Source organism: Coregonus lavaretus, assembly GCF_964263955.1.
Source record: "Coregonus lavaretus genome assembly, chromosome: 19".
NCBI lineage: Eukaryota > Metazoa > Chordata > Actinopteri > Salmoniformes > Salmonidae > Coregonus > Coregonus lavaretus.
Window position 1 is genome coordinate 42881084 of NC_140006.1, and position 72089 is coordinate 42953172.

General features: G+C 42.8%; 1 protein-coding gene across 1 annotated transcript; it reads right to left on the bottom strand.

The window, feature by feature from the left end:
- Positions 1-13633: 13633 nt before the first annotated feature.
- On the bottom strand, positions 13634-45315 carry LOC311146881 (transferrin receptor protein 1-like). Its single transcript, XM_084183496.1, has 18 exons — positions 45196-45315; positions 37755-37804; positions 32976-33210; positions 32177-32363; positions 30680-30905; positions 30247-30369; positions 29813-29902; positions 29162-29301; positions 28865-29016; positions 27360-27479; positions 24904-24989; positions 22492-22555; positions 22271-22338; positions 22090-22157; positions 21822-21909; positions 20852-21079; positions 15930-16088; positions 13634-15445 (listed from the first exon to the last, which is right to left on the bottom strand). The coding sequence occupies exons 2-18, from the start codon at positions 37785-37787 to the stop codon at positions 15203-15205; spliced, it is 2310 nt and encodes a 769-aa protein (XP_084039622.1). The 5' UTR covers positions 37788-37804; positions 45196-45315; the 3' UTR covers positions 13634-15202.
- Between the last annotated feature and the right edge of the window lie 26774 nt (positions 45316-72089).

The following is a 72089-nucleotide window of genomic DNA, read 5'->3' on the forward strand; positions in this document are numbered from 1 at the left end:
TAACACGGTAGTGACTGAGGGCTTTGAGTGATGTAACACGGTAGTGACTGAGGGCTTTGAGTGATGTAACACGGTAGTGACTGAGGGCTTTGAGTGTTGTAACATGGTAGTGACTGAGGGCTTTGAGTGATGTAACATGGTAGTGACTGAGGGCTTTGAGTGATGTAACATGGTAGTGACTGAGGGCTTTGAGTGTTGTAACACGGTAGTGACTGAGGGCTTTGAGTGATGTAACACGGTAGTGACTGAGGGCTTTGAGTGATGTAACACGGTAGTGACTGAGGGCTTTGAGTGTTGTAACACGGTAGTGACTGAGGGCATTGAGTGTTGTAACATGCCGTGCTGTTGGTCTTGATCTTACATATAGTGAATCTCGTAAGTAGCCTACTCTAATCTACTCGACCAGGATATTTAAAAAGCCCTGTGTGTAGTATAAAGCATTACTTTAACTTGTAGTAAAAACGGAAGGTTCGCATGCAATTGAGAACCTACTTTTATCCACACCATACCGTATTTCAATAGAAGACACTGTAAAGAATATTCCATCACAGTTGGTAACAGATATAGGACCATCAGTCAAACTAAGGATCAAGGTGGACAAAGCGAATCGAAGCGGGACATTTGATACAGTACTACAGGGACCAATGTTTTCACTATGAACTGGAGGAGGTGGATGGTATTATGGCAAAGGTGAGTGGGTTTGAAATTCAAACCTCTCTAGGGAACAATGAGACAGTGCAGTGAATCCTGTTCTCACACTTATTCACACAGACTGACCCCCAGTTGGACCTATCCTCAGAAATTGAAACAGGGGCTTGGTTGCCTCAGGTAGAAACCATTGTGCTGTAGCGTCTCCTCTGACTGAATTAGTTGGCTCAGTCACCCTGTTCTTAAGGGTGACTGATAAAGCTGCCTATTTTGTGATGTTTGGGCCTTTGTAGAGTTCATTGCTGGGCCTATTCCCAGTTGAGATAAGCATGGGCAACTCAGACTTTCATGTAAATCATGAATTGATGTGAAATGGAAGACATTGAAAACAAGACCAATTGACCTAAGAGTTCTACTGACACTGTCTCTCCAGGATGGTGTTGTCCACTAATGGCCCTGGCCCTTGTCCAATCAACCCTTTGTGAGAGAACAGGATGTGTCTGGGCCCACCAGTGGATTGATCTGTATTGTATTACTGCGATCGAAGCTCTGTGTTGACATAATCCTCCATTAGTCATAATGGGAAGTTGTCTATGACTGTGGTGGCTGGAATTCAGCTGCTTGTGCTGCGGCTTGCGAAAGTATTCACCCCCTTGGCATTTTTCCTATTTTGTTGCCTTACAACCTGGAATTAAATATTTTTTGTGTGTGAAACAAACAAGAAATAAGACCAAAAAAAAACAGAACTTGAGCATGCATAACTATTCACCCCCCGTCAAAGTCAATACTTTGTAGAGCCACCTTTTGCAGCAATTACAGCTGCACGTCTCTTGGGGTATGTCTCTATTAGCTTGGCACATCTAGCCACTGGGATTTTTTCCCATTCTTCAAGGCAAAACTGCTCCAGCTCCTTCAAGTTTACATTTACATTTAAGTCATTTAGCAGACACTCTTATCCAGGTGCATTCAACTTAGGATAGCCAGTGGGACAACCACCACTGGGGGAGGGGGGGGGGGGTGTAGAAGGATTACTGTTATACTATTCCAGGTATTCCTTAAAGAGGTAGGGTTTCAATTGTCTCCGGAAGGTGGTCAGTGACTCCGCTGTCCTGGCGTAGTGGGGGAGCTTGTTCCACCATTGGGGTGCCAGAGCAGCGAATAGCTTTGACTGGGCTGAGCGGGAACTGTGCTTCCGTAAAGGTAGGGGGGCTAGCAGGCCAGAGGTGGATGAACGTAGTGCCCTCGTTTGGGTGTAGGGTCTGATCATAGCCTGAAGGTAAGGAGGTGCCTTTCCCCTCACAGCTCCGTAGGCAAGCACCATGGTTTTGTAGTAGATGCGAGCTTCAACTGGAAGCCAGTGGAGTGTGCGGAGGAGTGGGGTGACATGAGAGAACTTGGGAAGGTTGAATACCAGACGGGCTGCAGCGTTCTGGATAAGTTGTAGGGGTTTAATGGCACAGGCAGGGAGCCCAGCCAACAGCGAGTTGCAGTAATCTAGACGGGAGATGACAAGTGCCTGGATTAGGACCTGTGCCGCTTTCTGTGTAAGGTAGGGTCGTACTCTGCGAATGTTGTAGAGCATGAACCTGCAGGATCGGGTCACCACTTTGATGTTAGCGGAGAATAACAGGGTGTTGTCCAGGGTCACGCCAAGGTTCTTAGCACTCTGGGAGGAGGACACAATGGAGTTGTCAGCCGTGATGGCAAGATCATGGAGCGGGCAGTCCTTCCCCGGGAGGAAGAGCAGCTCTGTCTTGCCGAGGTTCAGCTCGGATGGGTTCCGCTGGTGTACAGCAATTTTTAAGTCATCCCACAGATTCTCAGTTGGATTGAGGTCTGGGCTTTGACTGGGCCATTCCAAGACATTTAAATGTTTCCCCTTAAACCACTCGAGTGTTGCTTTCGCAGTATGCTTAGGGTCATTGTCCTGCTGGAAGGTGAACCTCCGTCCCAGTCTCAAATCTCTGGAAGACTGAAACAGGTTTCCCTCAAGAATTTCCCTGTATTTAGCGCCATCCATCATTCCTTCAATTCTGACCAGTTTCCCAGTCCCTGCTGATGAAAAACATGGTGTGATGAGAGGTGTTAGGTTTGCGCCAGAGATTTTCCTTGATGGCCAAAAAGCTCAATTTTAGTCTCATCTGACCAGAGTACCTTCTTCCATATGTTTGGGGAGTCTCCCACATGCCTTTTGGCAAACACCAAACGTGTTTGCTTATATTTTTTCTTTGAGCAATTGCTTTTTTCTCGCCACTCTTCCGTAAAGCTCAGCTCTGTGGAGTGTACGGCTTAAAGTGGTCCTATGGACAGATACGCCAATCTCCGCTGTGGAGCTTTGCAGCTCCTTCAGGGTTATCTTTTGTCTCTTTGTTGCCTCTCTGATTAATGCCCTCCTTGACCCTAAGCACACAGCCAAGACAACGCAGGAGTGGCTTCGGGACAAGTCTCTGAATGTCCTTGAGTGGCACAGCCAGAGCCCGGACTTGAACCCGATCGAACATCTCTAGAGAGACCTGAAAATAGCTGTGCAGTGACGGTCCCCATCCAACCTGACACAACTTGAGAGGATCTGCAGAGAAGAATGGGATAAACTCTCCAAATACAGGTGTGCCAAGCTTGTAGCGTCATACCCAAGAAGACTCGAGGCTGTAATCGCTGCCAAAGGTGTTTCAACAAAGTACTGAGTAAAGGGTCTGAATACTTTTTATTTATTTTTGCTAAAGAATTCAAAAAAACTGTTTTTGCTTTGTCATTATGGGGTATTGATGAGGTGGAAAAAAACTATTTAATCAATTTTAGAATAAGGCTGTAACGTAACAAAATGTGGAAAAAGTCAAGGGGTCTGAATACTTTCCGAATGCACTGTAAAACTACAGCAAAATACAAAAAAGGGTGGAAAAACATGGAAGGAAAGTGGGTCACCATCAGGACTTTGTCCTGTGGAAGGATAGTGGGTCACCATCAGATTGCTGTTCTTCACTTGGCGAAGAGCCATTAACCTTAATTGCTCCAATAAAAACACTAGTTGTGTGTAAACCGGTTACGTAATGACAGGTATAAAATCATAAGCACCGTTGCAATCAGTTTCCCCACATAATGGCACCTTTTCTATGCTAATGAGTAGGCTAATGTGCATATCAGCATACACGTGTGTCTAAAAAAATAAAAATTAGCAAATTAGGCTACATGTAAATATTTCAGTTAGCCTAAGATAGTATTTTTGTGATTTTTTTTGTTTGATCCCTGTCTGGTTAAGGGGCCTTTTCTCCAGAGATTCCCCCAGTTAGGACTAAAACAATCCAATCAATGACATCACTCATTATTCAGACTTGTTCTATATTACTCATACTTGTATTACCACTGCGTCAACAGTATTACCACTGCATCAACAGTATTACCATTGTCAGTGGTAGGATTTAGTCATTATAGGTCCCTCTGAATTTGTACCTTCAGATTTCTTTATGGTAGTTCTTTGAAAGTCTCTGTCTCTGTGTATTTGTGGTTTGACTGTGCTGGGGTTTGCTGGGCTGTACTGGGGTGAGGCAGGGTGCAGTGCGTAGGAGGTAGGTGCCGTGCTCCCTTAGTAACTGCTGCCCTCAGGGCCCGTATCTGACACCAGGTGTGTGATAAGACTGTGTGTGTGTGAAGGTAGGCAGAGCTACAGGTTTACCTACAGGCAATTCCACTGTAATTCTTCACTTTAAAATGCACGTCAAACAAAACTAATGATCGCAAAGTTAAACAAACCATACAACTCTATGCACAAGGACTACTTTACGTAAAAATGTATGCGCACATGACTGTAAGTCGCTTTGGATAAAAGCGTCTGCTAAATGGCATATTATTATTATTACTTTTACAAATTTCTCCTGAAAATTTTACAAAAAACATTTAACCGAATTATGGCACTAACAGCACAAACCGTAATTCTGTTACAAAACTTTGCAACTGCACTGTTCTATAGTTTTTTATTCCAGTCTGTCAATTGGTGAGTTGTATTTGATTCATCTGTGTAACCATAGACTGAGCTGGTTCGGCCATCTCTTCTTGGCAGTGTTCTGGTCTGGTGTGCAGTCTTAGAGAATTATATTTTTGTTCAGTATACAGTAGATAGTCGCATTTCCCGCCTTGGCAAGCAGTTGACAATTATCAAGTAGACAAGGTGGTGTCAATTGTCAAAGACTTAGAATGGCAGTGTACAATTATTTAAATTGCAATAAACTCACCGCGAGTATTTCTCATATGCATTTTTGTTGCTCGCCTCACAGCCTACCTCCACTGCACCATCGAGAGCGTCCTGACCGGTTGCATCACGGCCTGGTACGGGAATTGCTCCGTCCACGACCGCAAGGCCCTCCAGCAGGTGGTGAAGATGGCCAACTTGGACCATCCTCCCACCCATCCAGCTACACGAAACGGTGCCTGAAGAAGTCCCCCAGCATCATCAAGGACCCCACACACCCCAGCCAGGAGCTGTTCACTCCCTTGCCGTCGGGCAGACAGTATTGTACGGAGCATGAGGTCTGATACCAACAGGCTCAAAGACAGTTTATATCTACAAGCCATCAGACCGTTGAACACTTGAACTGGACTGACCACCTGCACTGACTCGGCACCTTAGCACACCTGCACTCACTCATGTACACACCCACACAGACATACACTCATTCACACACTCACCACAACTGCTTATTTATTATTGCTAAATACTGCACAATTTAAACACTTGCCCCCCCCCCCCCCCCCCTTCCCTGATACATGTGTAAATATTTCACTATAAATTGTGCCTTCCTGTATTATACTTATGCTAAAATGTTTATTATATTCTACTGAGCCATTTACTTTATGTTCGTATTTTTATCTTGTATAATTTCTTATTGTTGATGCATTGTCGAGAAGGAACCTGCAAGTAAGCATTTCGTTGGACGGTGTATATACCATGTGTATCCTGCACATACAACTTCATACATACAACTAATAAAACTTGAAACTACCTGTCGATCTCGCTCCTCTTTCTCTCACGGCATTTCTCCCTCACGAGGCGTGTTTGGCTGCCTGTGTCTTTGAAACTCTCCAGTTCCTTCCGAAAACTTAAACATGGATAGCTTATTTTTTAACTGTTCTATTCTCAATTGACCATATTCTAGCCTTGCTTGCGTCGGCTCGAGCTGACGTCACTACTCAACTCAGCTTTTTTTTTGTACAAGTTCATGCAGTCAACCCACTCTTAAAGGCACATGTCCCTAACGCACGTTCTGTATTTGGAAGTGCAGTCGCAGTCAAATGTATTTTCAATGGTGCAAGTGTACGTTTAGCTAGGTACTTCACCAGGTTCAGGTTCAAAACAATACTGAATGCAATTATTTTCATTTTCTTTGCTGACTGACTTTGCTGTCATGCACAGCCAGTGTTTAATTGTATTAATATAATATGAAAGACAGTATTGACTTCATCGCAAGCTGTAATAGGGGTTTCACAGAATTTTAATACTGTAAATAAAACGTGTAGAAAGAGCATGTGTTGGTTGTACTGGGGCGGCAGGTAGCTTAGTGGGTAAGAGCGTTGTGCCAGTAACCGAAAGGTCGCTGGTTCTAATCCCCGAGCCGACTAGGTGAAAAATCTGTTGATGTGCCCTTAAGCAAGGCACTTAACCCTAATTGCTCCTGTAAGTCCCTCTGGATAAGAGCGTCTGCTAAATGACTCAAATGTAAATGTACTGCCCCATTCATTTCCTATGGCCTCCATATTTTGAAGAGATAGATAGCTCTTACTGGATTTCTACATGTAGAAAGTTTCCCTTGTGGGTTGCATTGTCCTCTGCCGCCATAGGGTGGTGCTATAATGAAAGTAAATGAAACGACACAGCCAGGCAATCTGAAGATGAAACTTCTAAGGACTGAAGTGGGCATCTCCAATCTTGGAGGACCACAGTGTGCACAGGCAGCTCCTTCCCAGTTAACACCCCTCTCTCTCTCTGTGTGTGTGTGTGTCCGTTGTTAGAGGGTGCCCTGTGTTTGTGTCCCACATGGTCTAACTGGGATGGATTAGTGATTCTCTTTAGGTCTACCTGTAGAGCAGTGGAGCCAGGTGGGAGGAGCTATAGGAGGAGGGGTTCATTTAAATGGCTGGACTGGAATTAATGGTACATTTACATTTACATCATTTAGCAGACGCTCTTATCCAGAGCGACTTACAAATTGGTGCATTCAACTTATGATAGCCAGTGGGACAACCACTTTCTTTTTTTTATGGGGGGGGGGGGGGGTAGAAGGATTACTTTTATGAGCCAAACATGTATTTCCATATGTTTGATACATCCCAAAAATTCCATTCCAGGCCATTACAATGAGCCTGTCCTCCTATAGCTCCTCCCACCAGCCTCCACTGCTTTAGAGCCCCCCAGTGCACTACTATAAAGCATTAATGTGAATATTATACTTAACAAAAATATAAAAGCAACATGCAACAATTTCATTGATTTTACTGAGTTACAGTTCATATAAGGAAATCAGTCAATTGAAATAAATTCATTAGGCCCTAATTTATGGATTTCACATGACTGGGATTACAGATATGCATCAGTTGGTCACAGATACCTTTAAAAAAAATGGGCCTCACAGTGGGCCTCTGGATCTCGTCACGGTATTTTGGTGCATTCAAATTGCCATCGATAAAATGCAATTGTGTTCGTTATCCGTAGTTTATGCCTGCCCATACCATAACCCCACCGCCACCAGGGGGCACTCTGTTCACAGCGTTGACATCAGCAAATCGCTCGCCCACATTTACATTTACATTTTACATTTTAGTCATTTAGCAGACGCTCTTATCCAGAGCGACTTACAGTTAGTGAATACATATTTTTTTTTATACTGGCCCCCCGTGGGAATCGAACCCACAACCCTGGCGTTGCAAACGCCATGCTCTATCAACTGAGCTACATCCCTGCCGGCCATTCCCTCCCCTACCCTGGACGACGCTGGGCCAATTGTGCGCCGCCCATGAGTCTCCCGGTCGCGGCCGGCTGCGACAGAGCCTGGATTCGAACCAGGATCTCTAGTGGCACAGTTAGCACTGCGATGCAGTGCCTTAGACCACTGCGCCACTCAGGAGGTATGACGCCATATTTACATTTACATTTTAGTCATTTAGCAGACGCTCTTATCCAGAGCGACTTACAGGAGCCCATATGACGCCATACACATGGTCTGAGGTTGTGAGGCCGGTTAGACGTACTGCCAAATTCTCTAAAACAATGTTGGAGGTGGTTTATGGTAGAAAAATGAACATTGAATTCTCTGGCAACAGCTCTGGTGGACATTCCTGCAGTCAGCATGCCAATTGCACGCTGCCTCAAAACTTGACACATCTGTGGCATTGTATTGTGTGACAAAACTGCACATTTTAGAGTGGCCTTTTATTGTCCCCAGCACAAGGTGCACCTGTGTAATGATCATGCTGTTTAATCAGCTTCTTGATATGCCACACCGGTCAGGTGGATGGATTATCTCGGCAAAGGTGAAATGCTCACTAACAGGGATCAAATCAAATGTTTTGTCACATACACATGTTTAGCAGATGTTATTGTGGGTGTAGCGAAATGCTTGTGCTTCTAGCTCCGACAGTGCAGTAATATCTAACAAGTCATATCTAACAATTTCACAACATATACCCAATACACACAAATCTAGTAAGGAATGGAATTTAAGAATATATACATATGGACAAGCGGCATGGACTAAGATACAGTAGAATATTATAGAATAGAATACAGTATATACATATGAGATGAGTAGTGCAAGATATGTAAACATTTTTAAAGTGACTAGTGTTCCATTTCTTAAAGTGGCCAGTGATTTCAATAGGCAGCCTCTAATGTGCAAGTGATGGCTATTTAGCAGTCTGATGGCCTTGAGATAGAAGCTGTTTTTCATTCTCTCGGGCCCAGCTTTGATGCACTGACCTCGCCTTCCGGATGATAGCGGGGTGAACAGGCAGTGGCTCGGGTGATCTTTTTGGCCTTCCTGTGACATCGGGTGCTGTAGGTGATGTAAACAAAATTGTGCACAAAATTTGAGAGAAATAAGCTTTTTGTGCATATGGAACATTTCTGGGATTTTTTTTTCATTTAGCAGACGCTCTTATCCAGAGCGATTTACAGTTAGTGAGTGCATAGATTTTTTTCATACTGGCCCCCCGTGGTAATCGAACACACAACCCTGGCGTTGCAAGCGCCATGCTCTACCAACTGAGCTACACGTGGCCCCTATCTTTTATTTCAGCTCATGAAACATGGGACCAACACTTTACATGTTGCGTTTATATTTTTGTTCAGTGTAGTTGCCATTCTATTACGGCAAACATCTTCCATGATGACACACCATGGTGAAAAGCAACACTGAACACTTTTTTTTTTTTTTTTTTTTAATCATACCCCTTTTCCAAATTGGTTTTTACTACACTTAGATTGGTCTCCTGTCCTGTTGTCAACTATATTTTACCCATTGTGTGCACACATTCCCTTTCAGACAGATTAATGTGTTACCGGTACATTCTTGAAATTTTACGAAAGACAAAACACCTGCGTAATGATTTATTGCAGCAAACACAGGACAGACAAGCAATTTTGCGTACAGTCCTAAACAAAGAAAAAAATAAATCAAACATCCAATAAGTGATCTATTCAAAATATGCTACCCATCGTTTTTCAGTCTTTTTTAAAAAAAAAGTGCCCACCAAAGGGAAGCTATGTTATCCAATCCTCAAAGACATACGTTGTGGGATATTTGTACCATAACTCAACAATCAATACACCAATTATACATTCGTGGGTCGTTGCAGTTTTGCCAATACATTTACATTTTAGTTAACATACTGAATAATCTGATTGTAGCATACTTTCAGTTTAGAGTGGTTAAATGTAAAATGCCAAGTCTAACTAATGCAGGAAAATAGCAATTTCACAGTGGTAATCCCTGACAATTTGGTTGATGGAATTTTGACTGCCATTGTGACATGACAACTCAGCCTACCCGTCGAGCAGACGTGAGTGTCTGATGGTCAAATATTTATCATCAGTAAATTAGTCTCCCGTAAACAAATAAACCAAAGTTTAAGAAATACTTTACAGACTGCTGTGCAAGTTAGGAAGTCGTTCTAGACATTAATTTTTCCAATATTCGTATTATTTTCCATCAGTCATAATCAAGTCTGTTTATAACCTAATGTGCCATTTCTAGGAGTGTAATTGTATAGGGTAGACTTTTCTCAAAAACAAAGACTTTTGGCTTTAAGCTAGAATCCGCAGTTGCTACATCCATTTTGGACTTATAAATTAATGGTGTATATACACCCATTGAATATTTAAGAATATAAATTATGAATGCCTTTTGAGCTTAGTTCAACTGTCGTACCCGATCAGAACCCAAAATATAAGCTTGTTTTACTCCGTTTGTAAACAAAATCAATGTAAACAAATATTGTATAGCCTCAAAATATAGATAAAACTATAGTTTTTCTATCATGGATCAGCGGCGTCAAACTCATTCCACGGAGGGCCGAGTGTCTGCGGGTTTTTGTTTTTTCCTTTAAATTAAAGACCTAGACAACCAGGTGAGGGGAGTTCCTTACTAATTAGTGACCTTAATTAATCAATCAAGTACAAGGGTGGAGCGAAAACCCGCAGACACACGGCCCTCCGTGGAATGAGTTAGACATGTCATGGATGGTCAGTCCTTGCATCCATAGCTCTGTCTATGAATTTGAGAGTGGTTACATTTCTCCAGGCCCATCCCCCAGCATTTTTCCCAAAACAGAGGCAGAGTCGACCCTTTTATTGTTTAAACTGCGGATTCTAGCTTTAAGCTAACAAACGACAGACTGTCAAACGCATCCAAATTATACTCAAACATCTTAAAATCAAGAACTACAGTGTCTGCAAAGAAGTGTCGATAAAGCAAAAACAATATACACCACAGAGAAGAGAACTGGATTTCTCTACATTATTACCATTCCCAAAATAACAAGCCACAGATAGCCTAAGCCTCTAATGAGAACAGAACATTCAGCGACCAAAACAACGGGGAAAATATGAAGGAAAAAAAAGGGTAACTCGGTCACACTTTATTCAAAGCCTGCAGGTATAATGCATTGTGATGTGGTTGTAATGCATTGTGATGTGGTTGTAATGCATTGTGATGTGGTTATAAGGCATTGTAAGACTTGTTATAAGAATGTATGCTACCTTTATGTCTTCTGATCTGTCGCATAATGATCAGGACTAAATAACAGCCAATTTTTGTCCTTAAAAAAATATCCTACATAAAGAGAGCGCATATTATAAGACAGTATAAATGGCTCATACATGCTAATAAGTAATAAAGCATTATACTGCAGGCTTTATGTTAAGTGTAACCGATAATTTCATACGCACAGAATCATACAAGAAATAAGATAGCCCACATCAGGTCTCAATCTTTTTGTGGAAACATTAAACCGCTTTGACTACATCGTTCACACAGTCTCAGCTTTAACATTTACCCAATCAATGGATATTTCTCAGGTTTTCACTACTAAATCAGTTCCTTATGAAGCACGTCAACAAGAGAAGGCGAGAAGAACAGCGCTTGGTAGAAATCAGCTACTAGCCGACTATAGCGTGCCACGGTTATGCCACGGTTATGGACGACACGATATGGACCGGCACGCGCCGCAAAAGATGTAGATGCAGACAACATTATATACACAACATTATGGGAAACACTGTTCCCGATAATAATCACATCCACCCTACAGTGAAATATGGAGGTCGCTGCCTCCGATATAGACACGCTGGTAGACAAAAACTACCTTCTTCTTCACATTATGGAAGACACTGCTCCCGATAATGTTTCAGGATGAGAAAGTGTACGTTCACCAAGAGACCTGTACTAGAAACCGCCTTGAGTTTTGTGTTAATCAAAAAAAAAAAAAAAAGGCAATTACACAACAAACGTCTGTTGTGCTGTTTTGCAATGTCTTTTGAATGTCAGTTTGAGTTAACTCGCAAGACCTGCAGTCGGTTGTGATGTAGATGACTGAATGGACTAAGGTACTGGCAGGTCTCTAGTATGGGTTAGTCGGTCTGACAGGTACACTTCCATAGCAGATGCTGCTTTGTCATTTCGACAGTATTACTGTCATAATTATGGAAGACACTGCTCCCGATAATTATACATGTTTAAAAAAGTAGTACAAAAAAACTATTTATAGTGAACCCTGTCACTGATAAATAAACAAGGAAATAAATAGACCTTTTCAGTGCCACGTGGTGAAGACCCTTTCTCTGCCAGGTTTAAAAGTCATATCACTATTGTATTCATGTCAGCAGGAGGCCATTTGGAGAGCTCACAAACGTGGTGTAAGGAAGATGTTGCTTGAGGCGTAAAAAAAAAACAAGGGAATTAGCCTTTAGGTCTAAGGACAACTGAACATCAGTAACTAGGTTTGATTGTCTCACTTTATGTGGTTCAATTGACCCTTCGCTAAACCACGCTGTATAATTTTTGGCAACCAATCGCAGAAATGTCGTTAAATCAGACACCTCTGACCAGCTCACGTTTAAATCGCATGAAATAAGGTGAGGGCTATTGATGGGTTAGCTGACAACATCACGAAAACGTGCGCAGGCTTGAATGGGGCATAAGTCTGAGTTGTTGTGATTCTGGATGGCCAGATAGCTACCAACAATGTCAAGAAACTGCCATGAGGGAAATCGTAAGTGACTCGTTTCAGCTAGTTTCATCTTGTTCTTGATAATATGTCTTGTTTTAAGGTGTTTTGACTTATTTCATGTCAATGCTAACATGGCTAATATTCACTAGCTAACAAACAACTGTAACAATGTATTTGAGACAAGTGCTCATTGTGCAAATTAACTTGTGTTTTTAGTAAATATTGGAGACTAAATATACTTTGTTGTCAACCATCTAAGCCAACCCAGTCTGTTTTCCCCATAGTTGCGCATGCTTCGATTTTGTTGCTAAACAACCAACCCCGCTATGGAAAAAACAAGAGTTTTTCAAACTTTCTTAAAATGGCTAAATATTTGAACAGTGCACCAGGAATACATGCTACTGTGATTCCTGAAATACAGAGCATGTTGGCGTATTTTTTGTATCCAAAATTATACTTTTCTTTGCTAGCTCAGCTGGTTAGCTAGCTCTGTCTCTGAACACCAAAGGTTGCTAACGCTAGCTAACATGTTTTCTCAAAGTGTATGTTAGCTAGCTAAATTAACAATGTTATGAATACAACTCACATCTGCTGTCGACATCAGGATAAGATTTGAGGGCCCTAGTCAGCTCCAAAAGTGGTTATAGCTTTAACTGCATGCTGACAGTGAATTCAAAGCCATTCAGTGTATAGCTAAACTACAAACATAATTTTACCAGGTTCCCGTGAAGCAATTGTAACGACAGTCCACCACAACATACCCAAGAGTTTCCTGATTAGCAAGGGGTAGTCTGTTACATTTCATTGTGTATTAGAAACACAGTTTGAGGTCATTGTGAGAAGATTTCGCCAGTGGTTGAATGACGAATTGGGCTTCCCGGTTGCAACAGAAACCGGGGCTTAGTGAAGGGTCAATAGGTCGTTATCAATAAAGCATCGCAATATGGTGCAGAGCGTTCGATTTCACAGCTGGGGGGCAAGGAGACCCCCAGCACCGCTAAAACCATTGACAACTATGTGCAGTTTAAGGGATTGTTAAATCAATGTTAACTATTTGGTTTTAATATCATCACCTCTTGAAGAGTATAGTCAGAACTACACATTTCCGATTATTGCACATTTAGCAGTCACTGCATGCTTTTCATGGTCAGTAAACATCAATTTATTATCATGTAATTTAAGATTCGTGAGGGTAGGTAGCCTAGCCATTTGGCATGTAGCTAGCTAAGCAAACTGTCATTTACTTTTTTTATTTAATTTTTTAACATTTTTTAGTCATTTAGCAGACGCTCTTATCCAGAGCGAATTAGTTTTTTTTTTTTTTTTTTTTGTCAGTTAGTGAGTGCATACATTTTCATACTTTTAGCTTGCTTCATCAGAGATTAGGCTTTAGGAAAGAGTTTGACATTGTTAAGGCCTCGTCCTGGTAAAGTTGTCAGTCAGACTACTGTCATCACCATAATAGATGGCAAACAATATTTGGATACAGTCATCTAGTCTATCCCCTGAAAATTAGCTTGTTAACCAGCCACATTGACGTGATCTGTTATTACCTAGCTAGACATTTTGACGTGGTCCATCAATCAATGTAGCTTATTATGTCAGAAGCAATCATGATTAAACTCTTAAAAACATTGTTGAAAAGGGGATGCTAGGTAACTTCACTAGGTAGGCCTACATTGGTTGGAGAAAAAAGTACATTAGGTCTACTTGTTTAGCCAACTGTACAAAGTTTCTACCGTTAGCTTGCAATATAAACACTACCAGCTACCAGTACATCTGCAAATGCACCCTTCTGCTGCTTGACAGGCAGAGCCCACAAAGGATGGGGAAATTAACCTAAACCACTCATATTTGTCTGGTTTAGTTAACTTTTATAGCACTTAAATATCCAATGAATGGTGGCCAATATTGAGAGATATCGTGAGGCTACCCTCACGTATGTGAAATTACATGATCAATTGATGTTTACTGATATGAAAACCATGCAGTTACTTGCTGTATAAAACTGATGAGAGCTAAATGTGCGCAATTGTTTTGCAAGGAATGATCAGAAATGTGTAGTTCTGATCTATGCTCTCCAAATTGTTAACGATCCCTTGAAAAGGGCATGCAGTTGTCCGTGGTTTTAGCGGAGCTGGGGTCTCCTTGAAGAAAGGCTACCTTCTTGTGACGTTTTAAGGATAACGACCTATTCTGTGTTACCGTCTGAACTGAATTGTAGCCCATTTGGCAACAGCTCTCAGCCTCTGTCTCGTTCTACAGTTTTAGCACCATAATATCTATAAACAGCCCAGGTTTGAATCCAATGTAAAGTAACAAGAGTGTAGAAATAACAGCAGTCTCGGATTGTAACAATAGTAATTTTGTTCATGGTAGGTAATAGTAACATAACCTTTTTGTTGTAGTCGCAAAGTACCTCTGAGTTTACACACACAACTTAGGAGTTTGTGACCTTGGATATTGGGCTAAAATGTCGTTATTGCCATGCTAGTAAGTACTATGACATATGTAGGCCATTAGTCATTCGTATTTACCACCAATATATTTCAAATGCGGCGTTAGGAAATGCATTTGAGTTGTTGTTTTTTTCGCAAGAGTGAATGGCTTTTCACATATTTCTCAAACAAGTGAAGGCAGTTGAATTTCAGTGTTATTATTTTTGACCTTGTGTGGAAGGTAGAGTACAGCATATCGTACTGTCGAGAGTTGCAATGCATACGAAAAAAGGGTTATGTTATTGATACTTAATTTTCCTGAATGGGTGAACCTTAGTGATCTGACCTGCCCTGACCGATGGCTATATTGGGTGTTTTGTTTAATAGGACATGTCGAAACCGGCTTAGATCTCGTTATCTAAGGACCAGATGTCCCCTGCCAGTGAGTTGGCGCAGCCCTGGATGGTCCAGGTTGCCAAAGCAAACTGATTCCGGAACAGATCAGCGTTGGCGTCGGAGTGGTCGATCTGCAGGGCGTCCAGGTGGTCCGACAGAGCCTTCAGGGTGTGGGAGCCCGAGCCTACCAGGATGTGGCGGAATGGGGTCTCTCTGGGAGACACGTATGGGGACAGGAAGTCCCTCTCCACCTACAGGAGGAAGATGAAGTAAGGTAAATAAAACAGACGTGATTAAATGTGTCAGTATCGTCCTCCACCCAAGGTTACACGATGAACCATGTGTGGAGGAACTTCAAAAAACAGGCTAATGTAGGATCTTGGAAATTCTCCAAAATAGTGGGTCATCTCCCTATTGGTGTCATCATTTTTCAAAATACTTGAAGTTCATACTTTTGGCCTGCAGCCAAAATACTTAATCATATATATATTATAATTAATATATATATATATATATATATTATTTGATTTTACTTTACAAAATATTAATTTTTCTTCCACTTTAAAAAAAGGACAAATCCATTTTAATCCAACTTTGTAACAAACTGTGTAAAAAGTAAAGGGGTGTGAACACTTTCTGAAGGCACTGTAACCCTAACCCTGCTGTACATGGTCCAATTCCAACAAAATATCATCTCAAAAGGACCAGATAACGCTTGAGAGGACAGACACGCACACTCATGATGCGGTCGTTGATGATGCGGCACATCTCCACGTCCTCCAGGTCGCTGTTGTCGATGTCAGTGGTCAGGCTGCTGGCGGCTCGGCTGTAGGAGCCCGACGCAGACATCAGCCACTGGACAGTCAGCGACTTAGGCAACAGCTGGGGCTGCATCTGGAGACGACAACAACAAGTTAAGATCAAAGGAGAAATGAGAACATAGACAAAACAAGCACCGGGTCAAACGGAGGTCAATTTGAGAGACAGAATAAACAATGCAGAAAACAAAACAAAATCATAGACCGGTAGACATGGACAGGAAAACAAGACGACAGGTAGACTAAACATCAAATTATATAATTTTCTGTCATTCTAAATCTACAGTGTCTTATCCCATTCCACCAAGTTCACGTTACCAGACAGTGAACATGTCCTTTCCCGCTTGCCGAGCCGCTCTGCGCTGAAATTAAGCAGATAGGACTAGACTTATACTCTCCGAATGCACTGTAGGTCTGACGTGTGTTTTCGTCGTCGTCGGGTGAGGTTGTGTCTCTCTCTGGCGGGAGGTAAGCTTGGCTTATATACATAGTTTGGGCTTTGTCGAGTAAAGCTTAAACTATGTATTTAGATTGTAGTTAGGTATTGTAGGTAGTTATCGTGGGTTGTTGTAGGTTAGTATTGTATTCGGCTGAGCCCGGTGAAGCACGAAGCTAGCTAACCCACTACCTGGACTAGCTGGCGGGTAGCTACTGGTAACTATTAGCAACTGTGGATAGTTGTTTCACGCCTGAGAGTACCTGTAATTACGCCAGCTAGCTGCCTACAATAATTACATACAATAATGCCTACCATTCAGCTGTTTTTCTAACCTCATTGTCTGAAGCGTTAACGTTAGGTAGTAAGTGGCTACTGTGCTTGAAATTTAGCTAGCTTGTTGCTACCTGGATAGCTACTAGTAAACAATAGCTGGAACGACCTAGCGAACTGGCTGAGTCAATTCAGTGGCTAGCTTTGCACTTGGCTAGCTAACAGTAGCTGCTAGGGGTAAGTAAAACCTACATTTGTTTTGTGTTTTATAATAATAATAATAATAATAATAATATGCCATTTAGCAGACGCTTTTATCCAAAGCGACTTACAGTCGTGCGTGCATAGATTTTTGTGTATGGGTGGTCCCGGGGATCGAACCCACTACCTTGGCGTTACAAGCGCCGTGCTCTACCAGCTGAGCTACAGAGGACCACGACATACTGGTAGCCAGAGTCGTTCAAGGGAATTCGGGACATGGGTGACTAGTTAACGTTAGCTTGGCTCTCTCTGTGTGTTCGTGCCGTGGGAGGACGGGTTTCTTCTTTGTCTGAAAGCAAAGGCTAGCTAGTATGCTAACTATTCTAGCTAACTAACTGGCTGAATAAGTTGATGACGGACTCGCTCAAGCTGTCGGGACTAACCCACAACGTTAGACACGGACACGAATGATCTGCTTGGCGTGTTGACACACTGGTGGTTTGTTGTGGCCGAGTATTGGTGCTAAACCGTGTTGTTGGAGTCCGGCATGCTAGTTGGCTGTGGCGTCATATGACTAGGTGCCCTGGACGATTTTCACGGAAGAATACTGTACCAAGTTAGCTAGCTGAATAAACTAAGTTAGTCTATTCCTAGAAAACATTGAACCGCTGTAGTTTACAACAATTATAGTTTCTGAGGTGGAAGTTGGGAGAGTTATATTTGGGTGTTTCAGTGAAACGTAAGTGAGGGAGGCCCCGCTCTCTCCTTTCCCAGATGTTTAGTTCATTTCATTCCGATCTCCTTTGCATTATTGTAGCCATTTTCTGTAGCCTGTCAACTATGCCTCTGTCTATCCCTGTTCTCTCCTCTCTGCCATACAAACGCCTCACACCGCGTGGCTGCTGCCTCTCTAACCTGGTGGTCCCTGCACGCACCACCCACGTGGAGTTCCAGGTCTCAGGCAGCCTTCCAGGTCTCAGGCAGCCTCTGGAACTGCCGTTCTGCTGCCAACAAGGCAGAGTTAATCTCAGCCTATGCTACCCTCTAGTCCCTCGACTTCTTGGCGCTGACGGAAACATGGATTACCACTGAAAACACTGCTCTCTCCTCGTCTGACCATGTGTTCTTGCATACCCCGAGAGCATCTGGTCAGCGGGTGGTGGCACAGGAATCCTCATCTCTCCCAAGTGGACATTCTCTCTTTTTCCCCTGACCCATCTGTCTATCTCCTCATTTGAATTCCATGCTGTCACAGTCACTAGCCCATTCAAGCTTAACATCCTTGTCATTTATCGCCCTCCAGGTTCCCTTGGAGAGTTCATCAATGAGTTTGACGCCTTGATAAGTTCCTTTCCTGAGGATGGCTCACCCCTCACAGTTCTGGGTGACTTCAACCTCCCTACGTCTACCTTTGACTCAATTCTCTCTGCCGCCTTCTTTCCACTCCTCTCCTCTTTTGACCTCACCCTCTCACCGTCCCCCCCTACTCACAAGGCAGGCAATACGCTTGAGCTCATCTTTACTAGATGCTGTTCTTCTACTAATCTCACTGCAACTCCCCTCCATGTCTCCGACCACTACTTTGTATCCTTTTCTCTCTCGCTCTCCTCCAACACTACTCACTCTGCCCCTACTCAGATGGTAATGCGCCGTTGCAACCGTCGCCCTCTCTCTCCCGCTACTCTCTCCTCTTCCATCCTATCATCTCTTCCCTCCGCTCAATCCTTCTCCCTCCAATCTCCTGATTCTACCTCCTCAACCCTCCTCTCCTCCCTTTCTGCATCCTTTGACTCTCTATGTCCCCTATCCTCCCGGCCGGCTCGGTCCTCCCCTCCTGCTCCGTGGCTTGATGACTCATTGCGAGCTCACAGAACAGGGCTCCGGGCAGCCGAGCGGAAATGGAGGAAAACTAGACTCCCTGCGGACCTGGCATCTTTTCACTCCCTCCTCTCTACATTTTCTTCATCTGTTTCTGCTGCTAAAGCCACTTTCTACCACTAAATTCCAAGCATCTGCCTCTAACCCTAGGAAGCTCTTTGCCACCTTCTCCTCCCTGCTGAATCCTCCTCCCCCTCCCCCCTTTCCTCCCTCTCTGTGGATGACTTCGTCAACCATTTTGAAAAGAAGGTTGACGACATCCGATCCTCGTTTGTTAAGTCAAATGACACTGCTGGTCCTGCTCACATTGCCCTACCCTATGCTTTGACTTCTTTCTCCCCTCTCTCTCCAGATAAAATCTTGCGACTTGTGACGGCCGGCCGCCCAACAACCTGCCCGCTTGACCCTATCCCCTCCTCTCTTCTACAGACCATCTCCGGTGACCTTCTCCCTTACCTCACCTCGCTCATCAACTCATCCTTGGCCGCTGGCTATGTCCCTTCCGTCTTCAAGAGAGCGAGATTTGCACCCCTTCTCAAAAAACCAACACTCGATCCCTCTGATGTCAACAACTAAAGACCAGTATGCCTTCTTTCTTTTCTCTCAAACTCTTGAGCGTGCCGTCTTCAGCCAACTCTCTTGCTATCTCTCTCAGAATGACCTTCTTGATCCAAACCAGTCAGGTTTCAAGACTGGTCATTCAACTGAGACTGCTCTTCTCTGTGTCACGGAGGCTCTCCGCACTGCTAAAGCTAACCCTCTCTCCTCTGCTCTTGTCCTTCTAGACCTGTCTGCTGCCTTTGATACTGTGAACCATCAGATCCTCCTCTCCACCCTCTCCGAGCTGGGCATCTCCGGCGCGGCTCACTCTTGGATTGCGTCCTACCTGACCGGTCGCTCCTACCAAGTGGCGTGGCGAGAATCTGTCTCCGCACCACGTGCTCTCACCACTGGTGTCCCCCAGGGCTCAGTTCTAGGCCCTCTCCTATTCTCGCTATACACCAAGTCACTTGGCTCTGTCATATCCTCACATGGCCTCTCCTATCATTGCTACGCAGACGACACACAACTAATCTTCTCCTTTCCCCCTTCTGATAACCAGGTGGCGAATCGCATCTCTGCATGTCTGGCAGACATATCAGTGTGGATGACGGATCACCACCTCAAGCTGAACCTCGGCAAGACGGAGCTGCTCTTCCTCCCGGGGAAGGACTGCCCGTTCCATGATCTCGCCATCACGGTTGACAACTCCGTTGTGTCCTCCTCCCAGAGTGCGAAGAGCCTTGGCGTGACCCTGGACAACACCCTGTCGTTCTCCGCTAACATCAAGGCGGTGACCCGATCCTGTAGGTTCATGCTCTACAACATTCGGAGAGTACGACCCTGCCTTACACAGGAAGCGGCACAGGTCCTAATCCAGGCACTTGTCATCTCCCGTCTGGATTACTGCAACTCGCTGTTGGCTGGGCTCCCTGCCTGTGCCATTAAACCCCTACAACTCATCCAGAATGCCGCAACCCGTCTGGTGTTCAACCTTCCCAAGTTCTCTCACGTCACCCCGCTCCTCCGCACACTCCACTGGCTTCCAGTTGAAGCTCGCATCTGCTAGAAGACCATGGTGCTTGCCTACGGAGCTGCGAGGGGAACGGCACCTCCGTACCTTCAGGCTCTGATCAGTCCCTACACCCAAACAAGGGCATTGCGTTCATCCAACTCTGGCCTGCTGGCCCCCCTACCTCTGCGGAAGCACAGTTCCCGCTCAGCCCAGTCAAAACTGTTCGCTGCTCTGGCACCCCAATGGTGGAACAAGCTCCCTCACGACGCCAGGACAGCTGAGTCACTCACCACCTTCCGGAGACACTTGAAACCCCACCTCTTTAAGGAATACCTGGGAAAGGATAAAGTAATCCTTCTACCCCACCTTACCCCACCCAAAAAAAATTAAATAACATATTGTAAAGTGGTTATCCCACTGGCTATAAGGTGAATGCACCAATTTGTAAGTCGCTCTGGATAAGAGCGTCTGCTAAATGACGTAAATGTAAACTTACACTCCGCACGTTTTTGACCTTGCGGTTAATGGTGTACACGTGGGTGCGGATCTGGCGGATGTACTGCTCCACGTCCAGGCGCAGCAGGTGGTCGTGGACCAGCCGCAGGGCCATTTTCCCGGCGAACTCCCCTGCAGACACCGCCAGCTTGGCCGCCTGGTTGGATGTGGCGCCATACAGCTTCTCGCGTGTATCCTGCAGTGTCCCAAAGTATGGGTATTCCTCACCCTGAGACACATGGTGGGTAAGGTTAAGGGTAAAGAACGTCAACAATTACAGGTAGAAATCGAATGCTAAACAATGACTGGCATTCCTCAATATGTGGAAAATAACAACAGGTAGCAATAACATTTGTTGGGATATATTGTGTTGTCATAGAAATAGAGTTACCGGTCATATTACACCAGACATTTTAGATCATTTCAATGCCAAGCCCGATCGAACAGTGGAATCTGACAGGAATGGGATCAAGGACCTAATTTTTGTGGTTCCGGCGCCATCTTGGAGCAGAGATATGGAAAGTTTCCCTGACAGGACCTGATTCTCCAGTCCTGAGGAGGACCTTCTATAGCAGGGATACTCAAGTACTATTTGAGAAGGTCCGGTTACACAAATTCCCTAGGTGGCAAAGGTCCGGCTGGATACTGTCATTGATCGGAGTAGTTACAAACCCCCACCTCACAACCCATGCAAACTGTTTACACCCCTGTTGTTGGAGAGAAAATGTTGCCGTTTTAAAGCTAATTTCCTGCAATTCTACACATTTGTCCATGTCTTGTGTATGTTTATATGATACCAGGGGTCGAAGCCCAACCGAGCCCCCCCCAAAAAATAAAATAAATCAGGACCCCCGGCCCGTATTGACCATGTTGTGGGTCCAGATCCAGACCGCGGTCTGCCAGTTGAGTATAGGGGTTCTAAAATTACTATTTCTATGTGTATGGTGTTGTACTGCTGAGACCAAACTGACCGCTTTGGAGAAGCGGAATGAGACGGATGGGATGCCGGAGAAGGTGACAAAGGGATAGGCGGGATCATTTAGCCTCAGAGGCTCCAGGCTGAAAAACACCAAATAAAGACAACATGACTACACAATCATACAAAGATGGTGGTGAAATTTCCCCTCATTCTATAAGCAATTCAACTTTGTGTTGGGAGCTGCACTAGAATAAATAATTGACTTGGCCCATCGAGCCACACTGTTACGATCTTCCAAAATAACACCAAGTCCCACTTACACGGCTTCCTCCCAGTTGGCCCCGGGGACTGAAGCGTAGAGTGTACTGGAGTCACTGAGAGTGTTCACCTGAGGAGAAGAACAGCACAGTTTCAAAACATCTCAAGGACACGGTTTCATAATGAAACATAAGAGAAATCCTGTCAGGCCAAATGAGATGATCGGCTGCTACGTAATCTCACCTCCTTTAGCGTGCGCTGGATGAGTGTGTACATCAAAGGGCTGGCCGAGGCTTTGAATGTTGGGAAACCTGGGGAGGGGGAAATGTTACAATTCAAGAGGAAACTATTTCACCTTATTATTATAGTTTGTCATGCATGACCTTTGCAACTGTAAACTGTCATTGCCACAAACCCAAAACACAATGCATTCTGTGTACAGAAATCTAATACACCATACATGCCTGTTACAACTCCATCCAGGTTGATGTAAGAGAAGGCTTTCATGTTCAGAGAAGACAAATAACCCTGAAAACAGAAACGAGTTGAGACCAATTATGTATATAAAACCTGGATTGATGATGCCACGTATTGGCCAATGAGAGGCTTTGAAGCCACCGGGTCGGCCATTATTGGCACTCCTCAGCCAATTAAATGTTTCTAGGACAAAATTACATGTATTTAAAGTATTTGTTGTTGTTGTAGTGGGGACAGTATCAACAGGGGCTCTTTTTAACAAACCTAACGCAACGGTAAATCTAAGCGCTGGCGTTATTGCTATAGATCCATGGGCGTGTCCAAAATATTTTAACTACTACCCACAGCACAATAGCTGGCGGTGGCGTGAAAGGGCTGGGTTTTGATGAATAAACAAGTTGTAGGTGTGACGAGGGTTTGGCCACTCACTGGGCCAATCAAGGCGTTCCATGGCTTAAAACTGAATGGGTTTGTCTCAAGTTCTGTAGGTTATTGACAGTCTTTGCATTGTCATCCACTCCAATTCGGCTGGGGGCATGGAATATTCTTGTCCTAGTCCATTGTGGATCGATACAAAATGCACATCTCTTGTTCCATGTGCATATGGGGCACTGAGCGCCACAGCTTGATAGGTTGCGCTTCAGTTGTCAAAATCCATGCCATAAACAAAAACGGTGTTACCGCTAAGACCAGCTTTCGGTTGGTCTTAAATATCCCCCACCATTGCATACTGAAATTGGCACACGTTTTTAGGAACACACCTCAGATATTGCCATGCCCTCCCACCTCAGCGCCAGTGACCTCATATAAAGACAGGTAAATCACCAATCCTGGCGCGAGGATTAGAAAATAGAAGAACGCCGGCTTCAAAAACAGGTCAAAGTTGAAAACTAGCGTGCGTTTGACAATTGCGCCGGCTTACCGGCAGCTGAAAAATATAGAGCCCTAGAACTTGCTAAAAGTTATAAGGAAAAATATATTTTTTAAAAGATATGTTTAGCTCACATAATATAATTTAAAAATGTAAAATGCATTAAGGTGTCCAATAGAATAAACATGGCGAAAACAAAATGTACATTAATGAATTCATTTCTATAGCTTTCAAAATATTTATTTACAATGGTGGGGGAGTTCCAAGATGGAGGAGCGGTGGCTGCAAAAGAGCGCCACTTATCAGTCAGCTAGTGTATACAGGGCCCTCAGAGAGTATTCATACCCCTTGACCTATTCTACATTTTGTTGTGTTACAGCCTGACTTCAAAATGGATTAAATATATTTTCCTCTCTCACCCCATCTACACACAATACCCCATAATAACACTTTTTTTTTTAAAATGCACATTTATTGAAAATGAAATCTCATTTACATAAGTATTCACACCCCTGAGTTAATACATGTTAGTATCACCTTTGCCAGCGATTACAGCTGTGAGTCTTTCTGGTTAAGTCTCTAAGAGCTTTGCACACCTGGATTGTACAATATTTGCCCATTGATTATTTTCAAAATTCTTCAAGCTCTGTCAAATTGGTTGTTGATCATTGTTAGACAACCCTTTTTCAAGTCTTGCTATATATTTTCAAGCAGATTCAAGTCAAAACTGTAACTCGGTCACTCAGGAACATTCACTGTCTTCTTGGTAAGCAACTCCAGTGTATATTTGGCCTTGTGTTTTAGGTCATTGTCCTGCTGAAAGGTGAATTCATCTCAGTCACCAAACATAACACTTTGTATTCAGAACAAAAAGTGATTGCTTTGCCACATTTTTTGCAGTATTACTTTACTGCCTTGTTGCAAACAGGACAAATATTTGTATTCTGTACAGGCTCTTCCTTTTCACTATTTTTACCCATCTACCAATAGGTGCCCTTCTTTGCAAGGCATTGGAAAACCTCCCTGGTCTTTGTTGTTGAATCTGTGTTTGAAATTCACTGCTCGACTGAGGGACCTTACAATTATCTGTATGTGTGGGGTACAGAGATGAGGTAGTCATTCAAAAATTGTGTTAAACACTATTATTGCACACAGAGTGAGTCCATGCAACTTATTATGTGACTTATTATGTGAAAAAATAGATGTTTTACTCTTGGACTTATTAAGGCTTGCCATAAAAGGGATTGAATACTTGACACAAGACATTTCAGCTTTTCATTTATTTGTAAAAATGTCTAAACATTATTCCACTTTGACATTATGGGGTATTGTGTGTAGGCCAGTAACAAAACATGAAATGTAATCCATTTAAAATTCAGGCTGTAACACAACAAAATGTGGAAAAAGTTAAGGGGTGTGAATACTTTCTGAAGGCATAAATCATTGGTTGAGACACATACTCAAGTAAAAAAAAAAAAAAACGTTTTTGTTCTAAGGTTTGCATTGATATCAAGTGTGCTGTTCTTACCTCCAACCACTCGGTGGCGCCAACACTCCCATACTCTCCAGCACTCCAGCTGGCAAACACGATACTCCTCCTGGGCTTGAAGCCATCTGTCAGAGGGAAAAAAGACAGGCATCATCATCATCATCATCATCATCCGCAGTTGGTTGCCTCCTTACAGGCTATGGGGATATATTTTTCTTGTATTATGTGCTATCGTTCAATTTTATTGCTCACTATATCTGTACTGTTACGTACACTACCAGTCAAAAGTTTGGACACACCTACTCATTCAAGGGTTTTTCCTTATTTGTACTATTTTTTTACATTGTAGAATAATAGTGAAGACATCAAAACTATGAAATAACACATGGAATCATGTAGTAACCAAAAAAGTGTTAAACAAATCTAAATATATTTTATTTGAGATTCCTCAAATAGCCACCCCTTGCCTTGATGACAGCTTTGCACACTCTTGGCATTCTCTCAACCAGCTTCATGAGGTAGTCACCTGAAATGCATTTCAATTAACAGGTGTGCCTTCTTAAAGGTTCATTTGTGGAATTTCTTTCCTTCTTAAAGCGTTTGAGTCAATCAGTTGTGTTGTGACAAGGTAGGGGGGTATACAGAAGATAGCCCTATTTGGTAAAAGACCAAGTCCATATTATGGCAAGAACAGCTCAAATAAGCAAAGAGAAACGACAGTCCATCATTACTTTAAGACATGAAGATCAGTCAAAACTGAACATTTCAAGAACTTTGAACGTTTCTTCAAGTGCAGCCACAAAAACCATCAAGCACTATGATGAAACAGGCTCTCATGAGGACCACCACAGGAATGGAAGACCCCGATTTACCTCTGCTGCAGAGGATAAGTTCATTAGAGTTACCAGCCTCAGAAATTTGCAGCCCAAATAAATGCTTCACAGAGTTCAAGTCACAGACACATCTCAACATCAACTGTTCAGAGGGGACTGTGTGAAAGCAGGCCTTCATGGTCAAATTGCTGCAAAGAAACCATTACTAAAGGACACCAATAAGAAGAAGAGACCTGCTTGGGCCAAGAAACACGAGCAATGGACATTAGACCGGTGGAAATGTGTCCTTTGGTCTGGAGTCCAAATTTGAGATTTGTGGTTCCAACCGCTGTGTCTATGTGAGACGCGGTGTGGGTGAACGGATGATCTCCGCATGTGTAGTTCCCACCGTAAATCATGGAGGAGGTGGTATGATGGTGCTTTGCTGGTGACACTTATTTAGAATTCAAGGCACACTTAACCAGCATGGCTACCACAGCATTCTGCAGCGATTCGCCATCCCTTCTGGTTTGGGTTTAGTGGGACTATCATTTGTTTTTCAACAGGACAATGACCCAACACACCTCCAGGCTGTGTAAGGGCAATTTTACCAATAAGGAGAGTGATGGAGTGCTGCATCAGATGACCTGGCCTGCACAATCCCCCTGACCTCAACCCAATTGAGATGGTTTGGGATGAGTTGGACAGGAGAGTGAAGGAAAAACAGCCAACAAGTGCTCAGCATATGTGGGAACTCCTTCAAGACTGTTGGAAAAGCATTCCAGGTGAAGCTGGTTGAGAGAATGCCAAGAATGTGCAAAGCTGTCATCAAGGCAAAGGGTGGCTATTTGAAGAATCTCAAATATAAAATATATTTTTGATTTGTTTAACACTTTTTTTTTGGTTACTACATGATTCCATATGTGTTATTTCATAGTTTTGATGTCTTCACTATAATTTGTACAATTTTCTACATTGCAGAATAAAAGAAAAAGCCTGGTGTGTCCAAACATTTGACTGGTACTGTACGTACTGCATGTAGAGTGTGTACAATCTTCGGTCTATATTCTGTCTGTGTATTTATTGTTAAATTGTAAGAGACGGTCAGTGCCACTTACTTCACCGGGTCAAATTCCTGGTACATGTAAATGGACTTGGTGAATAAAAGGTGATTCTGATTCTAACTAGGTTTAGCTATAGGCCCCCCTTTTTTTTATCTTTAAGACTTCTCCAGTAATGTGCTCAGTTAATGTTAACAGAACCCCATGGTCACCTAAAATATGACTTAACTGACAAAAATGCTCCTTGAGATTTATGGAATACGTTAGAATTAACCCCAGACACTACATGAACACATGAGAGAACTGATTGAAAGCTCAAGGCAGTACAGAAGAGACCTATACTGTATATCCATTCTGTCTATAAAACGTACATTTACATTTTAGTCATTTAGCAGACGCTTTTATCCAGAGCGGCTTACAGGAGCAATTCGGGTTAAGTGCCTGGCTCAAGGGCACAGATTTTTCACCTTGTCGCTTTGGGGATTCGAACCAACGACCTTTCGGTTACCGGTCCAACGCTCTTAACCGCTAGACTACCTGCCGATTTAGAGTAGAGACCTGTATCCATTTTGTCTATTCTATGGCATTTCTATGGTTTGGCCTGGCATCGATCATCACCCACCATTTTTCACCATGTCTGAGATGGCGCGGGCCAACTCCACCAACACACAGGTGCCTACGGTGGAGCTGGCGAAGCCTGGGCCCCAAGCATCCCTCTGGGCACCCATAACCACATAACGATCTACAGCAAGGAAGGCAGAGACACAGCATATTTAAAAAGGTGTAAAGGATTAAGACAGTTTTGTATTTATTATGGATCCCCAGTCGCTCCTGCCAAGGCAGCAGCTACTCTTCCTGGGGTCCAGCAAAATTGAGGCAGTTATACATTTAAAAAACATCACAATACATTCATACAACAGATTTCACAACATATTAAGTGTGTCCCCTCAGGCCTCTACCACCACATATCTATAACACAAAAATCCATGTGTACATGTGTGTATAGTGCATATGTTATAGTGTGTGTGTATGCATGTGTCTATGTTTGTGTTGCTTCACAGTCCCCGATGTTCCATAAGGTGTACTTCTATTCTACTGCTTGCATCAGTTACTTGATGTGGAAGAGTTCCATGTAGTCATGGCTCTATGTAGTACTGTGTGCCTCCCATAGTCTGTTCTGGACTTAGGGTCTGTGAAGAGACCTCTGGTGGCATGTCTTGTGGGGTATGCATGGGTGTCCGAGCTGTGTGCTAGTAGTTCAAACGGACACCTCGGTGCATTCAACATGTCAATACCTCTCACAAATACAAGTAGTGATGAAGTCAATCTCTCCTCCACTTTGAGCCAGGAGAGATTGACATGCATATCATTAATGTAAGCTCTCTGTGTACATCAAAGGGCCAGCCGTGCTGCCCTGTGCTGAGCCAACTGCAATTTTCCTAAGTCCTTCTTTGTGGCACCTGACCACATGACTGAACAGTAGTCCAGGTGCGATAAAACTAAAGCCTTTAGGACCTGCCTTGTTGATAGTGCTGTTAAGAAGGCAGAGCAGCGCTTTATTATGGACAGACTTCTCCCCATCCTAGCTACTGTTGTATCAATATGTTTTGACCATGACAGTTTACAATCCAGGGTTACTCCAAGCAGTTTAGTCTCCTCAACTTGCTCAATTTCCACATTATTCATTACAAGATTTAGTTGAGGTTTAGGGTTTAGTAAATGATTTGTCCCAAATACAATGCTTTTAGTTTTTGAAATATTTAGGACTAACTTATTCCTTGCCACCCATTCTGAAACTAACTGCAGCTCTTTATATATTATTATAGTCTTCACCAATGGGCTTTGTGATGCTAAACAATAGCAGTTACCCTTTCAAATTGGAGTCAATCCCATTTTATTTCCCTTAAAATGTGGGGACATTAACGGAAATTATGTTCATGAAATGAAAAATGGTTCATTCTTTCAGATCAGGACTATGTATCAATTCACACATTGAATTTCAATTAATCTACCAACTTGATGCATTTGAAATTAAACTGACCCCAAAGCTGCAGTCCAATTACCTAAGAACTATACAACACTGGGGACTATCATGTTTCTTTCCACAGGGTCATAGGTCAACCATACCTGGGTCCACAAAGCCTTTGATGACTCCAAACACGTTGTTGATCATCTTCTCGGCCAGGACGTTGTTGACCTCCACCGTAACCACATCGTCATCATCTCCCACTTTTCCTACCCCTACCCAACCTGTAGGGGCGTTTTTCCCCTCCATCCCCCTGAGTTTCCAGACAAAGATTTTGTGATCAGTTTCACGTTTTAACCCTTAGGATAGGAATGGTATGCTGATCCTAGATATGTGTGTAAGGCCCAACGCCCAATTTCTACTACACTTAGCGCTAGGATCAGTTGATGGAAACCTACCTCATGATAGTGGTGGCCATGTCGGCGGTGATGGTCTGGGCCTGGATGCTGGGGAGGCCTGAGGACTGGATGGGGGGAAACTGGGTATGGTTGAAGGAGGGGAACCCGGGGGTGTAAGGGTCGCCTGAGCCAAGATGGACCTGGATATGGAGACACACGACAGGGTGAACCTTGACCTATGGGATTGTTCTGGCCTTGCACTAACATATCAAGAGTTTGTCAATAAGTTGAACTGGCCAAGTTGAATCTGGGGTGTAATCATTAGTCCAAACAGTTGCGTTCTGCAACAAAAAACTAGTTTCTGTTGAACAAATTCAAGTAGGTCCCTCTCCGTTTGGTTTTTAGTGAATACACCCCAGGTGTGTTGGTGCAGGGCTAGAACAAGAACGTGCACTCCCTTGGGTAGAATATAGAGAGAGTGTCCTCAGGGTGGAGAAAAGTGGAGCTGAATAAGAATAATTAATAACTGAATGATGAAACAACACAAGAGAATGAACACTACTGTTCAACAACTGTCTCAAACCGTAAGCTACTGCTGATATAGCCAACTGTCTTTGTGTGTCCACTCCACTTCAGTTATGGCTGGGAATGCAAATCATGTAAGTCAGTCTACATTTGACATTCATAGAGAAAAATGTCCGCCACACTCACATGGCCAAAGAGCTGAGTGGACCCTCCGATCCTGTCGTCAGCAGGGTAGATGAGCACAGCAGAGGCATTCAGCTTGGCTGCGTTGGCCACCTACGCAGTGAAGGAAAGAGGGAGACATGACTGGAGGCGAAAAGCAGGACACTTTTACACATAGCGATGAGGGCACTTTTACACATAGCGATGACGAACAGGACACTTTTACAGAACAGGACACTTTTACAGAACAGGACACTTTTACACATAGCGATGACACGACACCTTGTGTTATTCAATCAAGTCCACATAGGCTCCAGTAGATTTGCCAACCCAAACTAGACCCATCACACTTACACTAAACCTCCAAATGAAGAGAGATCAATGACCTTATTATTAAAATTCAGCAGTATGCTTACGAAATTAGATTATTAAATGTTTTTCTTGTGCAATTCCCTCACCTTCTCAGCAAAGCTTATTTTTCCAGTTTTGACCAGAAGGACCCTCCCGTCCAAGGCAATGTCCTTATCCTGCAGTTTCCTCAGGTCGTCCATTTGGCCGTAGTTGCTGTGAAGGATCGCGCCCTGTGAAAAACAAAAATAAAGTTGAAACAGGTCTTGAGCTCAAATATGGAGGTACTATTATGGAAGAATAAAAGGGATATGCAATGTGTAGTTTTCAATTATCCTTAAAAATGAACTGAATGACTAATTCACTACTAAATGTGTGATACCTTCCATGTAGTGTTTTATAGTATACATTATTATGTAAATGTTTTTATTAGTGAGAGTTTCACCTCTATTGTCAAGTTTGAAATCAACTGAAATGCTACACATTTGTTCATTTCAATGTAAACAAAAAAACAAAACCACAGGATTTTCTTTCTATGATTACCTGTGCTGTTCCAGTTTTGCTGTAGGCCAGATATCCCCTCAGTGGTCCAAGGTCAGACCCTTTGAAGGTCACCCTGTTGGAGCCAGAGGCAGGGGGATCCACAAGCTTGACATAGTGCTCGTCAGTCCACGTGTACATGTCGTAGTCTTTGAACCTTTTCAGCACCTTGTTGGCCAGCAGCTCGTCTCCAGCCGAGCCTGCCTGGTGGCTTCCACTAGCAAACTCACTGAGAGGGTGATATAAGGAAAGAGATATGGAGAGAAGAGGGGGAGCGAGAGAAGAGGGTGATGGAGAGAGAAGAGGGGGAGAGAAGAGGGTGATGGAGAGAGAAGAGGGGGAGAGAAGAGCGTGATGGAGAGAGAAGAGGGGGAGCGAGAGGGTGATGGAGAGAGAAGAGGGGGAGCGAGAGGGTGATGGAGAGAGAAGAGGGGGAGCGAGAGGGTGATGGAGAGAGAAGAGGGGGAGCGAGAGGGTGATGGAGAGAGAAGAGGGGGAGCGAGAGGGTGATGGAGAGAGAAGAGGGGGAGCGAGAGGGTGATGGAGAGAGAAGAGGGGGAGCGAGAGGGTGATGGAGAGAGCAGAGGGGGAGCGAGAGGGTGATGGAGAGAGCAGAGGGGGAGCGAGAGGGAGATGGAGAGAGAAGAGGGGGAGCGAGAGGGAGATGGAGAGAGAAGAGGGGGAGCGAGAGGGTGATGGAGAGAGAAGAGGGGGAGCGAGAGGGTGATGGAGAGAGAAGAGGGGGAGAGAAAGAGAGACAGGAAAAAGGAGTCAGTAAGCTAAATATACTTTCTTTATCCCAATGATGTGCCAAACATGTTATGTAGTCATTTATTAAGACTTCAAATCTAATGTTATTTGTCACATGCTTCATAAACAACAGGTGTAGACTAACAGTGAAATGCTTACTGACGGACCTTCACAACAATACAGAGAGAAAAACTGAGAACTAATAGAAAGATAACACCAGGAATAAATACACAATGAGTAACGATAACTTGGCTTTATACACGGGGTACCAGTACCGAGTCCATGTTCAGGGGTACGAGGTAATGGAGGTAGATACAGTATGTACATACAGGTAGGGATAATGAGACTAGGCAACAGGATAGATAATGAACAGCAACAGCGGCGCATGTGATGAGTCAAAAGAGTGCAAAAAGGGTCAGCGCAGATAGTCAACCAATAGCTATCCGGACTATTTAACAGTCTTATGGCTTAGAGGGGTAGAAGTTGGTCAGGCTGCCATACTGTCACAACATAGTACAATTGGTATTAGTATAACATTGTAGTGCTATTTCCAATATAATGTTGAAAAATGAGAGCAGACAAAACAAGCTTAAAGGGATACTTTGGGATGTTGGCAATGAAGCCCTTTATCTACTTTCCCCAGAGTCAGATGAACTCATGGATAAAAATGGTATCCACGAATTCATCCGACTCTGGGGAGATCGATATCCCTTTAATGTTCACCCCACTGGGCTAGACTAGTGAAGTCACCTGAATGCGGTCTCGAAGCTGGAGGCACTCAGCTTCTGACCCAGCAAGCTCTTCACGTCATTCCAGTCCATGAGAGGGGTCGTCTCCGTCTTAAAGGAACCTTCACTAACGGAGTCTTCAGAGGTTATCCTAGAGCAGCTGGGAGCCAACTCTTTTTTCCGGTGGGCCAGGTAGCCAATCAGATAGCCTGAGAGAGAGAGACACAGACAGAGACAGAGAGAGACACAGACACAGACAGACAGACAGAGTAAAAGGGGGAATCGAGTAAATTATCAAATGAAACCACTGTCAGCAGCAGCTATACAACACCATCCCAGCAGAAACCAGACCAAGGGACGGTTTTTCCCAGAAGGGACGGTTTTTCCCAGACAAAAAAAAAAAGCTTTTGATGGAGAATCTCCATTGAGAATGCTGTTTAGTCCAGGACTAGGCTTAATCTATGTCTGGGAATCCGGCCCTTAATCTGGTCATCATTTTTTATATTTATTATCTAAACAGCGTTTCATCCATAAAATCATACGACAGTGCAGGTTGCCCCTATCACCTCCACTGAGTTTTAGCAATCTGTGGCTAAAGTTAGCAGAACTTCTTAGTGGCTTTTAAAAGAAACCCGAAACATTAATTCGAGTTTCTACCGGCCCATAGACTACTTTCAGAGTGAAGAAACCAACTATCCATGAACGTATCCTTTAATACTGAGCATGTGACTTTTACTGATACAGTATATGACCAATATGTGACTAATGGTAACTGAGGCACCGGCATGCAACTGTCGTCGTTTTAAAATGTCTGTTCTTACCGATGATTAAGATGAGGAATACGGTGACCACCATGAAGCAGAGGTTCTTGGGCGTGCGCCCGGCGGGCTTGCGTACCACGTAGCGGTCCTGGGCATGGTTGCGTTCCTCCCCCACGCAGTTGCCGCCCACCTCGTCGTCCATGTCGGACGACAGCTTCATCTCCACCTGGCTGTTCTCGCCTTCCATGTTCTGGGTCAGGTTGAAGCGTGTGTACGAGCGCGGCTCCCCGTTGAACTGTGTGGAGACAGATGGATGAATGAAGGAAAGAATGTTCTGGGTCAGGTTGAAGCGTGTGTACGAGCGCGGCTCCCCGTTGAACTGTGTGGAGACAGATGGATGAATGAAGGAAAGAAAACTGTTACAAAATGCATTTTACAGTAAATCACGTGTCTTGAGGATTTTTTGTGTTTTATTCAGCCAAAAGCCCACACACACACACACACACACACACACACACACTCTTCTGGAACATGTTGAAGTGCATTGATAGGGATAGAATTTCATAGAGATAAACACAAGCATTCATAGTTCACAGAAGTACACTCTTGTACTCATTAAGCAGTCCATCCAAGTGAAATACTTTTGACTTCTATAAATGTGTTTTTAAAAAGGTAAATTTTTAGTAATTTTAACATAGGTTCCCTTTTTTTTTTTTTTTTTTCATTTTCCACACCTGTTTATAGTAGTGATAACGGGGGGAAAAAATCTATAGTTACATGTCGGGATTAGGGCTGTCTAAGTTAACGCGTTAAATGTTTAATGCCATACATTTTTATTGACGCCATTAACGCATTTTCTTAGTTTGACCCCCTGAACCATCCATAGTTCAAATTCAAGCCCTGGCAGCTGATGCGCTAGTTTGACAACCACTTTACTAGCTAGTAACTTGTATGACTGAATGATGGATAGAGCTAGTAAGGGGCTTTTAAAATGGCAAATTAAAATGTAAAATCCCTCCCAGATGGCTCTCTGGGTAAAAACAAAGTAATTTGCATCTATTGCAAGACAACATTCATTTATCAATGATCTAGTCTTCATTGTCATTTACAAGCGAAATGTTGATGCCGGCAATACAAGTAACGCTTCGAACACATCAGTATATGTATGTCTGTATATAACAGTATTGTGTTGCGGAGGCAGTGCGTTCTGTGTGGTGCATACGTTGGATTTATTGAACGTATGCGTCAAACCGTATGCGTAAATGGGTTGACAGAAATGGTAGCAGAAGGTGAATGTTGAACTTTTGTTGCACACATATCTAGATGATCCTCATACTATTTTGCGCAATGACGCAGTTGCTGTGTTCAAAGCGTTACGTTACTAGTAGCAATGGAGGACATCAGGCTAAGATAGAAGAGTGTCCACGGAAGGCCTATGGACAGGTCCACGAGCAGCAAGCTAACACAAGCAATAGCCAAGTGGATAGCTACACCATGCAGGCCAGTCCACATTGTGGAGGACGAAGGCTTGAGGGGATACCCTTTGGATCGCATCTAACGACTCAACATAGGACTTACCCTTGAGAACCACCGTCGTTTGAAGAATACACGAGCTGTATGAAAGCGAGAGGGCTACGAAAGCGGGGGAGTTGAAACATGCAACGGCTGTTGTTCTCACGGGAGACCACTGGACTTCGGTAAGAAGTAGCCACAAACTACCTAGGGGTTACTGCCCACCACGTCGATGAAAACTGGAAACTGCATTCACATGCTCTGGCCGTAATGAAGACAGGCACTACGCTGAAACGTGCGCCGAGGATTTCATGGATGTAGCAAAGCAGTGGAACATTGAAAAAACAAAGTTACCACACTTTGCACAGACAGTGCACGGAACATGATTGCAACTGCTAGACATCTGGCTTTTGAACACCTGCCCTGCGCACAGTCTCCAAAAGGTCCATCACAGTGTACCTACACAACAGCGGGTTCGACAATGCCCTAGCCAAATGCCGAAAGATTATTGGCCATTTCAAAACACAGCCCACCAAAAGTTGCAGAGCTAGGACAACTGCAAGTTGTAAATGTGAAAGAGTCACTAGAAACAAGATGTCACAACAAGATGGAATTCCACTCTGGAAATGGTAAAGCGTGTCCACAGAAACCAACAACCACTGAGAGATGCTCTGGCCCAACAGAAAACGAACATCACCATGCCAACCACAGCTGAACTGGACACACTACTGGAGCCCTGTAGGTAATATTCTTTAATCACACTATTAGCGTTATAATACAATTGTGTGTGTGTGTGTGTGTGTGTGTAATGTGTGTGTGAGTGAGGGAATGTGTCTGTGTATAACAAGTCTCTCACAATTGACTGAAGTGATTTTGAATTATCTTCCACTGTAGGTATTTGACTGAACTTCTGGGAGGAGAGAAGTACATTTCCTGCTCAGTGGCGTTGCCTGCTTTGTGCATCTCCTTCGGGTGATGGAGCGCTCCGATGATGATCCTGCCTATGTAGTAAGATTCAAGCTAACATTCACAACAGACCTGGAAAAACACACCAACCTCACATGTCTGAAAATCGTCACAGCCCTCGACCCAAGGTTTAAGGACCTGAAGTGCCTTCCCAGACCTGAGAGGGCTTTGGGTCAGCAACTCGCTAAAAGGAAGAGAGGCCTGCACAGCAACCTGATAAAGCAACAGAGTCAGAGCCACCAAAGAAGAAAGCTGCCCTCTTGTTGAGGTCTTCTGAGTCTGATGAAGAGGAGGAGTCCATTGAGAAATGTGTGGAGCGTTACAAAGCAGAGCCCAGCATCAACATTTACATTTACATTTACATTTACGTCATTTAGCAGACGCTCTTATCCAGAGCGACTTACAGTTAGTGAATACATTTTTTTTTTTTTTTTTTATACTGTCCCCCCGTGGGAATCGAACCCACAACCCTGGCGTTGCAAACGCCATACTCTATCAACTGAGCTACATCCCTGCCGGCCATTCCCTCCCCTACCCTGGACGACGCTGGGCCAATTGTGCGCCGCCCATGAGTCTCCCGGTCACGGCCGGCTGCGACAGAGCCTGGATTCGAACCAGGATCTAGTGGCACAGTTAGCACTGCGATGCAGTGCCTTAGACCACTGCGCCACTCAGGAGACACAACAACAGGGAGGACTGTCCACTACAGTGGTGGTCACACACCAGGCTGGCCTGCATTGCACGAGGTTACCTGGCAACACCTGCCACATCAGTACCTTGTGAGGGGTTGTTTTCACTCTCTGTGAAATCAACCAAATTTTTCATCTGAAAATGTCAACAGGCCTGAGTGAAAAGAAATAGGAGGACGACTGAAGTGTATGGTCACAGGTTTACTTTCATGACATTGTTGGACAGGTTTATGTTCTGTGTATCCATAGAGACAGTTATTTTTTTCTTATAGCCTCCAATCAGTAATTGGGAGAACAATAATTTGGAATGGCTGAAGCTTTAACAGTGTGTGTGTGAACTTAAAGAAAATGTATAAGGGAGTAGGCCTACTGGGAGCATTAGTAAGTTACAGGACTTTTGTACTGCCAGAATATTTGTTGTGTTTCAGTCCCTACATGCCTGTAACTTTATTTAGCACCAAATTTGAACAAATAAAACATTTGCCATTAAATCGCAATTAACTACAGAATTTAATGCGATTAATTGTTTTAATCGTTTGACAGCCCTAAAATCGGGATATTATTCTTTGCCGATATATCGCAATATTATCTGACAATATTGCAATATTATTTGAGTTAGTCGTCTGTAACTGCAACAAAAACTCAGGCATTTTTCCTTCATGGCTTCTTCTCCCTAAATAGGGAGGCAATTTGTTTTCAGCCCTTTTATTTCCGTGACTGATCAAAACTCATTTTTTCATGGCTCTCTCTTGTCCATCTGCAGAGATATGGTGAGCAATATGTTTGGAACACTGAATTGCAACACATATAGAATCGTGAGAATCGCAATGCATATCGTATCGGCACCTACGTATCGTGATGATATCGTACTGTCCCTGGCAATTCCATAGTGTATAGTACTATTAGCATTATGTCTAATTATACTCTAGTGTAGTAATATAGTACGTACGTGTCCATACGTCGACGTGTCAGAGGTGTGCATAATGTTTGCCGCTTAACAACACAATGGCTGCGTTTACACAGGCAGCCCAATTCTGATATTTTGCCAAAAATGTGTCTTTTGACCAATCGGATCAGATCTTTTGCCAATAAATCAGGCAAAAGATCTGAATTGGGCTCCCTGTGTAAACGCAGCCATTGTGTTACAACATTTATTGAGTCAAATCAGTATAAAACATAACGCATTACTTCCTCTAGACCAGCCCTACTAAAAGCAGATGCCATAGTAACTGAAGAAAAACATGTGTTTCATTGCCTTAATAAAACCAATGCTTTTTGGTTTGTAGCATTCATCAGGGTATAATGTCAATTGACCTCCAATAGTTTCTGAAGTTAGCCCATTCTTCACATTTCCAGTTTGCTCCTTTATTCATGCACTTTGGTTGGAATGCGAGGTAGCGGCATTACACCCTTTGCTTCTGGAATCACTGAACCACTTTAAAAAGTAAAGAGCCCAATTGGCAAGTTTCTGAGGCAGACCCATTCTACTAACATTTAGAAAAATGGTGGCGCAGGTATCCGTCAACCGAAACTAAAAGCAACCATTTAAAAAAACACATTCAAAAGAGGAATGCTTTTGATTTGCGACCATTTTTAGACAGGATAATGAGACAGTCATTTAATAAATGCTAGGGTAATTTATTTCAAGAGTAGGCCTAGGCCTAGTACTTACAATTTTGGATATTGTCGACATTGCCTGGTCCATGGTAGCTTCTCAGAAGTCTAGAGGGAACAAAAAACACAATTTGAGTATGGAACAGGATCCATGCCAGAACAGAAATATGGACAGTTTTCAGGCAAGAAAATACTACCCCTCCCAAAGCCCCAGGTTTTCACTTCTTATTTGTGTATTCATGAACAGTTTCTTTCTGGCTAGTGGGGAGAAACCAAAGAAAAGCTCCCACATCTTCTCTAAACATCCACCAGGCTTCCTACGGTGTTGCCCTGAAGGATTGCTCTGTTCCCAGGCACAAAAGAGCACTGTTGAGGGCGTGAACCGGCCACATAATCACACTGGCTCCACGTGAAGTCGAGGGGGGGGGGGGGGGAATAACATGATTACAAAAACACAAAACTTCCCACGTGGTTTGATTTTATGGATGCAATGTCTCTGTGTGAATGGAATCCTGAGACCTGAAACACGAGACCACCATATAATTTCCTGGTTGTCAAGTGATGAACACTTATTCTGAATAACGAATAGGCCGTTTTAAACATTTCTGATAATGTGCTGTGTTATTAAGTCATTATTGCAGACCCCATTGCTTATTTGACTGTAGAGTCTATAAGTGTTCTTGTACTGTAACGTTACTGTTAAGTTGTTGTCACTAGCCTAAATTCATTCATAAAATAATTCATTATTTGTCCCATTGATGTTACCACGTAGTATTATGTTTAGAGCAGTAGGTGGCGACAAAGTCCCACAAGATTTGCTTTGCTTAGGCTGATATATAACTCAAATGTATTACAACTAGGCCTAATGATTCAAATTAATATAGGAACTGAATCCAAATTAAATAAATGAATTGTAAAAAAAAAAAAAAAAATAGTCAATGAAAATAATGACTTGAGGCCATTCATTATTCAGATAAAAATTATACATCACGATCACCATCTCATTTACTTCTAAGAAACCCTACGAATACAACCGCCTCATCTATATTTGACAATAGGGCAGTCTGATTAAGTTAGTGCTCAGAATAAAGGGCATAGATAATATGTCAAAGCCCAACTGAAATAGAGGGTTAAGTAAAGTACACCACGTCACTGTATTCGGAAAAGAAACCGACAGCATCCAGCCAATCAATATGCTTAGCAATGAGTAAGGAAAGTTTATCGAACCCTCCTAAAAACAGCTGTTTGACCACAGAGTTACCACAGTCATGATAGCAATTCCTCATAACACTTCTCCTTTACTGAGAAAGGCAAGGAGTAATTCACAACCAATGTCTTACGCTTTACCAGTCAAAATAATGCATCACTGACAAGGGAGGACCTAAGCCTAGATACTAAACAAAAGGTGTCGAGTTTTTACCCTGTATATGACCTCGCTATTGTTATTTTTATTGCTGCTCTTTAATTATTTGTGACTTTTATTTCGTATTACTTTATATTGTATTTTTTTGTGGGTTTTTTTGGTATTCTTTCTTAAAACTGCATTGTTGGTTAAGGGCTTGTAAGTAAGCATTTCACTTTAAGGTCTACACCTGTTGTATTCAGCGCATGTGACAAATAAAAGTTTATTTGATTTGAAACCATGCCCAACCTTTCTGAACAATCCCAAAGTCTACAGCCTTACCAAATGCCTAGCTACCTGTACCCAATCAGCATGAACCTAGCTAATGAACCTTATTCACCTCTTTTCCCATCACACCAAACATCAATATTATCTCAATGCTCCTGAACCAAATCACCAAAAATAACTGAGGCCAGTGAGCAGAGCCCTCATTTACAGTTGAGTCATTTATCAGATGCTCTTATCCAGAGCAACTTACAGTCAGTGAGTGCATACATTTTCATTATTTTTTCGCACCGGTCCCCTGTGGGAATCGAACCCACACACCTGGCATTGCAAGCACCATGCTCTACCAACTGAGCCACACGGGACATGACTCCAATGGAACACAGCTACTCTAAATAACTACTCGTCAACCGTTCCTCCCAGGCCTGAAGTATTTCAACCACCTAAACAGCTATCTTATGTCCCATCTAGCGTAAAAAGAAGACAATTAATGAATTCTAGAATTGTGTTAGGGACTGAATGAATCAGTGACAGACACAGTCCTTGTTTTTGTAAAGTCACCTCAGTAGAGAGTTGCCACAGTGATTACTGTAGCAAGGCTAACTGGGCAGAAAGAACAGTGGCGGCTGTCCGGGCAACGAGCCCTGAATGACCTCTAGCGACATGATCAGCACCAATGGAGTGAGATTCCAGAGAGGACATGGCGTGAGAGCGGAACCGTGGGCAAATGCCAGGAGACAGGCCTGCCCTACTTAGCAACCTCCAAGCCTAGCCTAATCTAACTAAACCATAAATATAGGCCTATGATCTTAACCCTACATTAGCTTAGCAGTTATAGGCTAATTTCAGTTAGGCTAACTTGGCCTGGCACGGCCTAGCCGTGTCCTCCTCAGCGCTAGCCAAAATATGCTGATTTAGCAAGAGGACAGTAAAGGTCACAGAAACAGAGGAGATACTGTAGCAGTGGTGTCCTTGTCCCATGTAGCGTCAGCTGTGTACTTTGTGTCAGTTACCCTGTCTAGTGTCCTTCATCTACATCTCGTTTTTATTGCTTTTAATACACTAACTGTAGCACTTTGAGATTATTTTTCAGTTAAAGACGCATTATAAATTCAATGTATTATTATTATTATTATTGTTATTATTAGTATTATGTGACCGGCCAAGCTTCTCAAAATGATATGTCCTTTTGTAAGCTAGAAAACTTAATAACCACATATAGAAATGTAGGCTGTAACCTCTTCACCTCTGCTTTCAGTGGCATATCTTGAGAAAAGACTGTTGGTTAAGTGGTTATATCATTAAAATCACACCGTCTGAAAAGGTAAGCTACATGCTAAACACACCCAGCCTTGGTATGGGTTAAAAACATCATCAGTTTAGCAAGTCCTTCAGCTAGAGAAACCTACAGATAACAGATGAGAAGTGCGATTACAAACACACAGTCACACACACTAACCAGGTTTCCAGCCATCCTTTTGATGTGAGTAAAGTACATGTAGGAGTAAATAAAGGTCACAACAGGCTTGATGGGGAAAAAAAGTGTCTGTAAACTTTCCAAATGTCAACCAAACAAAAATACGCTAGCCAAGGTGGGATTTTTTTCTGTCTGTCAAATTAACTACAAGAGAAACGGCGGTGGAAACACCTTTATGCACAAATATTGATATAATAACCATCATATCGAAGTAAGCATGGAGTCACGTGATGATATGTTGTGTGGTCCTCCCACTACGACTTGTCGGGAAAGCACGCAGTTTATTAGGCTACAGATTAAATAAGTTATGATGAACTTCACAGGGTGGTGAATGTGCAAGGTGATGAGCTTAATGCTGCTTTCCAATAAATATCAAGGGTCTTATTGTGGTGACATGATCATCGATGCTTGGCTGCCGTTTGACAAATAAAAATAATATCGCTCTTATCCATAACAATCACATCATGTCGGTAGCCTAACCACACTGCATCTGCGTGCTGTTGGCCACAGCCTGGAGACATTGACTCCAATAATCAACTAATCATGATCTTCAGTTTAGAATGCAATTAGTTTAAAATCAGCTGTGTTTGCTAGGGATGGGGGGGGGAAAGTGTCAAACCTCTCGGGCCCCTGAGGACTGCAGTTTCCCCATCTCTGTTCTAGAGTGTAGGCCTCTACCTGCAAAGCCCCCCAAAGTGTGTCAGACAGATAAAGCCTGTGCTACCGCCATGGGAACCGTGAATTCACCCTTGGTTCCCAGACGTATTGCTACAGTGGGCCCAGGGGGGGGGGGGGGGGGGCACCGTGGTTACATCAATTCAAGGCTAAAGCAATAAGTCTTGAGTATCACGTTCCTTTCTCGAAACAGACAAATCGTTGCCCGAGACGTGTGATTTCTGTAACAGCCTAGTAGCTCTTCTCTTTCCATTGTCAAGCAGACACTCAAAGTAGTGCTTTCCAACTTCCAACACCTCTCCCAGAAGAGCCCGGGGTAACCTTGAGTTCATAAATAGCCCAGAGTAAAATGTGGGGCCATGTCTAACATTACGACACCACCGCTGGCGTGAACTTAAGAGGGGGGGAATGACCGAGTTCAAACACACGGCCATTTACACCAGCTTTACGTCCTAACTGTCTCACCGGCTGACTGACTTAAAACCTTCTACTCTAACTAGTACACAATGTATTTCTGTGGAACAACGTTTATCCATGAAGCTGACGATGTTACAGCGTGGTAAACATTACTAGAACGCCTGTCGTAACCATTCATAGCAGTTCATTTCTTCAATAATATATCATGACAAATGCAGATGTAGGGGACTGACCGTAGGCTGTGAGTTGACCGCAAACAGCCATGTGAAGTTATTTTAGTCTCAAGAGCTGGCAACATGTTGTGAATGTACAACATGATTAGACGCTTACATGCCACAGTACGAGGCCTATGCTTTATGGTTTAATATGAAGCCTAACCAAAGTAGAGCCAAAGTAACGGATTCTAACCTATATCATAGCCCTAGGCTAAAGCTATTCACTCACATAGGCAGACCTATAATGAAGTTATTGGACTCATCACAATGATTACAGGGCAGCAGGTAGCTTAGTGGGTAAGAGCGTTGTGCCAGTAACCGAAAGGTCGCTGGTTCTAATCCCCGAGCCGACTAGGTGAAAAATCTGTCGATGTGCCCTTAAGCAAGGCACCCTAATTGCTCCTGTAAGTCGCTCTGGATAAGAGCATCTGCTAAATGACTAAAAATGTAAATGAAACCTTTAGTCACAGTGGACAGCGCGTGTTAAAGGGAAGTGGAAGAGGAGCAAGAAAAGATTTCTGAAACTATTTCAGGTCTAAACAGGAAACGAAATAACCTGTTTTTCCAAATGCGAAGGTGTGACAACTGCAAACTTCGGTAGGGAAAGGAAAATATGATTTACTCTGATGACTGATGTCATTCATTCAAATCAGTTCCTATCAAGTATAGACTACTGCTTTTAACTCAATCTTTTGCCCAAGAAACAGACCTGCTATAAACCCAAAAAGAGCAAGCCGCGAGTGCCAAAGAGGCCAGAATTATTGCGCAACCAAGGCAACAATTACATGAAAGCTTCATTAATCAAACCGAACATGGCCAATCCTGGTTTTATAAACTGCTGACATCAGGATTATTGCCCACTAATCCTGGTTATAGGGAGCGAGAAGGGAGATGGGGGTGGGTCATATCTTCTGCTTCATTGTGCAGTAGCCGATCATGTGAGAGTCACATTGGGGAAAGTTCCCAGTTGTTCATGGGAATGAAGGCCAGCCAGGAGAACAGGCTACAGTGCCATACAGAGGTATCTCCAAAATGGCTCGGCATGACTGAGTCATAAACATTACATACCATATTCAGTCTGAGATTACTGTGTAGAACATGAATAGGCTAGCCAATAGTCACCACAAAAAAACAGAACCTTCATTAAATTTACATCATTTAGCAGACGCTCTTATCCAGAGCGACTTAAAACGAGCAATTAGGGTTAAGTACCTTGCTCAAGGGCACAGCGGCAGATTTTTCACCTAGGGATTCAAACCAGGAACCTTTCGGTTACTGGCCCAACATCCTTAACCGCTAGGCTACATCAGACACATTATGGGTCTGTTGTCAATTAGAATATCGTGGAGATTTTCTATATAGCTAGAAAGGATCATCAAATGACCTGGATGGATAAGGATATTACTTAGAGAGTAGAGACTTCTAGAATATAACTGACACACACACAAACACAGCATAAATATCACAACATGTGTGCTGTGCATAGCTATGTTGCATAGCCATGTGTGTCAAAGGTTGTGAATACCAATACAGTTTAGAAGTTCAATAATAATATGACATTTAGCAGACGCTTTTATCCAAAGCGACTTAGTCATGTGTGCATACATTTTTACAATCATGTTTAGAAGTTCAAGAAATCACCAAAGCCACTATAGGATAGGGAAGCCCGGGAGAGACGGGGCTTTTCGAGGTTAGTTCATTCATAGCCTATTTCAATTCAAAATAATTGCTCGACATGATTTGCATTGAGATAATTAGAATTTTGTTGGACTTCTACACGCACACTACCGTTGAAGAGCTGGATTCGTTCAGATAGTCTACCGGGCTATAGCTTAACAGGACCTTTTTAGCTTTTATGACCAGAAAGAAATTGATTATATAACGCAATGTCTGTTTCACACGATCTTGCTGATAGAGAATAGGTTATTAGACTGGCGCGCGAAGGTTTACCCATGCAGATGAGCTTCCATTGCGACATTTAAAACATAGGTTACTACCATGTGCTGAGAGAGTAGCCTAACCCTAGGCTACAGAGCACTCGACTCAACCGAACATGACGAACCCTTGATAGAGAAGTTGCGAACTAATTTGCAACATAACCTTGCTCTGGTTTGCTACATTGCAGCCTAGCCCAATATGTACTCTTAAGGAGCCTACCATTACTCCTTAAGGTCCAAGGACATTATGTTATTTTCAGAGGTAGACTTGCTCTGGCAGCCAAAACAACCAAATACTCCATCTAAACGTGAAGCTATACGGTTCTAGAAACAAAGCCCTTTACGTTCATATCACATCAACATAATAATATATCACAAATGCAAAATATACACTTACTGTATACCGTTTTAACCGGGGTTTTCGCAGTTGCAGCCGAGAGTATTTTTCAGTGACGACACATTTCTGGCTGCCTTATGCCCTTACACACAGGTGTTCAAAGCATGCTAGATAGATAATTAACACAGGAGGTCACGGTCTACGGTCTTCCAGAAATACACGCTGTGTGCTTTAAAATGAAGAGATGGCCATGTGGGAACACCAACCCTATAAAAAAGGTGTGTATCAATTTAACCTTTTGTTTTTGGAAAATTATTTCTAGCTGATATGAAAGATAAGGTCCTCGTGTTTCCAAACCCATACTGCAAGCGATGCTTAATATTCAGACCGAGCGTTGGGGCTCTTAACAAAACTCCCCCGTACATAAGACGCCTTCATCCAAAGACTTATGTGTAAAGGAACTGATGGGAGATGTGATCAACGGCTAATTACATTGTAGCCTAGAAGACACAGAGCTACAATCATGATCCAATCAACCATTGACAACGGCTAACTAGCCTACATAAAGTGATAGGCACAAATAGCCATGATGACATGCCGGCAATATTTAAATAAATATAAAAATGATATTTGGTTACATGTAGTGTCATATATCCATATGCTCTCTAAAATTATGGACGCCAATAATATAACGCGTTACGTTAACATTACTGTCATCATGGCCATTCATGTTAGTCAATCCCATGGTATTGGTAGACTATTTCAGCGTTTAAAAGCTACATTTATTATGATACAAATCAAATGACACCCTTACCGCTCTTCGTTAGTGCCAGTCGTCTGGTATCGTATGCCCCCTCGAGACGAGGTTTCTTTGAACGTCCACTATCTTCTTCCTTCACTGGCGCGAGCAACCTTGAGCATGGTCTTTATGGATAGAAGGAAAAAAATCCAGTTGTAAAATATCAAACGTCACTTCCTGTGCCAATTCTTCCCTAGCCGGCTCGCTGGCCTTGCCATGTGTTCTAGAAGGTGTGCGCTCTTGAGAAATAAATGTCGGCAGTGGTTTCTAGGCCTATGTGTTTTGACCGTTTAACTTGACACGTTCACACGACCTAGGGTGTTTGCACAACATTAGTGAGGATTAAATATGTTGACATGTACACAGAAATGTAGAATGCATGCATGAGACACAGGTGACATTTGTCATCTCGAGAGCGGTCGGTCGCCTTGGGCGCAGTTGATTTTGCTCACCCGGCGCGTGGTGGAGTTCATTTCGCATCAGTGGATGGGTTCCAAAAGGGAAAACTGCCTGTTTGGCGTGCTAAATCATGTGCGTCTTCGCCTTTCAGAGTGTGACGACTTTCACGCTTTGCACAAGAGTTTTCCAATGAATGACTGGCTGGCGGCATCATAGTCTCGGCTGCACACCATGAATAACCCCCAGTTCATTCCAACATTTTCATATGGCTATCCTATTCCGTCAATAAATAGGTAATCTCTCTGAACATGTAGGACTCATCCTAAATATAAATTGGTTTGGATGCGGTCTGACTGTATGCAGGTTGCTCAAAATAAAAATAGAGGGTGTTCTTGTAACGATTTTTGTCCAAATATAATTTGGAATACTCAATTTGCGTAGATGTGAAATAGCATCACTGCAATTGGGCTTTAGGCTATTTCAGTGATATTATAGTAGGTGCGATGCGCCTATAGCATATGCAATAGCCAAATCAACGTTTAGGGGTAGGCCTAAGTCTAAAATAAGGGCTGTACTTGTAGGTAGCGTAGGTTTCTTGTGTTTTATAGACAATTATAAAAAATAAAAATAAATGCTTTTACGCAACAGACATGATTTTACGCACCATAAATGTCTGATGAAACCATAACTAATGCACATTTTGCAGGGTGTCCAATAAAAAAAAACGGTGGTTTGTTTCATCCGACTGGTCAGGTATAAGGACCTCTCTGTATTCAAAATGGTTTATTAAACAGTAATTACGCCAAGCAGTTTGACTGACCGGAATTACGCGCGAGATTATGCCAAAACTACCAAACCAGTCGGACGCAGGCCTACAGTTACACATGAATAGGAAAATCTAACTTCATGGGAACAAAATGAAAGTTTCCTTTGCAACTCTCTTTTTCTGCTACAGCTGTGAAAATATTATCTGCTATACAGGGTCTTGTTGTAATTGTAGGCCAGGAGACAGAAGGGCGTGATTTAGCCTAATCTTAGAAATGTTGAGTCTGCAGACCCATGACTTGACATTTTCTACATTAAAATATGATAAAATGTCATTTGATACAGATTTTTCAAGTGAGAAAGAATGCAAGGATCAGTTGTTATTTAAAAGCAAAGCCAGTAGCTAAAGATGTGTAAATAATTGTTTTGGGCCACTGGGAAGAGGCTTTTTGCTAAGCTTCTATATCCTTAGTGAAAAGGTTATTAAATGTAATTATAAACTGTCATTAGGTTCATCTATCACCTCCATAAGTATAAAGAGGGCTAAATCAGGATTTTGTGTTTGTTCATTTGTTTGTGTATGTAATATCAGAGCTCAACTCTTCAATTAAACAACCCTCCTTGGGTGGTCTCATCAGGTAAACTAATCGCTGCCTTTCTCATCGACATTGTATAAAGAGTTTTGGCACCAATCCTCCCCCTTACAAGTATTGTGAGTCACACAGTCATTTTGCTCACTGTGGACAGTGATTAAAATAGGGAGGATGTTGCCATGGTGTCTCAAAGTATCATTTACATTTTAGTCATTTAGCAGACGCTCTTATCCAGAGCGACTTACAGTTAATCAAACCCACAACCCTGGCATTGCAAACGCCATGCTCTATCAACTGAGCTACATCCCTGCCGGCCATTCCCTCCCCTACCCTGGACGACGCTGGGCCAATTGTGCGCCGCCCATGAGTCTCCCGGTCGCGGCCGGCTGCGACAGAGCCTGGATTCGAACCAGGATCTCTAGTGGCACAGTTAGCACTGCGATGCAGTGCCTTAGACCACTGCGCCACTCAGGACATGCAGGGATTCAGGTGAAACACAAAAGGTCTCTGCCACCACTTCTTGACAGTAAGCCTAGCCTGGCCTGCACTCACTTCAAAATAATAGTTTAATTCCAAAATGCTATATATCCATTTTTAGAAATGTTAGTAAATTAGCTTTTATTGTTTAAAGAAATTATGAAAGAGATTGGTGTGTTTTTTAACTATTTAATCATGGCATGGGGTTGTTCAATGACAGACATGTATTTGTTTAAAATCTTTCACTTGATGGTTTCATTTCAGAGAGACTGTACAGTGAGGGAAAAAAGTATTTGATCCCCTGCTGATTTTGTACGTTTGCCCACTGACAAAGACATGATCAGTCTATAATTTTAATGGTAGGTTTATTTGAACAGAGAGACAGAATAACAACAACAAAATCCAGAAAAATGCATGTCGAAAATGTTATAAATTGATTTGCATTTTAATGAGGGAAATAAGTATTTGACCCCTTCTCAATCAGAAAGATATCTGGCTCCCAGGTGTCTTTTATACAGGTAACGAGTTGAGATTAGGAGCACACTCTTAAAGGGAGTGCTCGTAATCTCAGTTTGTTACCTGTATAAAAGACACCTGTCCACAGAAGCAATCAATCAATCAGATTCCAAACTCTCCACCATGGCCAAGACCAAAGAGCTCTCCAAGGATGTCAGGGACAAGATTGTAGACCTACACAAGGCTGGAATGGGCTACAAGACCATTGCCAAGCAGCTTGGTGAGAAGGTGACAACAGTTGTTGCGATTATTCGCAAATGGAAGAAACACAAAATAACTGTCAATTTCCCTCGGCCTGGGGCTCCATGCAAGATCTCACCTCGTGGAGTTGCAATGATCATGAGAACAGTGAGGAATCAGCCCAGAACTACACTGGAGAATCTTGTCAATTATCTCAAGGCAGCTGGGACCATAGTCACCAAGAAAACAATTGGTAACACACTACGCCGTGAATGACTGAAATCCTGCAGCGCCCGCAAGGTCCCCCTGCTCAAGAAAACACATATACAGGGCCGTCTGAAGTTTGCCAATGAACATCTGAATGATTCAGAGGAGAACTGGGTGAAAGTGTTGTGGTCAGATGAGACCAAAATCGAGCTCTTTGGCATCAACTCAACTCGTCGTGTTTGGAGGACGAGGAATGCTGCCTATGACCCCAAGAACATCATCGCCACCGTCAAACATGGAGGTGGAAACATTATGCTTTGGGGGTGTTTTTCTGCTAAGGGGACAGGACAACTTCACCGTATCAAAGGGACGATGGACGGGGCCATGTACCGTCAAATCTTGGGTGAGAACCTCCTTCCCTCAGCCAGGGCATTGAAAATGGGTCGTGGATGGGTATTCCAGCATGACAATGACCCAAAACACACGGCCAAGGCAACAAAGGAGTGGCTCAAGAAGAAGCACATTAAGGTCCTGGAGTGGCCTAGCCAGTCTCCAGACCTTAATCCCATAGAAAATCTGTGGAGGGAGCTGAAGGTTCGAGTTGCCAAACGTCAGGCTCGAAACCTTAATAACTTGGAGAAGATCTGCAAAGAGGAGTGGGACCAAATCCCTCCTGAGATGTGTGCAAACCTGGTGGCCAACTACAAGAAAGATCTGACCTCTGTGATTGCCAACAAGAGTTTTGCCACCAAGTACTAAGTCATGTTTTGCAGAGGGGTCAAATACTTATTTCCCTCATTAAAATGCAAATCAATTGATAAACTTTTTGACATGCGTTTTCCTGGATTTTGTTGTTGTTATTCTGTCTCTCACTGTTCAAATAAACCTACCATTAAAATTATAGACTGATCATGTCTTTGTCAGTGGGCAAACGTACAAAATCAGCAGGGGATCAAATACTTTTTCCCTCACTGTATGGTTGAATCATCAGCATACATGGACTATTTGCCAGTGGCAGGTAATTGGTCAAAATAGAAAAGAGTAGAGGGCCTAGAACTATCCTGTGGTACACCACACTTTACATGTTTGACATTAGAGAAGTTTCCATTAAAGAAAACCCCCTGAGTTCTATTAGATACAGTGGGGAAAAAAATTATTTAGTCAGCCACCAATTGTGTAAGTTCTCCCACTTAAAAAGATGAGAGAGGCCTGTAATTTTCATCATAGGTACACGTCAACTATGACAGACAAAATGAGGAAAAAAAATCCAGAAAATCACATTGTAGGATTTTTTATGAATTTATTTGCAAATTATGGTGGAAAATAAGTATTTGGTCACCTACAAACAAGCAAGATTTCTGGCTCTCACAGACCTGTAACTTCTTCTTTAAGAGGCTCCTCTGTCCTCCACTCGTTACCTGTATTAATGGCACCTGTTTGAACTTGTTAAGTGGGAGAACTTGCACAAATGGTGGCTGACTAAATACTTTTTTCCCCCACTGTAGATAGCTCTGAATCCACGATATGGCAGAGGTTAAAAAGCCATAACACATACATTTTCTCAACAACCGGTTATGGTCAATAATATCAAAGGCTTTACTGAAATCTAACAGTACAGCTCCCACAATCTTCTTATTATCAATTTCTTTCAACCAATCTTCAGTAATTTGTCTCAGTGCAGTGCATGTTGAGTGCCCTTCTCTATAAGCATGCTGAAAGTCTGTTGTTAATTTGTTTATAGAGAAACAGCATTGTATTTGGTCAAACACAATTTTTTCCAACAGTTTGCCAAGAGCTGTCAGCAAGCTGATAGGTCTGCTGTTAGAACCAGTAAAGGCTGCTTTACCACTCTTAGGTAGCGGAATGACTTTGGCTTCCCTCCAGGCCTGAGTACAAAGACTTTCCTCTAGGCTCAGAATAAAGATATGACAGATAGGAGTGGCTATAGAGTCAGCTACCATCCTCAGTAGCTTTCCATCTAAGTTGTCAATGCCAGGACGTTAGCCTCTCCCACACTCATTTTACAAAATTCAAACTTGCAATGCTTTTCTTTCATTATTTGATTTTTCTGCATGAGTATGATGTCTCACTGTTCATTGTTGGCATTTCCTGCCTAAGTTTTCCCACTTTGCCAATGAAGAAACCATTAAAATAATTGCCAACATCAAATGGTTTTGTGATGAATAAGCCATCTGATTCAATGGAAAATGGAGTTGAATTCGTCTTTCTGCCCATAATTTCATTTAAAGTACTCCAAAGTTTTTTTTTCTTTTTTTCAATCATTCTCTATATCATTGATCTTGACTTCATAATACAGTTTATTCTTATTTTTGTTGAGTTTAGTCATGTAATTTCTCAATTTGCAGTAAGTCAACCAGTCAGATGTCCAGCCAGACTTATTAGCCAGTCCTTTTGCCCCGTCTCTTTCAACCAGACAGTTTTTCAATTCCTCATCAGTCCATGGAGCCTTAACAGTTCTAACAGTCAGTTTCTTAACAGGTGCACGTTTATCAATAATTGGAAGAAGCAATTTCATAAACTCCTTATTAATCACATCAGACCAACAAATATTGTTAACATCATCCACATAAGAGTCACAGCAAAATCTTTTGTATGATCTCTTATACACAATTTTAGGCCCAGCTTTTGGAACTTTGGCTTTCCTGGATATAGCCACTATATTGTGATCACTGCATCCGATGAGTACGGATACAGCTTTAGAACAAAGTTCTACAATATTAGTAAAAATGTGATCAATACATGTGGATAATCCTGTAGTGTTTGTAAATACCCTGGTAGGTTGATTAATAACCTGAACCAGATTACAGGCACTGGTTACAGTAAGAAGCTTCCTCTTGAGCGGACAGCTTGATGAAAACCAGTCAATATTCTGGTCCCCAAGAAAGTAGACCTCTCTGTTTACATCACTACACTATCAAGCATTTCACACATATTATTTAGATACTGACTGTTAGCACTTGTTGGCCTATAGCAACACCCCAAAAGAAAAGGCTTTAGATGTGCCAAGTGAATCTGCAATCACAACACTTTAATAACACTGGACATGAGATCTTCTCTACGCATTACAGGGACATGGCTCTGAACATATACAGCAACACATCCCCCATAAGCATTCCTGACTCTTCTGTAGATGTTATATCCTTGTATTGCTAAGCTGTATCATCAAATGAATTATCTAAGTGAGTCTCAGAAATTGCTAATATATGAATGTTATCTGATGTTAGCAAGTTATTGATTTCATGAACCTTATTTCTAAGGCTACATAAATGTATATTAATATGGGCTATTTTCAGCCCTTTCCTGGGTAGCTTATCAGAGATAGACATGATATGGAAAAGAGCAAACAAAGCAAGATAAAAAAGATATACAGTGAGGGAAAAAAGTATTTGATCCCCTGCTGATTTTGTACGTTTGCCCAATGACAAAGACGTGATCAGTCTATAATTTTAATGGTACGTTTATTTGAACAGTGAGAGACAGAATAACAACAAAAAAATCCAGAAAAGCACATGTCAAAAATGTTATAAATTGATTTGCATTTTAATGAGGGAAATAAGTATTTGACCCCTCTGCAAAACATGACTTAGTACTTGGTGGCAAAACCCTTGTTGGCAATCACAGAGGTCAGACGTTTCTTGTAGTTGGCCACCAGGTTTGCACACATCTCAGGAGGGATTTTGTCCCACTCCTCTTTGCTGATCTTCTCCAAGTCATTAAGGTTTCGAGCCTGACGTTTGGCAACACAAACCTTCAGCTCCCTCCACAGATTTTCTATGGGATTAAGGTCTGGAGACTGGCTAGGCCACTCCAGGACCTTAATGTGCCTCTTCTTGAGCCACTCCTTTGTTGCCTTGGCCGTGTGTTTTGGGTCATTGTCATGCTGGAATACCCATCCACGACCCATTTTCAATGCCCTGGCTGAGGGAAGGAGGTTCTCACCCAAGATTTGACGGTACATGGCTCCGTCCATCGTCCCTTTGATGCGGTGAAGTTGTCCTGTCCCCTTAGCAGAAAAACACCCCCAAAGCATAATGTTTCCACCTCCATGTTTGACGGTGGGGATGGTGTTCTTGGGGTCATAGGCAGCATTCCTCCTCCTCCAAACACGGCGAGTTGAGTTGATGCCAAAGAGCTCGATTTTGGTCTCATCTGACCTCAACACTTTCACCCAGTTCTCCTCTGAATTATTCAGATGTTCATTGGCAAACTTCAGACAGGCCTGTATATGTTCTTTCTTGAGCAGGGGGACCTTGCGGGCGCTGCAGGATTTCAGTCCTTCACGGCATAGTGTGTTACTAATTGTTTTCTTGGTGACTATGGTCCCAGCTGCCTTGAGATCATGGACAAGATCCTCCCGTGTAGTTCTGGGCTGATTCCTCACCGTTCTCATGATCATTGCAACTCCGCAAGGTGAGATCTTGCATGGAGCCCCAGGCCGAGGGAGATTGACAGTTATTTTGTGTTTCTTCCATTTGCGAATAATCGCACCAACTGTTGTCACCTTCTCACCAAGCTGCTTGGCGATGGTCTTGTAGCCCATTCCAGCCTTGTGTAGGTCTACAATCTTGTCCCTGACATCCTTGGAGAGCTCTTTGGTCTTGGCCATGGTGGAGAGTTTGGAATCTGATTGATTGCTTCTGTGGACAGGTGTCTTTTATACAGGTAACAAGCTGAGATTAGGAGCACTCCCTGTAAGAGTGTGCTCCTAATCTCAGCTCGTTACCTGTATAAAAGACACCTGGGAGCCAGAAATCTTTCTGATTGAGAGGGGGTCAAATACTTATTTCCCTCATTAAAATGCAAATCAATTTATAACATTTTTGACATGCGTTTTTCTGGATGTTTTTGTTGTTATTCTGTCTCTCACTGTTCAAATAAACCTACCATTAAAATTATAGACTGATCATTTCTTTGTCAGTGGGCAAACGTACAAAATCAGCAGGGGATCAAATACTTTTTCCCCTCACTGTACATTCAGCAGTCCATTAAATCAGTTGGTGTGTGTAAGTGTGTGTGGGATGCGGGGTTGAAGCTACAAACCCATAGGCTTGGCTCTCTCATCCCTTCCAGGCTTTTGGGAGGGAGGGTGGACAATGAGCCTGTCATAGCGGATGTAAGCAATGTCCCCACGCACTCTGGCATCTTTCATGGCTGGGATAGGTTTTTTCCTCTTCTGGCGCACAGCTTCAGGATAGTCCTCGTTGAGGAAGATATACGTTCCTCTCAAGTTCTTGGCTCTTTCCAGAACAGCTAATCTTCCTGTGGTCCATCTTCAGTTTCTCCGAGATCATTTCCCTCACTTCAAATCAAAATCAAATCAAATCAAATGTATTGGTCACATACACATGGTTAGCAGATGTTATTGCGAGTGTAGCGAAATGCTTGTGCTTCTAGTTCCGACAGTGCAGCAATATCTAGCAAGTAACATCTAACAGTTCCACAACAAAAACCTAATACACACAAATCTAAGTAAAAGAATGGAATAAGAATATATAAATATATGGATGAGCAATGTCATTATCAGAGTGGCATAGGCTAAGATGCAATAGATAGTATAGAATACAGTATATACATATGAGATGGGTAATGCAATATATGTCAACATTAAAGTGGCATTATTAAAGTGACTAGTGTTCCATTTATTAAAGTGGCCAGTGATTTTCAAGTCTGTATGTAGGCAGCAGCCTCTCTGTGCATTGGCTGTTTGGCTGTTGGCTGTTTAACAGTCTCTCGGTCCCAGCTTTGATGCACCTGTACTGTCCTCGCCTTCTGGATGATAGCAGGGTGAACAGGCAGTGGCTCAGGTGGTAGTTGTCCTTGATTGTCTTTTTGGCCTTCCTGTGACATCGGGTGCTGTAGGTGTCCTGGAGGGCAGGTAGTTTGCCCCGGTGATGGAGAGCCCTGCGGTTGTGGGCGGTGCAGTTGCCGTACCGGGCCGTGATACTGGCGGGAGTACTGTTGAAGACAGTGGTGAAGGATCTTTTAAACGAACAAAAAGAGTTCTACGAGCAGTTGTTACAACAACAAGAAAATTGCTTCAAGTGTTTTGTCCAAATACTGGTGGTTTCAACTAATAAAAGAATGGACGACCTGACCAGAGAGGTCCAGGACCTGAAGAACAGTTTGCAGTTCTCCCAGGGTCAACTGCTTGTAAGAACTTTTTTTGTTCGTTTAAAAGATCCTTCACCACTGTCCTCAACGGTACTCACGCCACCTTTGGTCTTTGTCATGGTAGCAACGCAGGTTACACAGTTACTCCTCGCAGGTCCAGACAGGACAGGTTGCAGGGAAAAAAGCACGTCTCAGGACTTGTCTTGGAAACTCGTACTGTACACTCTTAGAATAAAGGGGTTCCAAAAGGGTTCTTCGGCTTTCCCCATAGGAGAACCCTTTTTTGGTTTCAGGTAGAACCTTTTTGGTTCCAGGTAGAACTTTTTTGGATTCCATGTAGAACCCTCTGTGGAAAGGGTTCTACATGGAACTCAAAAGGGTTCTACCTGGAACCAAAAGGGTTCTACCTGGAACCAAAAAGGGTTCTTCAAAGGGTTCTCCTATGGGGCCAGCCAAAGAACCCTTTTAGGTTCTAGATAGAAAAAAAGGTGCTAAGACTGTAGGTGCATGTCATGTCCTCTAATAGGAAGCTACAGTGTATCTTGCTGTAACAAACCAGTTCACACAATGGGACTGTTATTTACATTCCTCCTCTACAGGGCCTCATAAACATGGATTTAGAGTTTTGAAAGTGCGATGGAATTAGTTCTGGGTAAATCGCTGTTGTAGTTGCTGGGTATCTCAGGCCAAGAATGTAAAGCTCCCACAGCGACTGTTAGCAAGCCAAGCTTAATTCTTTCTTTCTTTTTTATATGTGTAATCATTAGTTGTTGTGTCACCGGATAATTTCAAACCTGTCGAGTGATATGTAATGCCCTTGTTGAATTGTTAACTCAGGGGCAAAGGTGTTGAAAGAGAACAATTCACCAAACACCTACTCATAATGCTGTGTGGGATGGTTGCCTTGGTTAAACAGAATATTCCAAAATAAATATATTTTCCTAAGAAATTGACTTGTGGAAGCTAACTGATTTGGCATTTATCTGGGCACAAACACGCACACGGTCAGTCTAGCAGACTGGAAGGCTGCTCGTACACTACAGTGACTGCAATGGTAGCGAAAACGCTCAAGAACAGGAGGGATAATAAAGTTCCTTTATTTATTTTCCTCATAGGATTTCAGTGAAGTGTAGCATAAGGCCACCCTACGGAATTCATATTAGGAACTTGAGGAGGAAAGGGTGGTGCTTGACTAATATGTAGTCCGTACACCCCACCTGGTTCCCACCTGCAAAGACACCACCCACAGATCCAGATCCCATAAACACATCAGTTAATGCCAGGCTGGGAACTGTGTGTGAGAGAGAGACATTTTAATGTTTCTCACCAGATGGGCACAGAGGATTCTCATGACTCCATACCCGACTACCGGTAATCACAGAGTAAATATAGTCTCTTGACTCCCCATTACATGAACGTAAACATCAATTCCTTTTGTTTCTGAGGGATACCCAACTAATCTTTAATTGGCAGGGACTCATCTGCTCAAATGAGGTCTCAGAAGCCCTGATCCTCTTTATGGGAAAACCAATACTATCTGTGTCTGTTTAGTGGGTGTACATTCATCAAGTCCAGGCTACTAGTGATGGAATGTGGTTATCAATTTAATAAAATTGTAATTAAAGTCCAGGCTCTAATCCAGGAACTACACAGATTTGTTTTCCCCGTTTGATGGTACATTCTTCTGCAAATAAAATGGAATTGCCAGAGCTTCCAACCTGTCAGATGATGCGTATGGTTAGTTTTCAGGCTGGGCCTTTGTTAAATCCTCTGTAAGCAATACAGTAACTGTTTAATTTGCCATTGAGGAAGTGAAACGAGTACAGCAGCAAACACCTGCAGCCTTAATGACATACACAATATAATTTCCATGCACTGTAGCCAATGATTACACTAGTAGTCATTGGTGGTACATTTCACTCATTTTGAAACCTGAGGTTATGAAACCTCTTCTTGGTTTTACACGGTAAAGAAGCAGTTATTCAAAGCTCTTTGCACTCTTCATCAGAAAATGCCCCCCCCCCCCAAAAAAAAAACATTTAAGACATGTAACTATATCAACAAATCGCAACTAGAGCTGCGAAACACCTGAAATCTCCAACACAGTTTACCAGCTCTACTTTTAGCAAAATGAAACACCTCAATCTTCCAGGGGTGAGTTTCCCAAAAACATAAAGATCAGCTTTAGCATTAAGATCATTGTCCACTGCCGACCAATGGACTTAAAATTATCTTCGAGCTAAAGAGGATCTTTTGTATTCGGGAAACTCACCCCAGGTGTTCCCAGTATGATTCATAATGGCCGCTGACATTCTCTCCAGTTGGTTAACCTTGGTTGGTCTGCCATAGGTCTCTCCTGCTGCTCAGGATGTGGTCTTTGGCACAGGTTTCCCCCCGCAGGAAGCACAGGTCCAAAGCCCTGCTGGTGCTGACACAGACAAAGTATACCACAATCCACCTGGAAGGAGGGCCTAGCCAGACAGTCTAGAAGGAGGGTCGGTACCCCAGACAGTGCCCCACAGCACAGTGCCCCACAGCTGGTCAGAAACAAGTGGAAAGAGATTCTGTGGTTTGTTTTCCAATAGAACAGGTTGCCAGGTTGGGGAGAAACCACAACCTCACCACACAACCTCTCACTAGGCCTCTGTCGGATCTTTTTTCCACAACTGTTATAACTGGACGTGGGCTTTCGATGTTTTTTCTAAAAAAATGTCATCGTTGTACATGCAAGTTCACATAGGTGCACAGGCATAGCAAAACATGAGGTCTCCCCCCCTTGTCATGCTTTGTACAAACAATTTTGCAGGACATTCTGAACGTAACGTTTAAAAAAAAATAGGTTTTCTGGACTTTTTTTGGGGGGGAAGACGTTATGTTCTTGAGCAGGCAGTTCAGCAGCCCATGCAGGGGTCCAACACAGCACTGAGTTGGAGTTTGTGCGACACTGCACTGCACTGTGTAGCTTTGTTGGCATGCATGTACATTCAATAATTGCTTTAGATAGGACCCCTGTAGCTACAAAAGGACCCCCCACATAGCCCTCTAACGCTGCCTGCTGTATAAGACCCACGTCTTGACATTCTTCTCTTTCGTCTCTCATAAGACTGCCTCACTTTCTGCTTTCTTCCCGCCTTTTTTTTTTTTACTGCAAACAGTATCAGCTTTAGTCACCCAACAGTAAACTGTCACTTTCCCAGAACAGAAGTCCTTATCGCAGTCCCACCCATACGCCTGAGGAGAACTCCTACATACAGTCTGCCTGCTGCAGTAGCGTTCGCTGGTCACCACTTGGGATGTTGTGCACAATGAGCTCGATTTAAAACAGCACTGAACTGAGAAAAAAATCGCAATAAAAATGTTTATTTATTTAATTACCATAAATATATATTGTTTTATGTAAATGAAGTCCATAAACTCAGCAGGTGAGGGGAAAAAGAGGAAGAAGGAAAGAACACTAAAGGTGATACACATACTGGAATGACTGTCTCGTTTTAAAAGACACACACAAAATGTTGTGTAGAGGAAGTTTAAAGATGATGCAATCCAGGGCCAGGATTGTGAAGTCATGTTGAGGGTGGGTTAAGCACTGATATACTATCAGCAGCAGAACAGATACTTTTTCAAGGTTTATGTTCGTAAGTTACATGAGCTCCGTTAGTGTGAAAGCTGTCTTTTATAAATTTGTGTTTTTTCTCAAATGTTATAGATACCTGTCGTGGGGTTGTTATGTCCAGAGGACATTAAACAAGAAACCATCAATAATATTCATTATTGCAACAGACTGCTGAATCCTAGGAACATTGGTCAAATGGGTTCATATACTGAACAAAAATATAAACGCAACATGTAAAGAGTTGGTCCCATATTTCATGAGCTGAAATACATTTTCCATACGCACAAAAGCTTATTTCTCTCAAATGTTGTGCACAAATTTGTTTACATCCCTGTTAGTGAGCATTTCTCCTTTGACAAGTTAATCCATCCACCTGACAGGTGTGGCATATCAACAAGCTGATTAAACAGCATCATCATTACACAGGTGCACCTTGTGCTGGGGACAATAAAAGGCAACTCTAAAATGTGCAGTTTTGTCACACAACACAATGCCACAGATGTCTGAAGTTCTGAGGGAGCATGCAATTGGCAGGCTGACTGCCAGAGAATTGAATGTTCATTTCTCTACCATAAGCCGTCTCCAACGTCGTTTTAGAGAATTTGGCAGTACGTCCAACCGGCCTCACAACCGCAGACCACGTGTATGACGTAGTGTGGGCGAGCGGTTTGCTGATGTCAACGTTGTGAACAGAGGGCCCCATTGTGGCGGTGGGGTCATGGTATGGGCAAGCAGAAGCTACAGACAAAGAACACAATTGCATTTTATCTGCATTTTATCGATGGCAATTTGAACGCACAGAGATACCGTGATGAGATCCTGAGGCCCACTGTCGTGCCATTCATCCGCCGCCATCACCTCATGTTTCAGCATGATAATGCATGGCCCCATGTCGCAAGGATCTGTACACAATTCCTGGAAGCTGAAAATGTCCCAGTTCTTCCATGGCCTGCATACTCATCAGACATGTCACCCATTGAGCATGTTTGGGATGCTCTGGATTGATGTGTAAGACAGCGTGTTCCAGTTCCTGCCAATAACCAGCAACTTCGCACAGCCACTGAAGAGGAGTGGGACAACATTCCACAGGCCACAATCAACTCTATACGAAGGATGAGGCAAATGGTGGTCACACCAGATACTGACTGGTTTTCTGATCCACGCCCCTACCTTTTTTGAAGGTATCCTGTGACCAACAGATGCATATGAAATGTGAAATCCATAGATTAGGGCCTAATGAATTTATTTCAATTGACTGATTTCCTTATATGATCTGTAACGCAGTAAAATCTTTGAAATTGTTGCATGTTGCGTTTATATTTTTGTTCAGTACTAACCCTAACTCTAACCTTAATCCTTACCATAACCCTTATTCTAAACCTTACGTTTAACCCTAACCTTAGCAAGCAGTTGCTTATATAAGTGATAATGCCAGAGAAGCCAGTGTTTGGAGGATATATTGGCACAGGATATATTGGCAAACCCGTGCTAATACATCTTCCAAACACTGGCTTTAAAGGCATTATCACCGTTATATAACGGGTTACCAACAAATGAAAATAATGATTGACATATTTTCATAAAAACGTTATTTACATTTTTGTCATTTAGCAGACACTCTTATCCAGAGTGACTTACAGTTAGTGCATTCATCTTAAGATAGCTAGGTGGGACAACCACATATCACAGTCACAGTACATACATTATTCCTCAATAAAGTATCTATCAGCAAAGTCAGAGTTAGTAAGGGGGAAAAGTCAAGAGCGAGTTGCTTATTGGCCCTCCTGTAGCTCAGTTGGTAGAGCATGGCGCTTGCAACGCTAGGGTTGTGGGTTCGATTCCCACGGGGGCCAGTATGAAAAATGTATGCACTCACTAATTGGAAGTCGCTCTGGATAAGAGCGTCTGCTAAATGACTAAACTGTAAACTGTTAGTTCACGAAAGGCATTTTTTATTTTATTTTTTATTTTTATGTATTCATACTATTTCATCCTTCCACGAGATAACCTTAGCAAGCAGTTGCTTATCAACAAATAGTTGCATCTACATAGAGCGTCTACAGATGGACTATCAAAATAAAGAGTGACCCCAGGAACTCATCCACATTGCAGGACACTGCCACAACAGCAACTATCTGCGTTACTAAAATCACTCTCCCCTGAATAAGAACCCTATATATATATTGTACTTCAATTGTATTTGAAATTAATATATATTCAATATATTTCTTTGTAAAGTCTAAGAAAACATTCCAAGCAACTGAGTATGGTTGTATTGACAGACCTAGACACATGTTGTAGGGCGGCAGGTAGGTTAGTGGTTAAGAGCGTTGTGCCAGTAACCGAAAGGTCGCTGGTTCTAATCCCCGAGCCAACTAGGTGAAAAATCTGTCGATGTGCCCTTGAGCAAGGCACTTAACCCTAATTGCTCATGTAAGTCGCTCTGGATAAGAGCGTCTGATAAAAATAAAATAAAATAAATGTTGTAGACAGTCCAGCATCACAGGTAGGGCTGGGAATTGCCAGGGACCTCACGATACGGTGTTATCACGATACTTAGGTGCCGATACTATATGTATTGCGATTCTCACGATTCTATATGTATTGTGATTCGATACTGAGATTTTATTGCGATTTGATGTTCCGAACATATTGCTCAATACATGTCTGCTGCAGAGAGACAAGACAGGGCATGAGAAAACAAGCTTTGATCAGTCAGGGAATTAAAAGTGCTGAAAACATGTTGGCTCACTATTTAAAAAGGAGATGGAGAACAAGCTATAGGAGGAAAAAGATCAGAGTTTTGGCCCAGGTAAAGCTGACTAGCTAACACGATTTATTTATTTTTACAAATCGATACTTGTAGTCAAATTATGACTCCCCCATCACTAATCACAGTCATGGCTGCATTTTCAAAGACCATTTTTTGCAAAGGCAGGACTGCAGTGACAGCTAGTGGTCAACATCCAACTCAACGTTTCCATTTAACCTACGCTACACTGCAGCTAGAGTAGCTATCATGCAAGTCCTTGTTTTGCGATTTGACATTAAATCATTTTTGCACAAAGGTTGACAGATTGTGACTTTTCACAACAGTTCAGTCCACTATGTTGTGTGTAATATTTAAAGTAGATCTGCAGACATTCATTACTGGATAGTAACACATGAGCATTGTGACAGCAGAAACATTACACATAGGAGTAGTCCAAGATGGTGTTTTACATGACATTCTTTCAGAGATGGTGGTGCGAAACCAAGTCTGTTGACTAAAACCTGCAGCAAAATAATGCCATTAATGTTATAATCTAATGTTATCAATGTTAAGGTCCAATGCAGTGTTTTTTATCTCAATGGCAAATCCCTTCTCGTAAAGAGTTAAGTACCTTACTGTGATTGTTTTACATGACATTTTTCAAAAATAAACAATAATAGCTTCTTTAGAATTTTGTTAGGACTGTCTGGGAGTGGTTTGAGTAGGGAGGGGGAACCTGAATATTAGCTGTTATTGGCAGAAAGGTTTGAAACGCTCTTTCTTATTGGTCTATTCATTACATTACCACCTGGTGATGTCACCATGGAAGGCCAAAACTCCGATTTCAGGCGGTCTTTTCAAACAGCTCTTACACTAAAATGGCATTGTCCAAATTTTCACAATTTCACAGTATTATTCCAACCTCATAGTGTGGAAATATATATACTGAACAAATACAGTGCATTCGGAAAGTATTCAGACCCCTTGCCTGTTTCCATATTTTGTTACGTTACAGCCTTATTCTACAATGGATTAAATGAATTTTTTTCCTCATCAATCTACACGCAATACCCCATAATGACAACGCGAAAACAGGTGTTTAGACATAGAAAAACCTTATTTACATAAGTATTCAGACCCTTTCAGATGAGACTCAAAATTGATCCTGTTTCCATTGATCATCCTTGAGATGTTTCTACAAATTGATTGGAGTCCACCTGTGGTAAATTCAATTGATTGGACACCTGTCTATATAAGGTCCCACAGTTGACATTGCATGTCAGAGCAAAAACCAAGCCATGAGGTCAAAGGAATTGCATTGAAGGCCCCATAACACAGTGGCCTCCGTCCTTCTTAAATGGAAGAATTTTGGAACCACCAAGACTCTTCCTTGAGCTGGCCACCCGGCCAAACTGAGCAATCGGGGGAGATGGGCCTTGGTCATGGAGGTCACCAAGAACCCGATGGTCGCTCTGACAGAGCTCCAGAGTTCCTCTGTGGAGATGGGAGAACCTTCCAGAAGGCCAACCATCTCTGCAGCACTCCACCAATCAGGCCAGAGTGGCCAGACGGAAACCCCTCCTCAGTAAAAGGCACATGACAGCCAGCTTGGAGTTTGCCAAAAGGCACCTAAAGGACTCTCAGACCATGAGAAACAAGATTCCCTGGCCTGAATGCCAAGCGTCACGTCTGGAGGAAACCTGGCACCATCCCTACGGTGAAGCATGGTGGTGGCAGCATCATGCTGTGGGGATGTCAGGATCGAGTGAAAGATGAACGGAGCAAAGTACAGAGAGATCCTTGATGAAAACCTGCTGCAGAGCGCTCAGGACCTCAGACTGAATGTTCACCTTCCAACAGGACAACGACCTTAAGCACACAGCCAAGACCACGAAGGAATGTCCTTGATTGGCCCAGCCAGAGCCCGGACTTGAACCCGATCGAACATCTCTGGAGAGACCTGAAAATAGCTGTGCAGCGACGCTCCCCATCCAACCTGACAGAGCTTGAGAGGATCTGCAGAGAAGAATCTGAAAAACTCCCCAAATACAGTTGTGCCATGTTTGTAGCGTCATACCCAAGAAAACTTGAGGCTGTAATCACTGCCAAAGGTGCTTCAGCAAAGTACTGAGTCAAGGGTCTGAATACAACATTTTCTTAAAACCTGTTTTTGCATTGTCATTATGGGGTATTGTGTGTAGATTGATTAGGGGAAAAAACTATGTAATACATTTTTGAATTTTTACATTTTATCCAGAGCGACTTACAGTTAGTGAGTGCATACATATTTTTTTTTTTCATACATATTGTGGGAAATGAACCCACAACCCTGACGTTGCAAACGCCATGCTCTACCAACTGAGCATCCCTGCCGGCCATTCCCTCCCCTACCCTGGACGACGCAGGGCCAATTATGCGCCGCCCCATGGGTCGCGGCCGGCTACGACAGAGCCTGGATTCGAACCAGGATCTCTAGTGGCTTAGTGCCTTAGACCACTGCGCCACTCGGGAGGCCGATTGAATAAGGCTGTAACGTAACAAAATGTGGAAAATGTCAAGGGGTCTGAATACTTTCCAAATGCACTGTATATAAACGCAACATGCAACAATTCCAAAGATTTTACTGAGTTACAGTTCATATAAGGAAATCAGTCAATTGAAATAAATGAATCTATGGATTTCAAATGACTGGGAATACAGATATGCATATGTTGGTCACAGATACTGTACTTCTCTAAAATGACATTGGAGGCGGCTTATGGTAGAATGAATATTCAATTATCTGGCAACAGCTCTGGTGGACATTCCTGCAGTCAGCATTCCAATTGCACGCTCCTACAAAACTTGTGACATTGTGTTGTGTGACAAAACTGAACATTTTAGAGTGGCCCTTTATTGTCCCCAGCGCAAGGTGCACCTGTGTAATGATGATGCTGTTTAATCAGCTTGTTGATATACCACACCTCTCAGGTGGATGGATTATCTTGTGAAAGGAGAAATGCTCACTAACAGGGATGTAAACAAATTTGTGAACAAAATTTGAGAGAAATACGCTTTTTCTGCTTTATGGAACATTTCTGGGATCTTTTATATGTGGCGTTTATATTTTTTATAAACACAGGAAAATCTAGTTTTTGACTGCACTGGACCTTTAAGCGAAAAAAGTATGACTTATAGAAAAAGTATTCATCTCAGAATTCAAAAGGCAGTGTAAAAGCTAACAACTACAATTATGACAAGTCTCTTATGACCGAAAATAACTTCTGGACAGCAGAACAGCGATTACTCAACTTGAACTGGACGAATATTTTTTATTTTATGAGTTGGACGTGAGAAAAACTGTAATATCTTATGTTTCACCGAGTCGTGGCTGAACGATGACATGGACAACATACAGCTGGTGGGTTATACACTGTCTTGGCAGGATAGAACAGCAGCCTCTGGTAAGACAAGGTGTGGCGGTCGATGTATATTTGTAAACAACAGCTGGTGCACGATATCTAAGGAAGTCTCAAGGTTTTGCTCGCCTGAGGTAGATATGATAAGATACCACGCTATCTACCAAGAGAGTTTTCATCTATATTCTTCGTAGCTGTCTATTTACCACCACAAACCGATGCTGGCACTAAGACTGCACTCAATGAACTGTATACAGCCATAAGCAAACAGGAAAACGCTCATCCAGAGGCGGCGCTCCTAGTGGCCGGGGACTTTAATGCAGGGAAACTTAAATCAGTTTTACCTCATTTCTACCAGCATGTGAAATGTGCAACCAGAGGGGGAAAAAAAACTCTAGACCACCTTTACTCCACACACAGAGACACGTACAAAGCTCTGCCTCACCCTCCATTTGGAAAATCTGACCATAATTATATCCTCCTGATTCCTGCTTACAAGCAAAAACTAAAGCAGGAAGCACCAGTGACTCGGTCAATAAAAAAGTGGTCAGATGAAACAGATGCTAAGCTACAGGACTGTTTTGCTAGCACAGACTGGAATAAGTTCCGGGATTCTTCCGATGGCATTGAGGAGTACACCACATAAATAATAAATAAATAATATGCCATTTAGCGGACGCTTTTATCCAAAGCGACTTACAGTCATGTGCGCATACATTTTTACGTATGGGTGGTCCCGGGGATCGAACCGACTACGCTGGCGTTACAAGCGCCATGCTCTACCAATTGAGCTACAGAGGACCACTTCAGTCACTGGCTTCATAAATAAGTGCATCGATGACGTCGTGCACACAGTGACTGTACGTACATACCCAAACCAGAAGCCAGGCAACATCCGCACTGAGCTAAAGGGTAGAGCTGCCGTTTTCAAGGAGCGGGACTCTAACCCGGAAGCTTATAAGAAATCCCGCTATGCCATCCGACGAACCATCAAACAGGCAAAGCGTTAATACAGGACTTAGATCGAATCGTACTACACCGGCTCCGACGCTCGTCGGATGTGGCAGGGCTTGCAAACTAATACAGACTACAAAGGGAAGCACAGCCGCGAGCTGCCCAGTGACACAAGCCTACCAGACGAGCTAAATTACTTCTATGCTCGCTTCGAGGCAAGTAACACTGAAACATGCATGAGAACATCAGCTGTTCCGGATGACTGTGTGATCACGCTCTCCGTAGCCGCAGGGCCAGACGGATTACCTGGACGAGACTCCGAGCAGAAGTAGCCTATGCTAGGATAGCGATACAGGCCTATGCATCGATATACAGTGAGTGAGTAGCAATGTTTGTCTTGATGACATGAGCAAGGAGATGGTGCATATCATGCTGATTCTATACTATTTCGGTCTCTATGTGGCTGTTAAATTGTTTAGTGCAGCAATCTATGCGCAGCTCACTAGACTGCTGCAAGGCGCACTATCAGCAATACATTTTATGGTGTCACCTCAGTCACATTAGTTAATGTGACTTGTGCCGGCAGTCATACGTTTTTTTTTTTTTTTAAATTTTGTACAAATTATCTGATGATCATTGTCTTGGGACCCTTCCTTACACACAGTTTAAGTTAGAAACGCATTCACTTTACACGCAGACTGGTCTGGATTCGTGTACTTAGTATAGCTAAACCTTGCTGCTTACAAGCTCATTAGTGCATCCTGTTGCAACGACGAGTCACCCTATTGGTTTACCATCTCAGTCACGCAGTTATATTTACTTGATCCTTATCTGCAGCAGTAGGTTAGGCTGATTTATTAGCCATGTTTCTATCTATGCTTCATGCATTTTACGTAGGTAGTCCCTCCCCGTCGGCCTATCTTGCATTCTAGTACCAGCATAGTGTCACGATCGTCTTGACGAGAAGTAGACCAATACGCAGCGTGTTGAGCGAACGTGATAGACTTTATTACCGTCAGTGATAATAAGCACACTAAACAAAAACAATAAACGACTCGTGAAGTCCACGGTGACAAAGACCGACAAGGAACAAAAAACCCACAAACACAAAGTGAAACACAGACAGTTAAATATGGCTCCCAATCAGAGACAACCAGCACACAGCTGACACTCGTTGCCTCTGATTGGGAGTCACTCAGTCAAACATAGAAAATGACGAACTAGAAACACCCAACATAGAAACAGAACACATAGAATGAACACACCCTGGCTCAACATATAGAGTCCCAGAGCCAGGGTGTGACACATAGTGACTCATCTATATATCCTATGCTTTGTATTTGTATGCTATTGTAGCGATCACTTCATTCTAGTCATGTTTAGAGCTGTTATTAATTCATCTTCTGCTTGCATTTAGGTTATCTTCATGTCTTACGTACTACTAGTTCTATCATGTGTTTCATGCTGTGGTGAATGCTCGCACATTCGGTACATTATCTGTATTGAGTTGTGGCCTCCACACAGTATTGAGTTATGGCCTCCACACAGTATTGAGTTATGGCCTCCACACAGTATTGAGTTATTATTGCTATTGCCAAGAGCACGGTGAGGTCGTGGTGACATAGAGGCCAATACTAGCCACCTCTTCCACAGCATCTGCTGGAGCATCGCAGTACGATGGCAGACAGATTAATTTTACCCCAAAGTGCAACAAGACGTTTCACAGTTTCTTACCCACATGTAGCGAGGCTTTACATGAACACCTCGTTTACATTCATGACAATGTGCTGCTTTAGTGTCTGTGTCTTGGTGTTTTATAGAGTATTTATTGTGATGTATTATTGGCTGGCGCAATCAATTTCCCCCGGGGGATTTATGGTACTATCTTATTACAATGCATTATGGGGTTACTGTAATCCGTAGCTGTCTTTTACACTAGTATCTAATAGTGGTGTGATAATCATCTTGATTCATCCCAGATTGCCCCTTACAGGATAAAACATGCAGTCTTACAGTTGTACGAGTACTTTGTCATCTTTCATTCTTGCCGTAGTGATCATGAAGCAGCAGGTTAGACATATTTTAGGAGAATGGTTAGGATAGTAGGAACAAGTTTAGGTGCATTATCATGCATGCTTGATCATAGTGCATATGCAAGGCATCTTATGCCCTGAACCAGCTCGCTCTGCTACAGACATTTTAGCTGAGCGTGACTCATATCTACCACCATTCTGCTGGCCCAAATGCTGGGGGCTGCTACATGCACTGTCTAGCAGTTGAGCAGTGAGATACAGTGGGTTGCGAAAGCATTCACCCCCCTTGGCATTTTTCCTATTTTGTTGTCTTACAGCCTATAATTAAAATTGATTTTTTGGGGGGGGTTGTATCATTTGATTTACACAACATGCCTACCACTTTGAAGATGCAAAATATTTTTTTTGTGTGAAACAAACAAGAAATAAGACAAAAAAACAGAAAACTTGAGCGTGCATAACTATTCAACCCCCCAAAGTCAATACTTTGTAGAGCCACCTTTTGCAGCAATTAGGGTATGTCTCCATAAGCTTGGCACATCTAGCCACTGGGATTTTTGCCCATTCTTCAAGGCAAAACTGCTCCAGCTCCTTCAAGTTGGATGGGTTCCACTGTTGTACAGCAATATTTAAGTCATACCACAGCTTCTCAATTGGATTGAGGTCTGGGCTTTGACTAGGCCATTCCAAGACATTTAAATGTTTCCCCTTAAACCACTCAAGTGTTGCTTTAGCAATATGCTTAGGGTCATTGTCCTGCTGGAAGGTGAACCTCCGTCTCAGTCTCAAATCTCTGGAAGACTGAAACAGGTTTCCCTCAAGAATTTCCCTGTATTTAGCGCCATCCATCATTCCTTCAATTCTGACCAGTTTCCCAGTCCCTGCCGATGAAAAACATCCCCATAGCATGATGCTGCAACCACCATGCTTCACTGTGGGGATGATGTTCTCGGGTTGATGAGAGGTGTTGGGTTTGCGACAGACATAGCGTTTTCCTTGATGGCCAAAAAGCTCAATTTTAGTCTCATCTGACCAGAGTACCATCTTCCATATGTTTGGGGAGTCTCCCACATGGCTTTTGGTCGAACACCAAACATGTTTGCTTATTTTATTCTTTAAGCAATGGCTTTTTTCTGGCCACTCTTCCATAAAGCCCAGCTCTGTGGAGTGTATGGCTTAAAGTGGTCCTATGGACAGATACTCCTAAAGGCCTAAACTCGCGTGTGCAATTAATTTTAGAATGCATTGTTTTGAATGATAATGACCCAACCGGAGCCGGCGGGTGGGCAGCTAATGCTCTGTCGGCTTTGCCGGTGCGCTCAATTAGAACATATTTTTATGTCACATAGATGTCAGGGTGTGTTTATTAACGTTTAGCAACGGAAACCATTTCTCCAAATGGAAACGTTTTTTTGCAACGAAAACTAGAGTTTCTATTGGACAAAGGACTTGAGTTCCTTTGTGAGGAGTAAGCAATTGAGATTCTCCCTGGGTTCCTAGCGATACACCCAGTGATGTACATATAAATCATTGGATACATCCCAGGTGGTCAAGAATTCTCCCTTCAGCTAGCGAGCTGGTTGGTGAAAATGTGATTTACAGGCCTAAGCCTCTAAATATGACAGATGTGACTTACAGGCTTATGCCTCTAAATATGACAGACTTGTGTGATTATGGAAACCGAACTTCAAAATTGCTTTACACTACAAACCCTCAAAGAACGTGCCCCAAAATGTAAACACTGGAGCATCACATTTTCACAGACAAAACAAATCAATTTTAATGCTTCACACTACTTGCAAAACTTCAAAGAACGGGACAGACAAAATTATATTAAATTAGAGCAACTTTATGCTAAGTCTCGAAAAGGAACAAGTTTCTATGAGAGCGACGTTACTAACAGTCTCGCGTCAAAGCTTCCATCCAATGCTGTTGCATTTGCAACTGTATTTCGTTTGCCCCCTATAGCTGCTTCTTCTTCTTCTTTAGTATTATGGCGGTCTGCAAACAAATGTTCTAGGTGCATACCACCACCTACTGTGCTGGCTGTGTATCAGCCTACTATTCTGTAGTGTGAATGCATTACACTTTGTGAAAAATATTGCCCTACCAACTAACCGTGCACCCATTAAAACCTCACCACTATTCCACTACTTTCAGACCGTTCCTGTCTGATCCTACTCCAGGCTAGCAGCCTTGGAGGACGGGACACTATCGATCAAAACATCTTGTAAAATCTCATACACCCAAGTACTTCTTTGCAGCTGCCACCACAACATCTATCCTCTGTGATTTACATTCCATTCCTGCGGTACAATTGACAACCATGGCCACGAACGCCAAAAAAAACCAACCTTACTGAGGCACGTTGTTCCTATCACTCTGTTGGCCTCGGCCTACTCACAGGGCTCCTCTTAGGATCCATCTTCCTCTAATACTCTCTTCATGCCTTCTGCACTACTCTGATCCTCAACCTGTCGTTCTCTCACCCCTTACAGTTTACACACACAACTTTGTCCACCAATACTACACGTTCTTTGTCTCATGTCCTCCTGCACACTTCTTACATCTCCCTCCTGCACACTGCTTGAGCCTGTTTGGCATCTCTGGTGACATGGCTCTCTCTCTGGATACTCTGTCGGAATCGGTCCAGGCAGAGGGATTCACAGTTCATCGCGCAGATAGGAATAAATATCTCTCCGGGAAGCAGAAGGGCGGAGGTGTGTGTTTCATGATTAACGACTTATGGTGTAATTGTAGTAACATACAGGAACTTGAGTCCTTCTGTTCACCCAACCTAAAATACCTCATAATCAAATGCCGACCGTATTATCTCCCAAGATAATTTTCCTCCATTATACACTGTATGCACAATTATTAGGCTAGTCAATATTTTGACCATATCATCATTATTATGCATATTTCCCAACTCCAAGCTGTATAAAACTAGAATGCTTATTGGATTTAAGCATATCAGGTGATGTGTATTTGTGTAAGGAGGGAGGGTGTGGCCTAAGGAGATCAACACCCTATATCAAGGTGTGCATAATTATTAGGCAGCTTCTTTTCCTAAGGCAAAATGGGCCAAAAAATAGATTTAACCGACTCTGAAAAGTCAAAAATTGTGAGCACAGAACCATCAAACGTTTTGTTGCAAATAGTCAACAGGGTCGCAAGAACCGTGTTGAGAAAAAAAATATGCAAATGAACTGCCAAAGATTTGAGAAGAATCAAACGTGAAGCTACCAGGAACCCATTATCCTCCAGTGCTGTCATATTCCAGAACTGCAACCTACCTGGAGTGTCCAGAAGTACAAGGTGTTCAGTGCTCAGAGACATGGCCAAGGTAAGGAAGGCTGAAACCCGACCACCACTGAACAAGACACATAAGTTGAAACGTCAAGACTGGGCCAAGAAATATCTGAAGACAGATTTTTCAAAGGTTTTATGGACTGATGAGATGAGAGGGACTCTTGACGGACCAGATGGATGGGCCCGTGGCTGGATCAGTAACGGGCACGGAGCTCCACTTCGACTCAGACGCCAGCAAGGTGTAGGTGGGGTACTGGTATGGGCTGGTATTATTAAAGATGAGCTAGTTGGACCTTTTCGGGTTGAAGATGGACTCAAACTCAACTCCCAGTTTTCAGACTATTAAACAGCCATCACTAGGACATTAGAGGCTGCTGCCTATAGACATAGACTAGAAATCACTGGCCACTTTAAGAAATGGAACACTAGTCACTTTAATAATGTTTACATATCTTGCATTACTCATCTCATATGTATATACTGTATTCTATAGTATTCTACGGTATCTTAGTCACTTTAATAATGTTTACATATCTTGCATTACTTATCTCATATGTATATACTCTATACTATTCTACTGTATCTTAGTCCATGCCACTCTGACATCGCTCGTCCATATTTGTAAACTCTGCAAAAAAAGAAACGTCCTCTCACTGTCAACTGCGTTTATTTTCAGCAAACTTAACATGTGTAAATATTTGTATGAACATAACAAGATTCAACAACTGAGACATAAACTGAACAAGTTCTACAGACATGTGAATTGAATAATGTGTCCCTGAACAAAGGGGGGGACAAAACCGCGACTCGTCAGTGAAGAGCACTTTTTGCCAGTCCTGTCTGGTCCAGCGACGGTGGGTTTGTGCCCATATGCGACGTTGTTGCCAGTGATGTCTGGTGAGGACCTGCCTTACAACAGGCCTACAAGCTCTCAGTCTGACTGATGGAGGGATTGTGCATTCCTGGTGTAACTCGGGCAGTTGTTGTTGCCATCCTGTGCCTGTCCCGCAGGTGTGATGTTTGGATGTACCGATCCTGTGCAGGTGTTGTTACACGTGGTCTGCCACTGCGAGGACGATCAGCTGTCCGTCCTGTCTCCCTGTAGCGCTGTCTTAGGCGTCTCACAGTACGGACATTGCAATTTATTGCCCTGGCCACATCTGCAGTCCTCATGCCTCCTTGCAGCATGCCTAAGGCATTCACGCAGATGAGCAGGGACCCTGGGCATCTTAAGTTTTGGTATTTTTCAGGGACAGTAGAAAGGCCTCTTTAGTGTCCTAAGTTTTCATAACTGTGACCTTAATTGCCTACCATCTGTAAGCTGTTAGTGTCTTAATGACCGTTCCACAGGTGCATGTTCATTAATTGTTTATGGTTCATTGAACAAGCATGGGAAACAGTGTTTAAACCCTTTACAATGATCTGTGAAGTTATTTGGAGTTTTACAAATTATCTTTGAAAAACATGGTCCTGAAAAAGGGACGCTTCTTTTTTTGCTGAGTTTATATATTCTTAATTCATTCCTTTGTGTGTATTGGGTATATGTTGGGAAATTGTTAGATATTACTTGTTAGATAT

What these genes read in the sequence shown, in the direction of transcription:
- LOC311146881 (XM_084183496.1), bottom strand. Translation starts at nt 37,787, where the DNA reads ATGGACCAGGCAATGTCGACAATATCCAAAATT. An exon ending in ATGGCCACCACTATCATGAG is followed by an intron (nt 29,017 to 29,161) that starts GTAGGTTTCCAT and finishes CTGGAAACTCAG; the next exon opens with GGGGATGGAGGGGAAAAACG. An exon ending in AGGTCAAAAACGTGCGGAGT is followed by an intron (nt 16,089 to 20,851) that starts GTAAGTTTACAT and finishes TGTCGTCTCCAG; the next exon opens with ATGCAGCCCCAGCTGTTGCC.